The following is a 72089-nucleotide window of genomic DNA, read 5'->3' as shown; positions in this document are numbered from 1 at the left end:
TTGACCAAGAAGGCAGGAATATATTTGTGACAAAATTAAGGATTAACTTCGGTTCAGTTAAAATGACCTTCTGTCTCGGCTGGACATTGTTTGGGAACATTTTGTTTATTTTGATATGAAATGTGTATTTTTGATCAGAGATGTGTCTGAACGACGCCAAAGTCTGTTTTGATGTCAGATCGACCCACACACACTTTAATGTTGGATGTAATGGTAGCCTTATTGCTGAACAAAGTGTTAAGACTTTATATTTTAGAGCTTTTTAAGATCCTTTATTATTTTGGACTATTGCATATACTATGGCAGTGATTTTAAACTGTTCCTGTGTAGCCTGACCTTCGTCCAGTGGAGAAGAACACTTCTTTGTTAGACCAAACATAGTCTTTATTTAAAACATTGTCGTAAAAACATCTCGCGCGCTTTGACGTGCATAAATGAAATTGCTGAATTGCTGAAATATTATTTTGCTTATGATTGAAGGTTTCATTCACACACACACACACACACACACACACACACACACACACACACACACACACACATGCATATGAAATTAAGATGTGATTTGCTGACCTAGCACATAGACACAGATATCAAAATGATGTCACTCACTCACACCCTCCCATAGACACACACACACACACACACACACACACACACACCCCTCTCTGAGGTCACATACAAACACACACACACACACATTTGACAGACACAATAGCCGTTTGGAGAGATTATGATTTGTTATAAAAGGTGTTTGTAATCTTTCATCTTTGGCGAGAATACTGTGATTAAACAGCAGTGAAACCGATCTCTGGTTCTCTGTTTTTTTGCGGTGTTCCGTCCCAGACGTCTGGGTGGTACGAGGGTGGGGGTCCCGAGAAATAAGTTGACCGATTGACCGTTTCAGACTGGGTTGAACCCCAACAACTGGGCGGGGGGGCGGTCTTGCTGTGAGCTATCGCTCCAGTTACAGGATTGTATCTATGCCCTTGCAGGATTTTTCATCATTTGAATGTCTTGCTCTGAAGTTTACTGGTGGTCTACCTTTACTGCTTTTGCTCATTTACCGGCCTTCCAGAGTTTCCTCTGTTTTTATTAATGAATTGTCTGAGCTGCTTTCATCTGTCAGTGCTCTGTGTCCATCTGTACTGGTGCTTGGTGATTTGAACATTCATATTGACTCAGATAACTGTGATTTTGCTAAAAACTTTGTGGCTGTCCTTGATTGTTTTGATTTCACCCAACATGTAGATTTTCCCACCCACTCAAAGGGTCATATCTTAGATCTTGTTTGTACCTCTGGCATTACACCATCAAATTTATATTCCAGAGATTTTTGTGTTTCTGATCACATGGCTATTTTTTTTTAATATTGCTGTCCCTGAGCCTCTCCATCATAGGCGTGAATTTCACACCATCACATACAGGAACACAAAAAACATAGTTACAGCTGATTTATTTGACACAATACATCCTATTCTGACCACTAAATCATTAAACTCATCCCCTGAGGTGTTAGTCATGCTCTACAACTCTCACCTTGCTGACCCTCTCAATCACCTTGCCCCCCTGAAGACGCGTACTGTCTCTTTCTCTCACTGTGCTCCGTGGTTCACACCTGAGCTTCGTAAAATGAAGGCTGCTGGTCGGCAGCTGGAGAGACTTAGTCGTAAAACTGGCCTGACAGTTCATGCACTAGCATATAGTAACCATGTCTCTGCCTACAAAGAGTCTCTAATTGATGCCAAGACCAGCTATTACACCACCATCATTTCCAGAGGCCAAGGAAACCCTAGAGCGCTTTTTTTTTTTACTGTAAACAAACTTCTTTTACTGCTAAAAACTTTCCTCTTACTCCTTCCACTGATCTTTGTTGTAAATTTCTTGAATTTTTCCAAAATAAAATCAACTGTATATACAAGCAGATCAAATCCACTCCCATCACTCCCTCTAATGTCCCCTTTTCCTGTCCACCACCAGTTGGATCTTTCTCTGCTTTCTCATTAGTTGATGAGCAGTATGTCTTCGGCTTAGTATCTAAATCCAGGCCTACCACCTGTCTCCTCGACCCTATGCCCACCTCTTTGGTCAAGATTTGCCTGCCAGTTCTCTGTCCCCTGCTGGTTAAGATAATAAACTCGTCCCTTTCAACTGGATTAGTCCCTCAGGCTCTCAAAACAGCAGCTATCACTCCTGTCTTGAAAAAACCTGTAGCAGCTACTGATGATTTTAAAAATTATTGCCCCATTTCCAATCTTCCCTTCATTGCAAAAGTCCTAGAGTGTATTGTTGCCAATCAGCTCCAAGAGCATTTAACTCAATATAATCTTTGGGAGAAGTTTCAGTCTGGGTTTAGGGCCATGCACAGCACCGAGACTGCCCTGGTCAAGGTTGTCAATGATTTGCTGTTAGCTGTTGACACTGACCATGTCAGTATACTTGTTCTCCTCGATCTTACAGCAGCTTTTGACACTGTATGTCTCATCTCATCTCATCTCATTATCTCTAGGCGCTTTATCCTTCTACAGGGTCGCAGGCAAGCTGGAGCCTATCCCAGCTGACTACGGGCGAAAGGCGGGGTACACCCTGGACAAGTTGCCAGGTCATCACAGGGCTCACTGTATGTCACAATCTTTTATTGAGCCGCTTAGAAACTCTGCTTGGCATCACTGGTTCTTCTTTAGCCTGGTTCAAATCTTATCTTACCATGAGAGAACAGTTTGTGTCAATTGGAGACTTTAGATCCCCGAAATCACCCCTCCTTCATGGTGTCCCTCAGGGCTCTGTCTTGGGACCCTTATTATTTGTAATATACATCCTTCCTCTTGGCCACATAATACAGCATTATGGGCTTAACTTTCACTGTTATGCAGATGACACCCAAATTTATATTCAAACCAAACCCTCTCACCCACTCCCTCCGTCCAATCTCGTCAACCGTCTAAATGCAGTTAACAACTGGATGGTGCAGAACTTTCTTAAATTAAATCAAGACAAAACAGAAGCCATCCTCATTTCCACCCCTTCTATCTTGAAAAAACTGGAGCACTCGCAGCTATCTATTCCTGGTTATTTCACTTCCACTACTGTTGAAGTAAGAAATTTGGATGTTATTCTGGACTCTACTCTCTCTTTTGACTCACACATTAAAAGTATCACTAAAACAGCTTTTTTTCACCTGAAAAGTCTCTCCAAACTCCGTCCCTCCTTGACTTCATCTGCAGCTGAAACGCTTATACATGCTTTTGTCACCTCAAGACTGGACTACTGCAATGCCCTGATCGATGGCATCCCAGCCAAGCGACTAAATAGGCTGCAATATGTCCAAAACTCAGCTGCTAGGGTACTCACTCACACCAGGCCCTGGGATCATATCACTCCTATTCTATACAACCTGCACTGGCTCCCAGTTAAATACCGCATCCAGTACAAAATTATCTTACTTGTTTACAAATCCCTACATAACCTGGCCCCTCCCTATTTATTAAATCTCCTAACTCCATATCAGTTACCTTTAAATCTTCGCTCCACAGATGCCCACCTATTAGCAGTCCCTTACTCTCGGCTCTGTTCTATGGGTGACAGGGCTTTCAGTGTTAATGGCCGTGAGCTGTGGAATGCCCTGCCACTAGCGTTGCGCCAATGCTCAACACTGTCCTCTTTCAAAAAACAGCTAAAAACACATCTCTTTAGCTTGGCCTTTTCTCTCTGATTTTTAATAACATTATTATTATTATTATTATTATTGATTTCTTATTATTTTATTATTGTTGTTATTTTATTGTTCTGCTTTTATTGTTTGTATTTTACTGTTCAGTGTCCTTGGGTACCTTGAAAGGCACTTATAAATAAAATGTATTATTATTATGATTATTGTTGTCTTTGTTTTGTTGTACTGTATAACCTTTGTGTTGGAATACAGTGTTCAGCGTAAATGAGTGCACCCCCTTTGAAAAGTAACATTTTAAACAATATCTCAATGAACACAAACAATTTCCAAAATGTTGACAAGACAAAGTTTAATATAACATCTCTTTAACTTATAACGTGAAAGTACAGTTAATAATATAAACTTAGATTACATGTTTTTCAGTTTTACTCAAATTAGGGTGGTGCAAAAATGAGTACACCCCACAACAAATACTACTACATTGTAGGTGCATTTGGGTAATTGAGTGATCAATCTCATTAAATCTGAAGGTTAATAATTAAATTGAATCAGTCTCATTTGAATCATTTTCAGTGAATCATTTTCATTGAATCAGTCTCATGTTATCATTAAATCACTCATGGAATCAGTCTCATTAATTAATACCATTAATTTTGATGCTTAATAATAAATTACCAAACAGCTAAATTATGGTATATTCCAAATTATGATCACTTATCATATTACATAAATTATATGCACCTTTTTGAATTCTTTAGGAGATTGTGTGACTTCATAAACATTGGAACACAAATAAAACACACAGTTTCAATAATAAATGAATTTATTATAACAAAGACAAAAATGGATAATAGCAGATTGAAATATATACAAACAGTGAGGTGTGTGTGTGTGTGTGTGTGGGTGTGGGTGTATGAGAGGCCTTGTGTAGGTGTGGCCTACACAAAAGAATTAGCTTTGGTTGCTAAGACAAAAGAATTAGCTTTGTGTAGCTAACTAAGATATGTTTGTGTGTGTCAGGCCTGGTGAGGCCTAGCTTGGTTGCTAGCTAAGACAAAGGAATGTTATCTAAGTAGAACAAAAGGATTAGCACGTGTTGCTAATGTGTGCTTGTGTGTGTGTGGCCTGTGTGTGTGTGTGTGTGTGTGTATGTGTGTATGTGTGTGAGGCCTGGTGGGGCCTGGTGACCACGTGTTTGTGTGTGCTTAGATTAACCTCGTGTGGCTAAGCTAAGACAAAGGAATGCTAGTTAAGGAGGGTGTGTCACCATGTGGGGTTTGAGAACAAAGGATTTAGCTCTGGTTGCTAGCTAAAGGTGTGTTTGTGTGTGTGGAGTTGACCACGTGGCTAGGCCTATGGCCTAGCAAAAGAAAGAAGCTAGTGTGGGATGCTAACTGAGGTGTGTTTGAGCACGTGGTAAGGCCTAACAGTCCTTTGGGGACAATACAGTTATCTCTGGATGCTAATAAGATAGAAGAATTAGCCATAGCAGCTAATTCACTAGCTTTATAACATTACCAAATTCACTGAAATCTTGATACAATCAAAATGTGTAATAAGGAAATCAAAATGTTAGTAAGGGATAGAGAGAAGCATGCACAGCCTATCTATTAAACAATTGAGAGATTAAAACAAAATAAATCAATTCAACATGCTGCGTGTCTATAGTGTAACAATTAAATGTGAGTTTAAATTCATACTACTTCAATAAAAGCTAATTCCTAAGACTAGGTTTTGCCCAAATGCCAAATCTTACTCAGTATCTTGCCTCTAGCAAGATTATGAAGAGATGTTCCGGGACTTTGGAGTTTCACCGTTGGGGAGGTCTCCGTGAATCGATTCCGTGGAGCACAGAGAACTTCCTGGTCTGGCTCGTGATGAAAAGAAAGTCTCTGATTAAACAATGTGCACAGCTTTTGAGTTAAAAAGGATTCAATCGCTTCTTAACTTTAAAATAACTGCCTGGTCTGCAGTAGTACGTACTTATAAGGAACAAATGAAAACCGGTTGTAACTCGAGCTGAGTTTAAAATTGCGCGATTCTGGATTTTTACCGTGGCCAAAGGTAAACAAAGAAAAGCGCGAAACTCTGATTCTTGCAAGAAAGAAAAGAAAAGATGTCTTTTTGGGTTTGCTCGCGGAGCGAGCGATTCCTCCTTGTGTCCGTGTTGAATCACGGCGCCAAAAGAGGAGGAGCTAGAAGTTTCTGGGTTTCTTATGCTTTCCTGTAGGATGTGACGTTGGTGATCCTGCCCCCGCGTGACGCAGGTCAATGCGGAAGTTGGCTGATGGGAAATGTAGTTTCTTAAAGAGACAGACTGAATGTACCTACAACATCTAGTACTTTGTATGGCCGCCATGATTTTTAATGAGAGCACCAAGTCTTCTAGGCATGGAATGAACAAGTTGGCGACATTTTGCAACATCGATCTTTTTCCATTCTTCAACAATGACCTCTTTTAGTGACTGGATGCTGGATGGAGAGTGATGCTCAACTTGTCTCTTCAGAATTCCCCATAGGTGTTCGATTGGGTTCAGATCAGGAGACATACTTGGCCACTGAATCACTTTCACCCTGTTCTTCTTCAGAAATCCAACAGTGGCCTTAGATGTGTGTTTAGTCATGTTGGAAAAGTGCACGACGACCAAGGGCATGGAGTGATGGTAGCATCTTCTCTTTCAATATAGAGCAATATGTCTGTGAATTCATGATGCCATCAATGAAATGCAGCTCCCCGACACCAGCAGCACTCATGCAGCCTCACATAAGGACACTGCCACCACCATGTTTCACTGTAGGCACCATGCATTTTTCTTTGTATTCCTCACCTTTGCGACACCATACAGTTTTGAAGCCATCAGTTCCAAAAACATTTCTCTTGATCTCATCACTCCAGAGTATAGAGTCCCAGTAGTCTTCATCTTTGTCAGCATGGGCCCTGGCAAACTCTAGGCGGGCTTTTTTGCACCTGGGCTTTAGGAGAGGCTTCTTTTGTGGATGCCATCCATGCATGCCATTCCTCTGCAGTGTATGCCGTATTGTGTCACAGGAAATAGTCACCCCAGTTTGGCTTTCTACTTCTTTAGATAACCGCAGTGAACTTGCATGCCGATTTTCTTCAACCCTTCTCATCAGAAGACGCTCCTGTCGAGGTGCTAACTTCCGTGGACGACCTGGACGTCTCTGTGAGATGGTTGCAGTTCCATCTTTCTTAAATTTTTGTCCCACTTTTGCTACAGTATTCTGACTGATAAGTAAAGCTTTGCTGATTTTCTTGTAGCCTTCACCTTTGTGCTGTAAAGAAATTATTTTATTTGGGGAATTCTGAAGAGACAAGTTGAGCATCACTCTCCATCCAGCATCCAGTCACTAAAAGAGGTCATTGTTGAAGAATGGAAAAAGATTGATGTTGCAAAATGTCGCCAACTTGCTCATTCCATGCCTAGAAGACTTGGTGCTGTCATTAAAAATCATGGAGGCCATACAAAGTACTAGATGTAGTAGTTTTTATTGTGGGGTGTACTCATTTTTTGCACCACCCTAATTTGAGTAAAACTGAAAAATGTGTAATCTAAGTTTATATTATTAACCTTACTTTCACATTATAAGTTAAGCAGATGTTATATTAAACTTTGTCTTGTCAACATTTTGGAAATTGTTTGTGTTCATTGAGATATTGTTTAAAATGTTACTTTTCAAAGGGGGTGTACTTATTTACGCTGAGCACTGTAAAAAAAAAAAGCTGAGTCATTTGCATATAGCAGAAGTTTGCACTTCACTGCCACCTTCATATCATTCACATATATCAGCAATAGAAGCAGCCCAAGTATGGATCCCTGCGGTCCTCCACACAATATACAGTTATGATCAGCAATTTACATACAGTGACATGAATGTCATCTTGGATATGAATGTCATGGCAATATTTGGTGTTAGGTCAGAGATTCACCATCTCTTCCTCTTGCTCCAATCGGAGCGATCACCCTCTCGCAGATCAGTCCCTTTGTGTCACCCAGAGCTCTGGGGCGAATCGTGAAACAGACAGGAACCCAGAATATAGTTTCACAGTCTTTATTCACAGCTTCGCCGAAAGGCAAAGAGAAAACAGGAGATTTTATATGCATGCGTGTGTGTGTGTCTGTGTGTGTGTGTGTGTGTGTGTGGGTGCAGACTGCATGTGAGTGAGTGTGTGTGTGTGTGTGTGTGTGTGTGTGTGTGTGAGTGAGTGAGTGAAACCTTGGCGAGTTGATCAATAATAAGCAGAATGTTCTGATAGAATGTTCAGACAGATATCAAAGGCCATTTCTTATGCACAGCCTATTCTTGATAGCACAGGGCAATATGTTCTTATGATAGCAATGGAATTTTAAGCAAAAATACTGTTTCTAGCTGGTATTTACACAAAATAATATTTTGCACATGTCAGTAGAGCATACAAATAGGTTACAAATAAGTTAATACCTTAATAAATCCTTACATTTCCCCTCTTTGATACTAGATTACAACTAGTATCACACCCCAGTATTCTGATCATATATGTGATTACATCGAGAATTAGGAATTTGTCCCAAATACACGCTACTTCCTTCAGAGTAATTTGTTCTAAAACAGTGAGGGGAAAATGAAATTAGAGGCCATATCGACCTGCAGAGTAGTGAGAACAGAGTCCTGTAAGACAATGGCAGGGGTTTCCGTGCTAGAGACTGAAGATGTCTGGTTTAACATTGCTGCCACAGAGCTTCAGAGCATAGAGGCAAAGGTGGACATGTAATAATAGTAGAAGGCGGCATCAGATGACAGACATAACAACTTTCATTCGTGTGCGCTCGTGCAGTCCAGTTAGCAAATTGCCAAAAGATGTTGTCTCGAGGTCCAGCTCGAGTGGGTAACCCTGCTCCGAGCAGCAGTAGAATGGCCACAAAGCTCGTGATGAGGACTTTCATGGTTGTAGTGAGGGTGATTGGTCCCAGATGGGGCGCGAGATCTCTTCCCCTCTTTGTTCACGGCTTCTTGCAGGAAGTGATCTGAAGATCCTCAGCTCCTACTTAGCCCCTGTACAGAGTTTAGAGAGGAGAGAGACTAGAGAAGGACACAGAGAAAACGTTAGTGGCAAACATATCATTCTGACACGGCTTTGTTATGGAGCCTTCTTCAATCGCGTGGCATGGATCCACTGTGGAAAAAGGTCAGTTAGAACAGCAGTACAAGTAATGGCGACTATTTCTGCAGGCCCACTACAGTATATCTAGGTTCTCCCAATTGCCCAAATCATTTAAAAAGTCGCACCAGCACCTTGTCTCCCACGTGAAAGGGGTGTGTGGGTGCTGCTGGTGGAGACAATATTGTACTATTGACCTTGGTACAAATTTTATGCAACTTATCTATAAGGGCTGCAGAATACTCATCCATATGTGTTTTCAAATCAGAGGTACCCAGAGACGGAGTTCCCTTCTTCCAGGGGAGAGGGAAAAGTCTTCCAAAAATAATTTCATAGGGGGAGTATCCCCCTAGGCTAGGTCTTGGTGTCATACGAATTTCAGCCAGAGTGGCTGGCAATAAGTCTACCCAATTCTTTGAACCTGTGGCCTGCATGGCCTTAGTTAGTTTGTCTTTCAATGTCCGATTAGTACGTTCTACGATACCAGAGGATTGAGGGTGGTACGGAATGTAAAAACGCCAGTTTAGTGAGAGATACCTGCAAAGGTTTTGTGTGACTTTCGAGGTAAAAGGGGTACCTTGTCTGAGTCTATGGCGTCTGGAACCCCATAACGAGGTATTATTTCTTTTGCCAGAATACGAGTAACTACCTTCGTGTTCTCTCGAGAACAGGGAAAGGCTTCTACCCATTTAGAGAATTTGTCCACAATCACCAGGAGATATTTAAACGGCCCACAGGGAGGCATATGTGTGAAGTCGATTTGCCATTCTAAGAATGGAGACGTAGGTATGGGTAAACACTCGTGTTCCGCGCCTGCTTTAGAGGGATTATTTTGTGTGCAGATGAGGCATCTCTCGAGAATTGAGTCCACCAAGCTGTTTAAATTGGCTATACAAAAAGTTTGTTCATGTCCCCCTTCACCCCCCTTCATGCGCGATGTGTCACACCGTGAAATTTGTGCACGAGGAAGAGAAGGCAATGAGATGGAAGACAAAGGCGGCCATCCTGACTGTACCATAGGTCATCAGGGGCAACATAAGCACCTTGTAACTGCCAAAAGGCAGAGTCATTTGGAGAGGCTGAAGCCTGTAAAGAAAAAAGATCTAAGTCAGGAATCAGCGCGCTGGCGAGGCAAGAGGTATTACACGGCGAAGGATCTAGGCCAGGAGACATTATACCAGAGGCAGCAGCAAGTTTTGCAATACGATCAGCAAGAGAATTACCCATGATTTCAGGTGTGTTTCCCGAGGCATGTGCCTTAGTTTTAACTATGGCGAGTGACCTAGGGAGATGACAAGAATCAATGAAATTTTGTACTAAGGTAGAGTGAGAAATGGGCTTCCCATCTGCGGTGTGGAAGCCTCGAGACTGCCAAATCTTCCCAAAATCATGAGCCACACCAAAGGCGTAACGAGAGTCTGTGTAGATTGTGACATCCTTGCCCTGAAACAAAATACAGGCACGCGTGACAGCATACAACTCAGCTGCCTGAGCCGAGGAGAAAGGAAGAGCATATGCCTCATGCACAATATCAGGCAGTGAGCTCACAAAGTAACCACAGAGGAAAACACCGTCTGAGGGTTTAGAACAAGAGCCATCAACCAAAAGTACTTCTCCCATTCCTAGAAGGCTGGAGGAGAGATCAGACCTGATACTAGTAGTATGCACGATTTCAGACAGACAATCATGATCAATGTCATCCAAAGTGTCATCCTGAGAATTAAGGAGGCATGCGAGAGCATGACCTACAGTATCGAAAGAGGATGTGGCACGAATTTCGAGATTGTTAGTAGAACAAAGAATAGTTTCATATCCGGAGTGGCGCTGCGCAGTCATATGTTGGGTCTGTAAATTTTGCAACACCTGTTTAACTTGATGTAAAGAGTGCAAGATCAGTGTGTAGGTACCATCCGCCATCTTGTGTCTAAGAACTACAACTCCCAGCCAACTTCCACGTTGACCTACGTCACACCTGGGCGGGATCACGTACATCACATTCTTCAGGTTTCACATAAGAGACTTGGAAAACTCCATTTTCTTTGTCTCTGGTGTCTGAACTCAGCGAAGAACAGACCATAGAGGGACGCTCACCATCGGACCGTCCGAAACCACGTTTCAGCGCGCTTTAACTCAAGCGAGTTATAAACCGGTTTTCAGTTATTCTTTCAGTACGTACTAGACTGCAACCAAAAGGCAGTTTTATTGGTGTTGGGAGCGGCTGGACCGTCCTAACCCTGTCTGATCAGAGCTTTCTTCTTCACGAGCTACGAAGCCTCTTCAAAGAAAATCTCTCTCTCTCACCGAAGCGCAGACTTCTCCAGCCTGCCATTTCCACGGAGAGAGACTGTGTTTTCTACAGAAGACGAGACTTTTCGCAGTAAGACTGGCATTGGGCAGAAGTTTAAGTCTTAGGAATTAGTTATTCACTTAATGTGAAGTTATATGAAGTTAAATGAAGTATATACACTGAATTTTGGTTCTCTATCATTTGTTTGTTGATTTAAAAATTGGTTAATCCATAAGTTTTGCATGTTCTCTCTTTCTTAACATTTTAATTCATTACTCACACATATCCTGACCTTATTAAGATTTCAGTAGATTGAATGATACTACAGGAATAGGGGTGAGCGGTTTGGAATGTTTTGCCTCCAAAAAGGGCCTTTGCATGCTTAGAAAGAAAGCAGAGCCTGCTCCCTTTGTCTTCCAAGAGCACATGTTTAGCTAACCCTCCCCCTCTCCTCTGTTCTCATCATGAGGTGTGTATTTTAGTTCAAATAAAAATCATAAGTCCTGATGTCAATTCAGCCTTTATAGCAAATTATCCTGTGCCTACATTTAAGACTATATAGATATGCACCATGGATGACTGTTTGAATGTTTATTTTTAATTAAAGCCTTCAGCTTTTACACACTAGGCCTGAAATTATATGTAGCTAGCTTTTCCTTTGTCTGATTAGCCTACAAGCTAACCACGTGGTCTGCTAGATTTGAAGCACATGCTAGTTAGCATCTCTTTGTCTGATTAGCCTCCTAAGCTAGCCTCACACACACACACACACACACACACACACACACACACACACACACACACACACCCTCTGTTTACAGAAGATTCAATTCTGCTGCTATTAAATTGTTCAAATTTTTTTTCCTTTTCTTTTTTTTATTAATTTTTTTATTATCTTTGTTATAATAAACTCCATTATTATTGAAATTGGGTGTGGTGTCTATCTGCTGTTTCGATACTTTGAAGTTGCCCAATCTCCCAAAGAATTCAAAGAAAGGTGTGGATGATTTATGTAATATGGTAAGTGATCAATAATAATTTGGAAGATACCATTGTAGCCATTTGGTAATTTATTATTAAGTACCAGGATTAATGGTATGATTCATTAAATGATTCACTGATTCACTAAATGATTCACTGATTCACTGATTCGATTCACCAATTCGATTCACTGATTCGATTCACTTCAAACGATTCAATGAGACTGATTTCATGTAATTATTAAAGATTGATCACTTATCCAATCCTAAATACACAAAATCATTAATTACACCTACAGTGGGTGAGACAAAACCAATTTCTCCGCGTCTAAAACCATCAGAGCACATGCGGCGACAGCCCTTAGACACGCAGGTAAGCCTTGAGCAACAGTGTCTAATGTTTTAGATAAAAACGCACAAGGACGCATCCCCCCCATGCTCCTGGGCCAACACCGCAGAGGCTGTGCCATAATATTCACAGGCATAGAGGTGGAAGGGCTTGGAGTAGTCGGGTAGACCCAGGGCCGGGGCTGAACAAAGGGTGCTTTTGAGGGCGTGGTAAGCATCCACCATAGCATCAGTCCAGGTCAAAGGGTGCTGCAGTGGATCGTGATGAGAGATAAAGAGCAGTCAGGGATCCATTGTCTGCAGTAATTGATAAGACCCAGGAAAGCCATCAGTGCATGTTTAGTTGCAAGGCGCTTTGTGTCTAGAATCACCTGCACCCAGTCAGATGACAGCTTATGGCAACCTTGTGAAAGTTCAAACCCCAAATACTTAACAGTGTCCATGCAATATTGCAGCTTGGTCCTGGAAACCTTAAAGCCCTTGTGTGCCAGATGTTGGAGCAGGTGTAAGGAGGCGTCTTGGCAGATTTCTGATGATTCAGCAGATACCAGAAGAGCGTCTGTGTACTGCAGGACCACAGAGCCCTGACGGAGGGAGAGGTCACGGAGTGCGTCCTGAACTACAGCTGAGAAAACAGCAGGAGAGTCAATGAAACCTTGAGGCAAACATGTCCAAGTATACTGTCTCCCCCTGTGTGTGAAGGCAAACAAAGGCTGTGTCTGCTCTTCAACAGGAACACTGAAAAAGGCAGAACAGAGATCAATAACGGAAAAACAGCAATGATGAGCAGGAACCTGTGACATTACAGAGGAAACGTCAGGTACAATAGGTGCAACAGGGACAATCAGTTCATTAATCTTACGTAAATCCTGCGTAAAATGCCAGGTACCATCAGGTTTAGGTACTGGATTGACAGGTGTATTGTACGATCTGGTACACGGTCTCACCATGCCTTGCTCAAGGAGAGACTGTAGGATGCCATCAATCCCCTGAGCCTTAGTTTCAGAATGAGGGTACTGTTTAACATAAACAGGATGCACATGAATATTGAATCATATTTTGTGTAGTTTCATGTCAATTCCATTTCAGTTCCAGGTTGCAGTGCAACAAAATACGGAAGGGTTCAAGGACAATGAATACTTATACAAGCCAATGTATCATAATAAATTGTGATTTCATGATAATTTATGACGTTTTTCTTAATGGTTAAATAAAGATAAACCCAAGTCTCCGATTTATAAACACCACTGGAAAGACAAAATTTTTTTTTCAACAGTCTTCAAGTAAATGTTTGTTAACTCTGTTTCTTACTGAAAAAATTATGGTTAACTAAATACATTAAAGGCCTATCCATTCCATATCCTCTGTGGTTTTTAAAGGCAAAAGTATGGAGGTTTAAAATTCAGCAAACAGTTAATCAGAACATTTCATATCAATAGTTCAAAATTGTTCAAAATTAGGAGGAACATGAATGAACTGAAATGAACAAAACAAATTTTAGATTTAACAGATTACACTTACTTGTCTTCTGCTCAAAACTGACTCTTTTTTCTTAATGGGAGGAGTGGTGCTGATGCATACTAACTGAACCTGTCAGCCACTTCTCCATCCTTGTTGTTTCACTTTCAGTAAATTAAAAAAATTGCCACGAACATGAGCTAGTTAGGATTAGCCTATTATATGTTCAGAATTTCGTTTGCTTGTTTTCAGGTCTGCCTGCCTGTTTCCTGTGAGGCAGAGATTTGTGAGGTGACTGTTGCCTAGAGACGAGAGGTGGAATAAGAGCACGTGCACACTACAAGTTTTATGTGGTGCAAATTCAGATGCAGAACGCTTTTTAAATACTGTATTTTTCGGGCGATAAGGCGCACCGGATTATATGGCGCACTGTGAATTAACGTGTCTATGTTCACATATAAGGTGCACCAGATTGTAAGGCGCATTAAGCAAAACAACACAGTCCGGTAAATCAAACTTTATTCCACTCAGTTGTAACAACAAATACTGGTACAGAAAAATACACTCACTTATTGATTCATTCCTCTTCCAACCCGCTTGAAACACACTTCGTAAGCATGCCTCTTAACAGGTGCCATTTTGGGGGTCCTTTTACATACACACAAATGTACTGTAATATAATGTTGAAGCACAGTATGTATTACGTATAAAAAGTGGCGGGGGTAAGCGTACTAAATACTGTTCTCTGATTGGTTTATTGTTGCTAGCGTGTACTCCAGGCCCGGGCTGCCTTACATGAATGCATTTCTAGTTTAGACAATACAGTCAGGCAGTGTTGTAAACTGCTCAGGGGTCCTGTTACAAGGCCGATCAGGTAGTGACACAGCATACCGTAATGCTCTGAATATCCATTGAGCGGTGCCTACCAAAGTCGTACTTACACATTTCGACAAATTTTTAAGCGCATTGTACCACATAAAATTGGTCAGTAAGCACAACAAGTAATCATACATAAGGCGTGCTGGATTATAAGGTGCACTGTCAATTTTTGAGAAAATTTAAGGATTTTAAGTGCACCATATAGTCCCAAAAATACGGTAATAATAATGATGAAATTACAGGCCCATTTCATTGCCATTAAAAACAATATTGGATAAATTTAACTTTCTAATAATGTTACAAAGCATACGCTAGCTTATCTTGAAAACGCTGACTACATTTGTTGATCACCTCGCGGACCACTTGAGGTCTCTCGCGGACCACCAGTGGTCTGCGGACCACACTTTGCGAAACACTGGGATATACAAGCAGCATTCACGGGGGGAGGCGGAGGTGGAAGGGAACCTCTATCTGGTCCCACATCATCATCGTCAGAGTCGTCAGTCTCGTTTTTTGGTACCAGCATATTTGAGCTTACAGAGAGTTTTTTACCTACTTTGGGTTTTTTAGGTTTAGCACCTGTCTCAAGAGATGCAGGCGCGCTGGAAGCGCTATCAGCAAGGCATGAATGATTACTTAAATCTGGATATAGTTTTGGGACCAGTGTAGTAACAGGAGGTGTAGACGAAACGGGTTTTGCCTTGTCTTCAGGCTTAGGGCGTGGTACTGATTTTCTTTGTTCCTTAGTTTCTTTAATTCCGTGAAAATAATCCCATATTGGTTTCATTCTGACCCATTCTAAATAGACTTTAGTCATATAATCATAATCCCTCGTATATTTGTCTATGTGCTGAGGCGAGATACTCTGGTTTAAAAGTTCCTGCACGAGGATAAGTCAAAAACTGAGGCTGGGATTCAGTCCAGCCGGCCAAATTCTCTAACCACGGCGATTCATCCAATTCCGTGGGGTTTCCTCGGGGTCCGGTCTGGGTACCTTAACACAATTTCCCCCCATGGTGACACAAAAGGACCGTCTCGAGATAATTATTCTGTGGCAACTCACACAGACGTGCGCACACTAATCATCCCGTGGCAACTCTCACGAGGTTACACTAGTTATTCCATGATAACACATGGACCCGTGGCAACTCTCACGGGGATAAATGGGTTTTCGGATACTACCAACCAGGCGGAAGTCCCTTAAAATAAAAGAGATTTCTTACCTGATCAGGAGTATCCTGGACGAGCCCCCAAAACTGTTAGGTCAGAGATTCACCGTCTCTTCCTCTTGCTCCAACCAGAGCGATCACCCTCTCGCAGATCGGTCCCTTCGTGTCACCCAGAGCTCTGGGGCGAATCGTGAAACAGACAGGAACCCAGAATATAGTTTCACAGTCTTTATTCACAGCTTCGCCGAAAGGCAAAGAGAAAACAGGAAATTTTATATGCATGTGCATGTGTGTGTGTGTGTGTGTGCAGACTGCATGTGAGTGAGTGTGTGAGTGAGTGTGTGTGTGTGTGTGTGTGTGTGTGTGTGTGTGTGTGTGTGTGTGTGTGTGTGTGTCCCGATGACCCATCCACATGGAGGGACATTTCATTACTACCTACAATTTACAAAGTTTTTATGAAATGCTTACTGTCGTGCATACTACCCTGGCTCACTGAAAACAGAATTCCCTCTCCACACCAAAAGGCATACATTAATCGTCAGGGTATGCAGGAGCATGTGTTCTGTTTAAAAACAGGAATTGATGACTTTAAACATGATTCGAGCAAATTCTTCGCTGTCTTTTTGGACTTTCGAGATGCGTTTGGCACCCTGCCTCATAGCATTGTGACTCATACACTGAAAGAAATAAACATCCCTCAGGTCTACATAGACAATCACTGATGTCTACAAAACATCCTTCACTCAGGTGATCTGTGGCAACACCCTAAGCGACCCAATCCCATTGGAAACAGGGATTAAAACCGGGTGTCCCTGGAGTGCAATAAACTTCATTTTAGCCATCGACAACTGGCTGAAGTGGATGGCCCAGTGCGCACCTGAAGGGGTGCGCTCTCCAAGGCCCGTACAGGGATACGCCGATGATGTACAGATTTCCTCAAGAAGCGAGACTGTAATTCAGAACATGCTCACCCGTACAGAACAATTTTTGGTGTGGTCCAAATTACAGGTCAAACCAACGAAGTGTGCTGTTTTTTACAAGAGACGTAGTGGAGGAAACCGCTGGTACCACGCAAAATCAGACAAATTACCCGCCTTCTCAATATTGAAAGAACCATTACGAGTCTATTCCCATCATGAAACATACACATACCTTGGCCATAAATTTAATGTAGCAGGTGACTGGGAAGAGCAGCTGTCAGAACTCACTAGCGACTACGCAAGCAGATTACATCTCATTGACTCAGCTCCTCTACCCATCACGATGAAGGTACAAGCCATCAGAGAAATAGCTCTTTCAAAAATCCAGCACGGGGCGGCACGGTGGTGTAGTGGTTAGCGCTGTCGCCTCACAGCAAGAAGGTCCTGGATTCGAGCCCCGTGGCCAGCGAGGGCCTTTCTGTGTGGAGTTTGCATGTTCTCCCCGTGTCCGCGTGGGTTTCCTCCGGGTGCTCCGGTTTCCCCCACAGTCCAAAGACATGCAGGTTAGGTTAACTGGTGACTCTAAATTGAGCGTAGGTGTGAATGTGAGTGTGAATGGTTGTCTGTGTCTATGTGTCAGCCCTGTGATGACCTGGCGACTTGTCCAGGGTGTACCCCGCCTCTCGCCCGTAGTCAGCTGGGATAGGCTCCAGCTTGCCTGCAACCCTGTAGAAGGATAAAGCGGCTAGAGATAATGAGTTGAGATGAAAAATCCAGCACCTCTTTGCAAACATTCATATACCACAAAAAACTCTGATTGAAATGAACAACATAACAGTTCGAACTGTCAGACACTGGTTCGGATTAAATACACATTCAACCAGGGATATAATCTTTCAATCAAAGAAGGAGGGAGGTCTGGGTGTCCCAAACATTGAGCGGATTTACACCGCCACCAGAACCAACCATCTTCTTAACATGCTTGCCAATGACGATCGGAGCATCAGGGAGATGGCCCGGGTCTCAGTGTTTCAGCACTTGGAGTGACGCAAGGTTCCAGTCACACATGGTGACGCGCAGTTCCTCAGATTCCGGAAAAAAGATAATGGCAAATTAGACATAAAAGCAACTGGTTTTGGTGTGAGGTCAGATTGGCTTGATCTAAATGATCTATGTAACCGCATAAACATACACTTGCGGTGGGCCAAACTAGATGGTGCAGAAATAACACAATGATAACATCATAACAGATCCGCTCATCTATCCCTGCGCAACATACATACAAGATGGCAGGGAACAAGAACTGCCTGCAAAACGTGCGCGGGCTTTTATCCTGCAGATGGCGCGATCACGGAACGCTCAACATTGGACCAGCTTAAAACTGCAAGTGAAACTGGCAGGGTTGGCCTTTGCAGACCATGCACTATCCCACTCTGTGCTGTCTAATTTTGCTGTTGGAGAGGATATATTAATTTTTGCCATTAAAGCTCGCCTTCAAGTCCTCCCAACAAAATATAATCTAGCCACCTGGTATCCGTCCAATCAAGACCCATACTGTATTCTCCATACCTCCACTCATGAAAATGAAACAATAGCACCTGTCCTTAATGGCTGTCATTTTTACTAGGGCCTTTATACAGCTAGGCATGACCGATTGGTTGACATAATTGCAGATAGCATTAAAGGAACATCTGAAGCGCCCACCAGTATGTATAAACATACTGCTGTGCAAATTGCGTGGTTTAACTCTGACATTACTAATGTACTATTAGATAATTTCCCAAACACTCCAGATATAACCATCATAGACAAAAACAATAGAATAGCAATAATTGTGGAAGTAGGTTGCTCTTTTGATCTGTATATGGACACATGCTTTAATTATAAAATGTTGAAATACCAGCCACTTGTCAATACTATCATGGGCTTTGGATTTCAATGTAAATTAGTTGTTCTAGTATTTGGGAGTCTTGGACATGTACACAAACTTGTTCTATCAGGAATGCAACTATGTGGGCTACGAAAAACAACCGCAAAGAGACTGGCGAAGTACTGTTCCATATCTGCCATAATAGGTAGCTTGTCCATTTGGAGACGGAGATGTCATATTTTTTCCATAGATATTGTTGGATTGACTAATTGAATGATCACTTTTACAAATCTGCAGTGGTTTCCAGTAATGTTTGGATCTGTGGATTTTTCTTGTGCTGTGATCCAAATAAAAGTACTAAACTGTGTGTGTGTGTGTATGTGTGAGTGAAACCTTGGCGAGTTGATCAATAATAAGCAGAATGTTCTGATAGAATGTTCAGACAGATATCAAAGGCCATTTCTTATGCACAGCCTATTCTTGATAGCACAGGGCAATATGTTCTTATGATAGCAATGGAATTTTAAGCAAAAATACTGTTTCTAGCTGGTATTAACACAAAATAATATTTTGCACATGTCAGTAGAGCATACAAATAGGTTACAAATAAGTTAATACCTTAATAAATCCTTATATTTGGGCTTTCAGTAATTTATTTGAACTGTTCTTTTTCTATGGCAGAATGATTGTACAGTATACACTTTTAATTAAAAAAACACTAGAATTTGGTGCACAAGTTTTAATTTTCTTTGGGTTTTCTGAAATCAACACAAGGTCAAAAATATACATATGCTCACTTAGCTTATTAATTCAGAGGTGCTGAAACTTCCAAAATGTCTTTTATCTTGCCAAGGCCGAGGTCTCTTAACTTCCTGTTAGTGATCATGATTGACTACAGCTGGTAGCTTCTCTGTGCCTTCATAAAAAGGGTTTGTTTACAGCCCTCATTGGATTAACCAACACACAGTAAAATGGGAAAGTCCAAGGAGCTCAGTGCAGATCTGAAAAAGAGGATCACAGATATACACAACTCCAGAATGTCTCTTGGAGCCATTTCTAAACAACTGCAAATTCCAAGATCAGTTCAAGCAATTGTATCCAAATTATTGTGAGGTGTAGTCACATTATCAAGCCACTTTGCTTCAAGAAAACCCAAACTGTCACACTCAGCTGAAAGAAAATTGTTTTGGATGGTCAGAAACAACCTGGGAACCAGCATGGCACAACCTTGCCATGAACTAGAAGCTGGTGGATCATTGTCTACAGTTCAGATCACCATGGACTAAAGGCCAATTTATGCTGACAACCCAGTCCTCGCAGACGGTGTCGCAGACAGCGTCTGTGTAGCCCCCCCACCTTCGCAGACGCTCTGCGCGCACCTCCCAAAAATTGTGACCACCGCAGAAGCCTCGCAGACAGCGCCGCAGACAAGAGGGCTCTGATTGGTCCACTCTACATCCGCTGTACACGCACTTCCGCTTCCCTACTTTCCCGGTTTGTTTTGTTTTCACGACCGGCATTTTTAAAAACACGAGCGAAGATGGAGCAGCATGAAGAGCGGTTGATTGAGGAAGTGAGGAAGTACGTACATCTATACGACTCCAGTTCTAGTCATTATAAAAAAAAAAGTTCTAGTCATTAAGTAACCGGAGGATAAACACTCCACTAACCACACCCACCAACTACTCCTAGCGACTTCGCGCCCCCTTGCGTTGTGCCGGTGAATAACATCGCGCACGCCTATTCCCCCGCTAAACAATAAATTACAACTGTCTGCGAAAAGCTATCTGCGAAAGCCTTGTTGCACGAGCATGCAGAGGCCTTAAGAGGCTGCTATCCAAGAAATAACCTCCTGCTCCAAAATTGACACCTTCAAGCTTAACTAAAGTTTGAAGCTGACCACACAGACAAAGAAAAAGCCTTTTGGAGGAAAGCTGTATGGTCAGATGAGACAAAGATTGAGTTGTTTGGCCACAATGACCACCGTGTACAGAGGGACACTGTGCCAGCTGGTGGTGGTGGTAGGATCATCATGCTCTGGGGCTGTTTTGCTGCCAGTGGAACTGGTTCATTGCACAAAGTGGATGGAATAATGAAGAAGGAGGACTACCTCAGAATTCTTCAGCATAAACCATCAGAAACTAGAACACGACTTGGGACTTGGGAGTTACAACAGGACAATGAACCCAAACATGCATCAGAGCTGGTTGCGGAGGATAATGCAGGCTAACATTAAGCTTAAAACAAGTCCTGACTTCAACCCTATTGAAAATATATGGACCGTACTTATAAGTTGAGTCCATGCCAAGACAAAAAAAAAAAATAATTGAACTCTACCAAATATACCATGAAGAGTCGTGAAATATCCAACCAGAATTCTGCCAGAAGTTTGTTCATGGTAAACAAAAATGTTTGGTCAAGGTGAATCTTGCGAAGAGACATTTTACCCAAATATCAGGCGTGCTGTATGTATATTTTTGACTATGTATGTATAATTTTGACCCTGTGTTGATTTCAGAAAACCCAAAGAAAATTAAAACTTGTGCACCAAATTCTGGTGTTTTTTTTATTAAAGCTGTATGCTGTACAATCATTCTGCCACAGAAAAAGAACAGTTCAAAGAAATTACTGAAAGTCCAAATATTGCCATGACATTCATATCCAAGATGACATTCATGTCACTGTATGTGAACTTCTGACCATAACTGTACTCTGAACATTGATAATGTACCATCTATATCTACAACCTGTGAATGACCTGTTAGATAGGTTGTAGAAAAAGAAAGAAAGATGATGAAGAAGAAGAAGGCTTTATTTGTCACATGCGTACACACAAGTGAGCAATGAGCACACAGCAGAGCAGAGCCCCAGAGCAGTGGGCAGCGATGCTACAGCACCCAGGGAGCAGCTGGGGGCTCGGGGCCTCGCTTAAGGGCACTTCAGCTCAACCTCAGCCCAAGGACGCCCCATGGTAACCTAACCGCATGTCTTTGAACATGTAAATATTGCTCACAACTCACAACATATACCATGTAGGCTCACATGCAGACTGTGAGTACATCTCAAAAAAATTTAATATTTGAACTACAAAAGTTCAGAGGGTTTTTTTTGTAATTTAATTCAAAAAGGTAAACTTTCATATATTCTATATTCATTACACATAAAGTGAAATATTTCAAGCCCTTTTTTGTATAAATCCCGTGCATCTCTCGGTTTAGTTCAGTCCACACAACCACAATCATGGGGAAGACTGCTGACTCGACAGTTGTCCAGAAAACGATTATCGACCCCCTCCACAAGGAGGACAAGCCACAGAAGGTCATCGCTGAAAAGGCTGGCTGGAAAAGGTGTACAAGCAACAGGGATGAGTGCAGCCTTGAGAGGATCGTCAAGAAAAGTTGATTCAAGAACTTGGTAGAGCTTCACAAGGAGTGGACTGAGGCTGGGGCCAATAGACCCCTTCGCATGTTTGTAAACAAACCGACCGTTGCTAGGATGCGCGCACAGCCTGGACTCAGAAATGGCGCTGCCCATAGACCGGCATTATGAGCTGTCAGATTATGCCAAACAATAGTCGTTACAAGATCGAGAATGCTACATAAATAAGTTAACTCTAACAAGTGGACATCACCTACCGGATCCGCATTTAATTAAAGAGTGGACGGACGATGTTAGTAAGTTCCCTGGTATACAATGGCCAGATATATACTCGTACCTTATTGACAAGACTTCAGTGTACACCCACGAAAAACTTTGTGCCTACAAGTCTTTAGACGCATATGATTATGTTATGTGCGGGCATGTACAACTTGATTAACAATGGGACATTGATATTCATTTTGTTTTAATCAAATTATGCCAGTGATGTGATGGCAATGTGGCTTTAGCTACAACAGCAAATACCAACACTAAACAGCAATTTGCAGGAGGTAATGGCATGAAAGGAATGATAGTGTAAAGAGTGCAGCTAAGAGAAATCAGAGCTGCATAAAAAGCGAGAGGCAGAGAGCAGAAATGAAACTGAACAGGGCGGGAGCTAGGTTAGAGCAGTCAATGTAAGTTGGCATTTAGAGTGAGGGCACACAATTTTACCTTTCCATCCTTGCTTTAAAATTGTGATTTTCGGCATACACAAATAATGATGGCACAAAATCTGGACTGCTTGAGTCAAGCGAGACCTCTCCTACAAACAAAATTGCATGTGTAGGTATCATGCCGCCATCTTGTGTCAGAACTACAATTCCCAGGCAACTTCCGTGTGACCTATGTCACACGTGGGCGGGATCATCGCCATCAGTCCGCCATGCGCACATAAAACAATGGGACAACGCTTCCATTTTTGTCTCTCGCGTCCGGATTTCAACGAGTCTAGACACACCAAAGGGATGCTCTCCACCCAAAAGACGTCTTCTTTCTTGCAAGATCCATCACTCAGCGCGATTTTCTTTCTTACCCTTGGCAAAGGTAAACTCTAGAGTCGCGAGATCTTTAAACTCAACCTGAGTTACAACCGGTTTACTTGCATTAGAAGTGACGTCACGACTGCAGCCCAGGCAGTTAAAAGTTAAGAAGCGATTGAATCCTTTTTAACTCAAAAGCGCTGTGCATCTTATTCTGATCAGAGACTTTTCCTCACGAACGCTGAGGTTCGGACCAAGAATCCTCTGCTTTCCACGGGAACCACCCAAGTGCTCCGCTGGACCCGAAAGTTTTCTACGCCTCCATCACGAGCGGCTCACGTGCTCCCACGGCGAGGCCCGAAACTACACTGGCGAATAGTTCTTCATATCTTGCTAAAGGTAGGATTAAGTAAGATTTTGGCATTTGGGCATAATTAAGATAGTCTTAGGAATTTGCTTTTATTGGAATAGTGTGAATTTAAACCCAGGTTTATCTGTTACACTGTTAGACACGCAGCGTGTTGATTTATTTTGGTTCTATGTTCTCTCAATTGTTTAATAGATAGGCTGCGCATGCTCCTTCTCTCTCTCTTATTCTGACTAACACTAATTTCCTTATCATACATTTTGACCTTATCAAGGTTTCAGTGAGTTTGGTAATGTTATGAGTGTGGAATCTTTTTGTTACTGAGAAAACACGTGCTCAACAGGCCTGACCAGGCCTGATACACTTTAGATAGCTTCCCTTTGTCTTTAGCAACACGTGCTCAGTAGGCCTCACCAGGCCTAACAAACACACTTTAGCTAGGCCATAGGGCCTTTCACAAACACACACCAGCAACACAAGGCTAATCTAGGCCTCCACCACGTGTAGTTAGCTACACGAGGCTAAACACATGGTCAAGTCCTTCACACACACACACACACAAGCACACATTAGCAACAGAGCTAATCCTTTGTTCTACTTAGATAACATTCTTTTGTTTTAGCTAGCAACAAGCTAGGCCATACACACACACACACCACACATGTATATACACACCTCACTGCTTGTATATATTGATTTATTATTTTTATCTTTGTTATAATAAATTCATTTATTAAACAAACTGTGTTTATTTGTGTGAACGATATATGAAGTCCCCAATCTTCTCAAAGAATTCAAAAAGGTGCATATGAGTTATGTAATAGGGTAAGTGATCGTAATAATTTGGAAATATACCATAATTTAGCTGTTTGGTAATTTATCCAGGATTAATGGTATGATTCACTAAATGATTCACTAAATGATTAATTGAACGATTCACTAAAGGATTCACTAAACGATTCATTGAACGATTCACTGAATGATTCACTTCAAATGAGACTGATTCTATGGTATGATTCAATTCAAATGAGTCAAAGTAAACGATTCAATGGGATTGATTCATTTTAATTATTAACCTTCAAAATTTAATGAGACTGATTTAATGAGATTGATCACTTAATTTCAATAATTAACTGATTGCACCCACAGCATGCAAAGCTAAGTTAACATGCTAACAATATTCATTACATTGTGTAACTATGACCCAGCTAATCAGACAAACGTTACCAAAGTATTTTGCTACATCAATAAACGAAGACTAGAAAGAATAAAAAAGAAAAAGATTTAATAAATAGCCTGATCTTACCTGTGATGAAGTGGGCGCTGCAAACCCGTGCATTTTTGATGGTGCTTTCATCCCAGTCTACACGTTTGATGGCTTGTAGTCATAGATGTCGGCGATTTTTTTTTGGAATGGGTGAGATCCTGCTGGAATTCTGTACATTTTAACCCCATCACTGCTACGATTCTGACACCCGACAACACAACAACTAGGCATTTCTGAGTCTTTTTTGGGTCCAGGCTGCACGCGCAATTTCCGCTTACGTATGAATGACGTTTACTGCGAAGGGGTCTATACACCAAGAGCCACTATACACAGATGTCTTCAGGAAAGGGGCTACAACTGTCGTATCCCTAATATCAAGTCACTCCTGAACCAGAGACAACGTCAGAAGTGTCTTACCTGGGCTAAGGAGAGAAAGAACTGGACTGTTGCTCAGTGGTCCAAAGTCCTCTTTTCAGATGAAAGTATGAAAAAATTTAACATTTGATTTGGAAATCAAGGTCCTGGAGGAAGAGTGGAGAGGCACCAAATCCAAGGGGTTGAAGTCCAGTGTGAAGTTTCAAATGAAATGCAAAATTTACTTTCATCTGAAAAGAGGACTTTGGACCACTGTTTAACTTTCACCACACGAAATAACATTACAGTGCACTGTATTTAAAAAATATACTGACAGAAATGCTAAGTCATTCACACACAGCATTATGACTCAACAGGAGGAGTCGGTCCCTCAGTGAATCATGGGCTTTGAAAGTGAACCATTTAAAAGAGATTAATTCAGAGAGTTTGTGTGCAGGAGTGGGGGCGGCCAGTGTTACTCGAGAGGTGTTGCAATAGTTCCCTACAGCATTTCCGGTGGAGTGGTAACACCCAATGCCGGGGTGGCCCTATATTTAGCCGGGACCATCCCCGGCCCAAACCATCAACGGTGGCCTGCTTGGAGCATGGGGAAAATAATTTTCACTAATTTTGGTCAGGGCGGCACGGTGGTGTAGTGGTTAGCGCTGTCGCCTCACAGCAAGAAGGTCCTGGGTTTGAGCCCCGGGGCCGGCGAGGGCCTTTCTGTGCGGAGTTTGCATGTTCTCCCCGTGTCCGCGTGGGTTTCCTCCGGGTGCTCCGGTTTCCCCCACAGTCCAAAGACATGCAGGTTAGGTTAACTGGTGACTCTAAATTGACCGTAGGTGTGAATGTGAGTGTGAATGGTTGTCTGTGTCTATGTGTCAGCCCTGTGATGACCTGGCGACTTGTCCAGGGTGTACCCCGCCTTTCGCCCGTAGTCAGCTGGGATAGGCTCCAGCTTGCCTGCGACCCTGTAGAAGGATAAAGCGGCTAGAGATAATGTGATGTGATGTGAATGTAATTTTGGTCACTGATCTTATTCTTGCATTAATCATCAATTCAACTGCACTCTGCATTTTCACATGGCAGCCCAGACGCCGACAGCATCGCAGCAGATTAAATAGGCGCTGCCAAATAAGGAAATTCTCCCCTCCCCTCTATTGCAGTTGGTTTGGTCCAAGACTCCTCCTCTGTATTGCGGGGAACTTAAACAACATTGGCGCGAAACAGCGCGCGTCAGTGATGGAGGGCAGAAAGAGGCCAGGTGGAACCGAAAGGGCGAAGCTTAAAAAAAGGAAGGAGGTGGCAGCAAAATGTGCCAAATTGACAGATATGTTCTCAAGACCAGCTGGTAGGTTACGAAAGATATGGAGTATGATAACCCTGTTTGTCGATTTTATCAGTCTATGCTAGGCCTATAATGTGTCGATAGTTTGCGATGTCAATTCAGCTTTTTGATGTGATGTGAAATCTTGCAATTTACACGGTATAGATGTGGTGTATGTCTTAATTCTAAGAAGAACCGGACATTGCTTTACATCCCAGTTATTAACAATTTTAGATGAACAGGTCCCAAATGTGCTGTTGCGCATTATTTCCTCATCCAGCCTATTTCATCTCGCTGTCACACCGTGCATTTCCACAGGCGTGCGCACATTGTGGTTATGAACACACAGGCCTAGAAGTCATATTTGATGTTAAATAATTGTTGTTAAATATATAACTTAGAAGAGGTGTATGCGTATGCCAATATTCTAAGCAGAATCGAACACTTGCTTTAGCCTACATTTCATTTAACCATTTTTGAGTTGCCTAATGCACCCTCACGCTTTATCTGCCGGTTGCTGAGTACCCAGCATTGTTGATTTGCCATTATTTTCGAGGCGTATGCGGCATGTAATGCACAAGCATTGGTTCAAATGCACGCGAGAACCTATATTGTTAAAGTGAAGTGAAGTTTACCTGAATTTAAACCAAATGAAAAGCATTGTGAAAGAACAGTTATTTGTTTTATCTTTTTTAATGTACTCAAATTCCTCCTCCATTTCAAAGTGGCCTGAATGTGAATTAAACTCCTGGACTGAAAACAGGGCCCACTCCGGCCCTGGTAACACCTAATCTTAAGGCTAAACTACGAGTTTTCGTAGTATGCCTTTCAATAATTTAGGGGATGATATGGGGTTTTCAGATAGTATGGATAGCGGGGGTGAAGAATTTCAGGTAGTTAATCATAGGAAACGGAAAGAAATAAGTAAATCTTTAAGTACGGGGAGTGAAGGAGAGTCTCAGCGTTTGAAAGAGAGGAGAGTTGGAGAATTTAATGTAATTGTGAAGCTGAGTGGCAATGGGGGCAGGGGAATAAATCCCATTAAATTGGCTGAGCTATTAGGTGAAGAAATTGGTAGCTTCCAACATGCAATATCCCTCACCAATGGCAGGATTCTTGTGGAATGTAATTCCAAATGTCAGCAAGAAAAAGCGCTTGCGCTAAAGTCATTAAAGAAGTTTGATGTGGAGGTTTATGTACCCGGGACACGCACAAAGGCAAAGGGGGTAATATATGGAGTTCCTTTGGGAATATCAAATAATGAAATTATGCAGGAGATAAACAGCGAAGTGGTTGTTGAAGCAAAGCGAATTCAAGTAACGAGGAATAGTGTAAAAGTGGATAGTCAAACAGTGGTATTGACATTTAAGTCGCAAACGATCCCACGCCGAGTACAACTTGGATACCTGAGCTTTCAAGTGAAACCTTATATCAGACCTCCTCTCTGATGTTTTAATTGTCAGATGTTGCGGCTGTATGCAGAGGGAAAAGGAAGTGTGGCAGGTGTGGTGCGGCTCATAGTTATGGGGAATGTGAACCACAGGCTTCTCTTTGTTGTCCAAATTGCGGGGAAGAACACAGTGCAGCATACAAGGGGTGTCGTCAGTATGTGAAAGCGGTGGAAGTGCAGAGAGTTAGGACTAACCAGCGAGTGTCGTATGCAGAGGCTTTGAGACGAGTAAATATTCAGCAAAATGATAAGCAATATCCTCAAAAGCCCCCGCAACCCCCTAGAGTGAAAATTGTGCGCACTCCACCTGATGACAGCATTATGGTTAAAAAGATTGACTTCCTGGCATTTATTGCTGATGTGGTTTCAGGGTCTAAGTTTTTAGGTCCAAAGAATAGATCAGACGTGATTAAACTTGTCTCAATCGCAGCGGGGAGATATCTGAAAATGAGCGTCACTCCCGAATCTCTTTCCCAGTTTCTTAAAAGTGGCGAAAACCGCACAATGTCGCAGAGTAGTGAAGTAGCTGCAGCAGGAGAGGGGTAGATGCCCCTAAACGTCTTGTAATGGAATGCCCGTAGTTTAATTGGGAATGGGCAGGAATTTAAAAGATTTATCACCACTAATGACGAGGTATTTCACATTATCTGTGTCCAGGAGACATGGTTGAAGCCCATTTTAGATTTTGTGCTGCCTGGCTATGTCTCTATTCGTAAAGATAGAGAAGATAAACAAGGGGGTGGTTGTGTAACTTTTATTAAAGATGGTATAGAATACCGGACCGTGCCAATTGTTTCCAATTTAGAGCTTATTGTTAAGGAAATCTGGACTGACACAGGAAGAGTCACATTACTTAACTTTTATAATCCCTGTCTGCAGTTAAATGGGCATGAGCTTGAGGATGTACTTAGGCAAGTACGCTCTCCTATTAAATGGACCGGTGACTTTAATGCACATAATGTTTTATGGGGAAGCAACAAGACAGATGGGAATGGAGCACTTGTTGAATGTCTTATGCAAGATTTTAACTTGGTGTGTTTAAATACTGAACAACCTACAAGGATCCAGCTAAACTCATTAACTATGTCCTGCTTGGATCTTATGATAGTTACGGGTGAATTAGGAGGGAAAAGTGAGTGGGAAGTATTTGGTTTAAACAGTATGGGCAGTGATCATTTCCCAACTAAGGGGACCTTTGGCTTGAGGCTAAGGGCTGAAGTAAATAGGGTAAGAGGAAGATTTAATTTCACGAAGGCAGATTGGGAGAAGTTTGAAACTTTGTGCGATGACTTTCTATCTGACCTTAGGGATGGAACAGTAGATGAGTGGAGCAATGCTTTTACAGGGGCTATCTCTGCAGCAGCAACAGCCGCTATCCCCAAAAAAGGTAAGGGACTGCAGAAGAAAATGGTTCCTTGGTGGAACAAGGAGTGTGATGAGGCTATTAAGAAAAGAAATAAAGCCTTCAGAGTGCTGCGGAGATTTCCAACACCTGAAAACTTAACACAGTATAAATATTGTAGGGCTCTGTTAAGAAAAGTTATTAAAACTGCAAAGAAAAACAGCTGGGGGGAGTTTTGCTCCAGTCTGTCAGGGGATACTCCTGTGTCTTTGCTGTGGTCCACTATAAGGAAAATGAATGGGGTTGGGGAAAAAACCCAGCCTCCCTGCTCTGTCTGATGGAACGGACTTAGCTGTGACCTCTGCTGAAAAGGCGAATATGTTAGCGGAACACTTCAGAAGGGTGCACAGTTCTGATAACCTTGAAAAGGAGAGTAGGGAAATAAGGGATCAGACTGTAGGTGAGTTTGCAATTCCCCAAGAGTCACTGTGTAGTGAAGTGAATGTTTACTTCTCCTTAGAAGAGCTAAAGAGAGCTATAGCTTGAGGTAGGAATACAGCCCCTGGAATGGACAACATCTACAATGAAGTGTTTAACCATGTCTCTGACTTTGTGCTAGATGAACTACTTAGCCTCATGAATGAAATTTGGAGGCAAGGTAAGCTACCAAAGTCGTGGAAGCATGCTGTTGTCATCCCCATTTTAAAGCCTGGTAAGGACCCTAGTTCTCCATCCTCGTACAGGCCCATAGCCCTTACCTCTGTTCTGTGTAAGATAATGGAGAGAATGGTGACTGACAGATTGGTCCACTTCCTTGAAGTTAAGGGGGCACTGGTAGATCACCAAAGTGGATTCAGGAAGGGTAGGAGTACTATTGATAATGTGGTTGCTCTGGACATGGAAGTCAGGAAAGCTTTTGCTAATAAAGAAATTCTTATTGCTGTCTTCCTAGATATTGAAAAGGCATATGACGTTATGGAGAGAGGGCCTTCTTTTAAAGCTATCAAGTTATGGTGTTAGTGGGAGAATGTTCAAGTGGATCAAGACCTTTCTAGAAGATCGCACAATCCAGGTAAGAGTAGGTGCAACTACCTCAAATGCAGCCTTGGTCGATAATGGCACCCCCCAGGGCAGTGTGATCAGCCTGGTACTATTTAACGTCATGATTAATGATATGTTTGCTGATTTAAACCATGGGACTGGAAGAACATTATATGCAGATGATGGCGCTCTGTGGGTCAGAGGAAGAAATCTATCATTTATTACTAATAGAATGCAAGGAGAACTAAAATCTGTAGAGAAATGGGCTGGGAAATGGGGTTTCAAAATTTCTGTATCCAAGTCAAAATATGTTGTTTTTAGTCGTGCAAGGAAAAAATGGGATGGTACCTTAACACTTTGACACTCCCATAGAAAGGGTAGACTGTTTTTAAATATTTGGGAATGTGGTTTGATAGCAGACTTAACTGGAACACTCATATCTCAGAAGTAGTAGCTAAAACCAGCAAGGTTTTAAATGTTATGCGGTGTTTGACAGGATTCTCTTGGGGTGCAGAAAAGAGCACCCTTTTGACTATTTATCAGGCTATGATTAGGTCAATTTTTGATTATGGGTGTCAGGCTTATGGAGCAGCTGCAAAATCTGCTTTGAGAAAGTTAGATGTCATTCAGTCCAAGGCCCTTAGAATATGTTGCGGTGCATTTGCCTCCACATCCACTTCTGCTCTTCTTATTGAAACAGCAGAGAAGCCATTAAAAATAAGAAGAATCCAGCTTTCAGTTCATTACTGGAATAGACTCAGGGAGAAATCTAGCATCTGCCCTGCAAGCTCGATTTCTACGGATTGTTATGAATTTGCTACTGAGCAGGTAAGGAGCCAGCCTTTTATCAAGCAGTGTATGCAATGGGCCAAAGACTGTAATCTACTTGAAATGGTCCCAGTGAAGAGCTCTTATTGGGGCTCAATCCCGGTTTGGCTGCTTCCCTCATTTCTAGTTGATTTTAGGTTGCATGAATATAAACACAATGATGAGGTGGAATTTTGTAGTGAGTCCGCAGTAGAGTATATTCGGCTTAAATGGAACTCATGTCTGCAAATATACACAGACGGATCCAAAGACCCAGATTCAGGGAAGGTAAGCTGTGCTTTTTACATCCCACAGCTAAATGTCCGAAATGGGTACAGGCTAGGGTTGCCACCTGTGTCTGACAAAAATCCTGGACATTTCGACCATCCAATCGACCTTTTTGCTTGTAAGCAACGGCGCCCTTCACACATCTAAATCAAGACAAAAATTGCCCTTCTACGCTGAAATTGTATTGCTCTAATTAGTAAAAATGACACTTTTGCTAGTTATTTGTTTAGTTAATTGCTTTACATAATATAGCAGGTCTTCATTATTTTGGTTTATTTCCAACAGTTTTTGGTTGTGGACACCTGGGGGCAGTAGTGGGCACAGGTAAAAGGGGAATACATAATTAAGTTCTGTTTGTTTGCTTATGTGGAATAAAAATAATCTAATTTTTTATTGTATCTGAGAATACCTGAATGTAAGGTGTAGTGTCCAACAGCTTACCTGATTGCTTAGAGTGTGGTGTGTGCTTTGCTTGTGCTTGCCTGTGCCTCTGCTGCTCTTGGCTAAACAAATACATAGGAGGACATATAACTGGGCACATACAGTACATACAGGAGTAGGCAGATAAGACTATTTGGATTTCATTTAATTCACCAAAACCTTACCTAATCTTCCATTTATATTTGGTGTTTTTCTTTGCTGCTGCTATGAGTCCTGGCTGATTTTCAATGAATGTCTTGAACTCAGTACAGGACAACTGAAAGTTTAGCCTGACTTGAAGCTCAGCCTTCACCATTGCAACAGAGAGTCTGTTTCTTTTATCAGTCCAAGCATCCTCCATTGCCCCTTTTCCACCAAAGCAGTTCCAGGGCTGGTTCGGGGCCAGTGCTTAGTTTGGAACCGGGTTTTCTGTTTCCACTGACAAAGAACTGGCTCTGGGGCCAGAAAAACCGGTTCCAGGCTAGCACCAACTCTCTGCTGGGCCAGAGGAAAGAACCGCTTACGTCAGCGGGGGGCGGAGTTGTTAAGACCAACAATAATAAGACCGCGAAAGATCGCCATTTTTAAGCGACGAGAAGCAGCAGCTGTACAAACGCGAAGTCAGCCATCATCATCATCATTATTGTTGTTGTTGCTGCTGCTTCTTCCGTGTTGTTTTTGCTTTGATATTCGCGCCAAGGTTTATGCAAACGTAGCGCCGTAACTGACGTATACAGCGACGTAATGACGTTTTCAGCGACGTAATGACGTGGCTCCGCTTAGCACGGCGAGCTCGGAAAAGCAAACTGGTTCTCAGCTGGCTCGCAAGTTGAAATGCACATTTTGCCCATTATGTACAAGTCCCGGATTTTTTTTTTTTTCCGGGACAGACCATGAAAATCCGGGACAATCAGGAAAAACCGGGACAGGTGGCAACACTAGTACAGGCTCAGTGACAACATTGCTGTCTTCACGGCAGAATCTGTGGCCATTATAAAAGCCCTGCAGTGGATAATGGAAGTGAGACCTAACAGTGTAGTGATATGCTCTGACTCTTCTTCAGTCCTGCAGTGCTTAAGAGTCCATTCTTCAAACGCTAGGCCTGATCTAATTATGGACATTCTGATGAGTGTGAATGAGTTACATAAACTGGGTTGTGAAGTATCTTTTCTATGGGTTCCTGCCCATATAGGCATTGAAGGGAATGAGGTGGCAGACAAACTTGCAAAAGAATCCTTAAAAAAAACTCAATTTCTGACCCAATTAGACCAGGGAGAACAGAATTAAGGAGTAAGTTGATGGAGGGGGTTATTCGAACATGGCAATACCAATGGGATAGGGATGTAAAGGGTAGGCATTTGTATGCAATTCAACCGTCAGTCTGCTCACAAGCATTATATCTGGGAATAGGTCTGAGCAAGTTGTATTGTCCCGTCTCAGATTGGGGCACTGTGCCTTAAATTCAAATTTACATCTGATTCATAAACATAGGGATGGATTATGCGATGTTTGCAAAGTTCCTGAGACAGTTTTCCACAGTTTATTAGAATGCAAGATGTATAGTGAGTACAGGCATACACTGATAACTGACCTATCCAGCTTGGGTGTTACCACTATTGCCCTCCCTGCTCTGCTGCAAGTGAAGGATCCAAAAGTAACTTGATGCCTAATTAGATTTTTAAAATCCTCTGGCCTTTTTGCCAGAATATGAGACTGATGGTCTAGTAGTGGACATAATTATCCTGTAGGTAGCGGTAATACACCGAGTAGTGTCTAATCCGCCATTTCACTTAGAAGAAGAAGAAGAAGAAGTTTGTGTGCAGAGTCGCGTTGTGTTCAGGACTGTTGTAGCAGCAGTGGAGTGATTTATTAGAGAGTGGAGATGAGTGTGAACTTTGCGAAGTGCAGGTCGATTTTGATCACCGGGACGAGCAGAGGGCTGGGGCTGCAGATGGTCAAACACTTAGTGGGAATCTCTGAGAGACCGCACAAGATCATCGCCACTGCCAGGAACCCAGTAAAAGCCCAGGTGAGTGTTTACAGGTTCACTGTGTGAGTTTCACCTCCCGTTCAGTTTAATGACTGTTCATCGTTTTAATCAGAGTTGTGCTGCAGAATGTTAATCATAAACCTGCGCGTAACAATAATTCACCTGTGATATAACATCTGGAGTAAAGTTCTGATAATCTGCCATACACAAAGTTACTCTGGAGATTACTCATTATTCCTTCACCATTAATCATTAATCAGTGATGGTTTAGTTCCTCTTCTGAGTGAAATTTACTTTGAGATCCTTCTGATGAACTGAAATGATTTATAGCTCACATTTTTGGAGGGGAAAAAACCCTTAACTTTCATGCTCCTTTTTTATTTTTCCATCAACTATATTGTGTGTGTGTGTGTGTGTGTGAGAGAGAGAGAGAGAGAGAGAGAGAGATAATGAAGCAATAGGAAATGTGGGAACAGTAACAGTATGAACTCCATGTTACTCCTGCAGAGAGAAAACCAGAAGTGTCACTGTGATTAATGTAAATATCACATTTTTATTTTTGTTAGAGAAACTCTGCCAAGCTCATAAAGTATTTTAAATTCCTTTTAGCATTAAATCAAACCTGTCATTTGGACCTGAACAGAACAGAAGGGTTAAATGACAGTGGTGAAACAGGGTTAGAGTTTATTGTGAAACTACAGGCAGGATTGTGAAAGAACTAAACTACAATGTTTAAACATTTGGTGCAGCAAGTAAACTTAGATTTAATCCAGATTTAAACATCATTCCAACCCCACGACTCCTGAGCTGGTCTAAGAGCAGGATATAACCTCAGAGAGAGAGAGACAGACAGACAGACACAGAGAGAGAGAGAGAGAGAGAGAGAGAGAGAGACAGACACAGAGAGAGAGAGAGAGACAGACAGACAGACAGACAGACACAGAGAGAGAGAGAGACAGACAGAGAGACAGACACAGAGAGAGAGAGACAGACAGAGAGACAGACACAGAGAGAGAGACAGACACAGAGAGAGAGAGAGACAGACAGACAGACAGAGAGACAGACACAGAGAGAGAGAGAGAGACAGACAGACAGACAGAGAGACAGACACAGAGAGAGAGAGAGAGAGAGAGACAGACACAGAGAGGGACAGAGAGAGAGAATGCAGTCTGCTATTGAAAAGCTGTAAACATGTGAAACTCTATGTGCCGTTTCTCCTGGGGGATGTGATGTGGTTCTGGAACGTTTTCTCTTTGGCTCGGTGAGTTTTAACTGGGGATATGAACTGAATTCTCCTCCGAATAAAAAAAAAAAGTCCCAAGATTCCAGACACACCATCTTTACATTTGACTCCTCACATACCCGAGAAGATGGACAGATAAAGTGCACTATATAATAACTTCTGCACCACATTTACCACACTGTGTGTGTGTGTGTGTATACATACCATAGTCAGTGATTTTGATGTAAATGTTGAATGAACTCTCGTGTTTTCAGGAGCTGCAGCAGATTGCTAAATCTCATCCTGAGGTTTATATTGTGCCTTTAGGTGAGTGTTTCATCTTCGCACCTTTTCATTTTCTGATTATACATCGAGTCACTGACAAAATTCTCACATCACTGAACATGTACAGTATATTCACAGGTCAAGTTCACTTAGACACCTACGCTGAAATGCATTTAATTGATGTTTAAATGTTCAAATGTTTGTGAGTCCAAAAAGTGTAAAAAGGATTGCTTGTTTTTTATTATTGTTGATATATTATTGTATATTTATTAGTAAAAATCACTTCAATTCCCCTGACATTTACATCCTCTGGTTTTTCTCATATTTCTTCTTTCAGTGTTGTGAATAGAATAATTTTTCCCAAAATATTGTTGAAATTATTGTTGTTGTTTTTTCTGTTATCAGAAGACCTTTAAAATTGATCTGAATTTGAGTCATGTGTGAGGTTTTTCATCCCTCCCTCCTTTTGCTCTTTTAAAGTTGCAGTACATGAAGGTGACCAGCAGATGGCGAGAAAATCAAACTGTTATCAGATACAAATTAGATAAAAAATACAACTAGATAGATAGATTGATTGAGTGATTTATTGACTGATTTACTTTACTGATCCCAAGCTGGGAAATTGTTTATTACAACAGCAAATTATCAGACGTGCAAAAAGAAAAAGACAATATAAAATAGAATTGAAAAAAGATCCCAAGAACAAGCAGACTATAAAATATACAGATAAAAATGAAATGATAAAAAAAATTATATATATATATATATATACACACACACACACACAGGCAAAAAAGTATTGTCAGTCACCAATTGTGCAAGTTCTCCCACTTAAAAAGATGAGAGAGGCCTGTAATTTATCATAAGTACACTTCAACTATGAGAGACAGAATGAGAAAAAAAAATCCAGAAAATCACATTGTCTGATTTTTAAAGAATTTATTTGCAAATTATGGTGGAAAATAAGTATTTGGTCAATAACAAAAGTTCATCTCAATACTTTGTTATATACCCTTTGTTGGCAATGACAGAGGTCAAACGTTTTCTGTAAGTCTTCACAAGGTTTTCACACACTGTTGCTGGTATTTTGGCCCATTCCTCCATGCAGATCTCCTCTAGAGCAGTGATGTTTTGGGGCTGTCGCTGGGCAACACGGACTTTCAACTCCCTCCAAAGATTTTCTATGGGGTTGAGATCTGGAGACTGGCTAGGCCACTCCAGGACCTTGAAATGCTTCTTATGAAGCCACTCCTTCGTTGCCCAGGCGGTGTGTTTGGGATCATTGTCATGCTGAAAGACCCAGCCACGTTTCATCTTCAATGCCCTTGCTGATGGAAGGAGGTTTTCACTCAAAATCTCACGATACATGGCCCCATTCATTCTTTCCTTTACACGGATCAGTCGTCCTGGTCCCTTTGCAGAAAAACAGCCCCAAAGCATGATGTTTCCACCCCCGTGCTTCACAGTAGGTATGGTGTTCTTTGGATGCAACTCAGCATTCTTTCTCATCCAAACACGACAAGTTGAGTTTTTACCAAAAAGTTCTATTTTGGTTTCATCTGACCATATGACATTCTCCCAATCCTCTTCTGGATCATCCTAATGCTCTCTAGCAAGCTTCAGACGGGCCTGGACATGTACTGGCTTAAGCAGGGGGACACGTCTGGCACTGCAGGATTTGAGTCCCTGGTGGCGTAGTGTGTTATTGATGGTAGCCTTTGTTACTTTGGTCCCAGCTCTCTGCAGGTCATTCACTAGGTCCCCCCGTGTGGTTCTGGGATTTTTGCTCACCGTTCTTGTGATCATTTTGACCCCACGGGGTGAGATCTTGCGTGGAGCCCCAGATCGAGGGAGATTATCAGTGGTCTTGTATGTCTTCCATTTTCTAATAATTGCTCCCACAGTTGAGTTCTTCACACCAAGCTGCTTACCTATTGCAGATTCAGTCTTCCCAGCCTGGTGCAGGTCTACAATTTTGTTTCTGGTGTCCTTTGACAGCTCTTTGGTCTTGGCCATAGTGGAGTTTGGAGTGTGACTGTTTGAGGTTGTGGACAGGTGTCTTTTATACTGATAACGAGTTCAAACAGGTGCCATTAATACAGGTAACGAGTGGAGGACAGAGGAGCCTCTTAAAGAAGTTACAGGTCTGTGAGAGCCAGAAATCTTGCTTGTTTGTAGGTGACCAAATACTTATTTTACCGAGGAATTTACCAATTAATTAATTAAAAATCCTACAATGTGATTTCCTGGATTCTTTCCGCCCATTCTGTCTCTCATAGTTGAAGTGTACCTATGATGAAAATTACAGGCCTCTCTCATCTTTTTAAGTGGGAGAACTTGCACAATTGGTGGCTGACTAAATACTTTTTTGCCCCACTGTGTGTGTGTTTTATATATATATATATATATATATATATATATATATATATATGTAAAGTAAAGTAACCCCAACCAAGGCACACGCCGCACGCAATTCATGTTACAAACGAGGGGAGAGCAAGTCACACTGAACACCATATCAAACGCACAGGGCATTGAATCATTTCATAACCACAACGGCTTAATAACATCGTGTTTCATATATCTGATTGAAGCTAAGGATATTCACATTAGCCCGCAATCATATCCCGCCGTTTCTCGAGCGGTGTGTTCTTCTCTGCTTTTCACACTGGACAGTACGCACGCACAGTATACTATGTTCGCCCCCAGCCCTGCCCGAAATCCCCCGTCCATCGCTGCTCCTTCAAGAGCACCCCAATCGCGTGATTATAGTAGACTATCCACGAGTTTAGGAAGGCATTGCGGGGGCTGTCGCATGCAGGCTTGGGGCGTAACGGAATGCATTTAATGGCGTTCGGTTAAAGGATACAAAATAACAGTAACCGCTTATTCCGTTACAGTACAGGGGGGGAAGATTCAGTGAAATTGGGGATTACTTCACAGGATCACAATGTGTGTGAGGTTGCTGGTTTTGGGCTTTTTTTTGTTAAAATGTTGAAGTACTAAAATGAAATGGTTGTTGACCGGTTGAATGGTTTTTGAATACCTGTCATTTAAGGGTTGGAGTGAGTAGAGACTGGGATAAGAGAGGTGTGTGGGTGTGTGTGTGGGTTGGCCCGGGGGGGGGCCCATTCAGAGCATTTTGTCCCGGGCCCAGCCAAAGCTGTCAGCGGCCATGTATGCATGCATGCCTTGTACATGTGAATGTGCTTTAATAGTGAATAGTGTTAAAAACAAGAATTGTGATAAATGAAGATGAAAACTGTACAGAGGTGGCAGTATTGAATGTAAGATCTCATCTCATTATCTGTAGCCGCTTTATCCTGTTCTACAGGGTCACAGGCAAGCTGGAGCCTATCCCAGCTGACTACGGGCGAAAGGCGGGGTTCACCCTGGACAAGTCGCCAGGTCATCACAGGGCTGACACATAGACACAGACAACCATTCACACTCACATTCACACCTACGCTCAATTTAGAGTCACCAGTTAACCTAACCTGCATGTCTTTGGACTGTGGGGGAAACCGGAGCACCCGGAGGAAACCCACGCGGACACGGGGAGAACATGCAAACTCCACACAGAAAGGCCCTCGCCGGCCACGGGGCTCGAACCCGGACCTTCTTGCTGTGAGGCGACAGCGCTAACCACTACACCACCGTGCCGCCCCTGAATGTAAGATAAATAAATACCAACAAATAAACTAATGGTGCAAAGTGACTAATGGCAGGAAACAAAAAAGCTCTGATGGTGCAAAGTTACAGAGGACCAGGGTTATAAAGAGGACAATACAGCAGAGAGGTTGGAGGTGAGTTGTTGTACAGGATGATAGCTTGAGGCAGGAAAGAGTTCTTGTATCGGTCCCTATGACGGTGAACCTATAACAGTCTGTCCAGTGTGTGGTGCAGAGAGAGGGTGGTCAGGATTATTCAAGATTATTCAGGATGGATAACAGTTTGTTCAGTCCTCCTCTCCACCACAGCCTCAGGAGTGTCCTGTCTGCAGCTGATTACAGAATCCATCCATCCATTATCTGTAGCCGCTTATTCTGTACAGGGTCGCAGGCAAGCTGGATCCTATCCCAGCTGACTATGGGCGTGAGGCGGGGTACACCCTGGACAAGTCGCCAGGTCATCACAGGGCTGACATGATTACAGAACCAGCCTTCTTTATCAGTTTATGGAGTCTGTTAGTGTCTCTGGCTCCAAACCAAAGCACACCGGCCACAACACACTGATAAAAGATCTCCAACATCTTGCTGCACACGGTGAAGGATCTCAGCTTCCTCAGGCAGTAGAGTCTGCTCATCCCTTTCTGGTATACAGCTTTACTGTTGGATTCCCAGTCCAGTCTGTTGTTGATGGGAACAGCCAGGTGTTTATAATCCGCCACCACCTCCACACCCTCTCCCAGAATGCACAGTGGTTCTCAAGTCAAGTCAGTTTTATTTGTATTGCGCTTTTAACAACAAACACTGTTGCAAAGCAGCTTTACAGAAAATTAAAGACTTTAAACATGAGTTAGTTGTGAAATTGTGATGTCGTCCTCTTCTTCCTGAAGTTGATCACCATCTCTCTGGTCTTGTACTGCTACTAATTTATTATTATTATTATTATTATTATTTCAGTGGACAGTGGAACTGAGTACTTGGGGAGAATATTTATATGAAAGTTCATTGATGTTTTTTTCTTTGTTTTTTTCTCTCCGGTCTGATAAGTGACACGAACAGATGGTTGTTTGTTTAAAAAGTTGACAACAACAAAAAAAAGTCATGGTTAAAGACAGCTGGACAGAGTTGTGTGTTGGTTGTCCTTGTGCTGAATTAGTTGTCACTTTGGACCTGTCTTTGTCTTGTTATTGATGTTGTTTATTGTACTTTGATAGTGAGATGTTTACATCAATTAATGCCAACTTGGATTACGATAGATAGTTATTTATATCCCTTATTCTGTAAATGCTATAAATGCACCGTGGGGAGTCTGAGGGACACGGTGTTTCAGTTCACTGTTTACTTGTACATGGACGTATTGACAGTAAAACTCTCTTTAATCTTAACTCTGTGGCACTAATCAGTTCCTCAGAAGAATTTTATGCCGCTGGAATTTTAGAAATTCAGAGTCAGGACTCAGATCTGATCCGTTTATAGATTCAGTAACGACTCTGCTGTGATGTGATGTGTGTTTTGCTGTGATTAATCCTCCGTGTGTGTGTGTGATGTTTCAGACGTGACCAACGATGTGAGTATTGCAGCTGCAGTTCAGAAGGTGTCGAGCATCGTGGGTCCTACGGGGTTAAACTGCCTGATCAACAACGCAGCGACCATGATTGCCTCGGACCTGAACACAGTGACCCGGGACGGTATGATGACGACGTTCCAGAGCAATACTGTCTCACCGCTGTTCGTTACAAAGGTACACAAACGCAGCCTTATTAAAGCTAAGCTCTGCCCTGAAACACTGTAAACACATCTCTCCTGAATATTTGGGGTGTGTTTAATGATCCTGGTGTTGGTTTTGTGTTTTCGTTATTTCTGTGCTGATGTCACAGGGGGACATTATTGTTATTAACGCTGATGATGTTTGTGTTATTGTGATAATTTTCACTGACCAAATGTCTTTCCTCAGTCGCTTCTCATTTCCCAGAGATGTTCGGCATCATATTAAAGTAAGTGTGTGTGTGTGTGTGTGTGTGTGTGTGTTAGGCCTTCCTGCCGTTACTCTGTGCAGCAGCAGGAGTGTGTGACGGCGGAGTGCTGAGTGTGAACAGAGCTGCAGTGATCAACGTGTCCTCCATCCTCGGCTCTGTGCAGCTCAACTGGGGAGAAGGAGCTGTGCTGAAAAGTTACGCTTACCGAACGTCCAAGGTGAGACACGAGCTGGGAGTTTATTACACAGACCTTTCACACTTACAGTTTTAGTCAATTTCTCAAACTCACATAAACAACTCAAACTCATCTCCCAGAGACCTGAGATGGGGGCGTGGCCAAAACACATCAATCACAATCAGTATCACCAGAGGAATATCTGGGTGTTGCGGTGGCAGATCACGGAATCCAGGGACACATGTCGGCCCGGGGGCATTTTGAGTTATTGACAGATTCAGAAAGTACAGTTTCTAAGCTTTCCAATGATGCCATCCATGTGGAGATCTGACAATATTTGAAGAATGTGTGGCCTTTTGAAAGTGTATACCTCTTAAAACAGAAAAGGGAGAAAATCGCCCTCAAAGTTTTCCATCTCAGCTACTCTGGGTGCAGGGCGGGCACATAATGCTGCTCATTTGCATGACATTAAGGAAAGCCCTACCCCCTACGAGCTAGCACGATGCTACTTTCATGTAAACAAATCACGTCAATTTTCCTTCCATGCAAAGTATGCCCAACACAATTATGAAGTACAAAAATAAGTCCTAAAGTATACTTTAACGTTTTGTGGTTGAAAAATTACTCACACCGTAAGAAAGAAAGATAGCACGATGATAACACAACTAACACAACGCTAGTTTCATGTAACCAAACCACAACACTCTCCGTTACATGCAAAAATAACCACACAGCCTTAGATTAATAAACTTACCCCATCAGAAAGAGAAACGTCGCCTTGCACACACCAATGCCTCCGATGGAATAATGTAGTCCTAGAACACTTCCTTTTGGTTGCGTTTTTTTTTGCTAGAAATGGTTATCTCCGATGTACAGTAAATAACATGTGTCTGTTTGCTTCGCGGTGTTTCAGCTCCTCTGCACTCTGTTTAGCTTCCTCATTCCATAGTGAAATCACACGCCTGTATGCAGCTTAAGTAGCCATGCGCTCAGCTCGTATCATACAGCTGATTCGCGAAAAAAAACCCCAAAAGACTTAAATCATCATGTGAATGGCCCATATGGTAATTTACCCACACCCCCCAGCAGGCTACAGTCCTGACAAAAACGAGACAATTTGCAACAAAAAATGTATGCTTTTCCAACAAAACAATCTATTATCTGAAATACTGATTGCATTCTTCAAGATCTCAACTTGCACATGATGGAAAAAAACAAAAATCACAAATTTCGAAAAAAAAATGCTTCTTTTGCGATTATCTCGGATTCGTTTCGGCCGACATGTGTCCCTGGATTCCGTGAAGTGCCACTACCCCGACATTCTCCCCCTCCCCCCCTTGCCCTCTCTCTCCCCCCTCTCTTCTCCCTCCCCCTTCTCCCCCCCCCAGGCAGGTCTGAACATGGTGACGCGGTGTTTAGCGGTTGATCTGGAGCCCGATGGGATCCTGTGCACGGTGGTTCATCCTGGCTGGGTGCAGACTGATATGGGAGGGAAAGAGGTACATAAACTAATAAACACTGTGTGTGTGTGTGTGTGTGTGTTTTGATTATTTTCCTGTAACAGCACATCCCCAAGTGTTTTATTCCTCTGTTTTTTTGTTTATTGCCATGTCACTTTTTATCTATTTATAGTTACATTTCATGTTGTGGCTCATCGATGAAACAGGTTCGCTCCTGTTCTCACTGATGTTATAGCAGCTATAAACACTCATTCCCTCACCAGAGTCTCTTTATTCTCTTTCTTCAAGTTAATAAGACAAAAAAGCACAGCTTGTCATGTTCCTGAGAAACTGTACAGAAGTGTAAACTCCTCTGTCCTGAAGATGTTGAAAACTTTCAGTTCCAGCTTCTCTTCTGACTGATACACAACACTCACACTGGAGACTCCTTCCAGAAACCTGTTACAGAAAATTAACTAACACCAGTCAGAGTCTAGAATGTGACATTGCTGCACTATAAATATAATTTATATTCATTTGTTAGTGCGTGTATCTGCTGTAAATATTTAGTGTAAATATTAATTAATAATCATGAATGTGTGTAGTTAAAGATGATGTAATCTCCCGCAGGCTCCTATGACTCCGGAGCAGAGCATCTCATCTCTGTTAGCTGTGGTTTGTGCGCTGAGTGAGAAGGATCATGGGCAGTTTCTGGACTATGAGGGGAAGAATTTGCCCTGGTGAAGATGCAGGAGGGCGCATGATCGAGTCCATCACAGAGAGCTGTGGGTTTGTGACATCAGTGATTCTGGAATGAAAATCAGGTGCTGGATCATGATTTTAATATCCACCAATTAATTAGTCAATTAATATGAATAAATTTGTGTCACTGGATGTGATTGACCTTCTTTGTCAAATAAATGAATTTCAAATGAGTTACAAACATTTTCTCTGTGTGTTTTCACCGATAATAAACCTGAAGTTCATCTGAGTTCATGTATCAGGCTGAAATTCAGAGATGTTTTATTTCCTTTAGTGTTCCGGATTTCTGTGTGATGTATGCATAAATTGACAAATATTGCTTTATTTTTTTCTAAATCCTGGTAAAAATGGATGATCGATTCTGCATTTATTTCTAACCATTTCATGCAAAAATTATTAAGAAAAAGTTAAACTTCATATGACATTCATTTTTAAGTATTAAAATATTTACAAAAATCTGGATATGGTTTTAAATATTCTTCTGTGTTTTATAAAGAGAAATTATTCACATTCTGCTCTAAAATATTTATTTAATATTGATGAACACACACACACGTCACACAGCAGCTCTAAAGCTGCATTACGCTTCAGTCTGAGATGTTTCTCACCTGTGTACCTTTACAGCTCTGTTTCCATAGCAACTTGTAAACTGTTGAGTGATGTCATGTTGCTATTGTGGGACATAAACAAAAACACACTGACGTATTCCTCTTTAAAGCTTTCTGCCTATTGCTTACAGATCGTGAGTTCAAACCCTGATATGTGGGTGGGTGGACGGGCATGCATTTTTTCTCTCTCTCTCTCCAGTCACTCACTGTGACACGAGCCAATCATGTTCATCTGTGAGCTCAAGTATGTAGTAGAGGGTAGATAGCTCTTTCTTCTGAGTGTGTTACACAGAAGTTTGAAAAGATGTTTTTAGCTTCAAGTGTCTCAGAGGAAGCACATGTTCGCTGTTCAGAATAGTATATCAGTACAGTATATGATGCTCTATACTGCCCCCTCACTATTCATGCAGGTACTGCACCATACACACATCTGTTCATTTTACATACACACACACACAATGTGATAGACACTGTCCTGTTAGCTTGTACATACAGCAGGTTCAAAACATGGCAGCTTTACGTGACTCACACATGAACACAAATTAGCAGAGAAATCGGGTAAAGAAAGAGTTTAGGGTGTTTTCACACCTGGTCCCCTTTAAAGGAACCAGACTCAGTCCTCTTTAAGTGGACCAAAAAGTGGACCAACAGAAAAAGAACTCGGTTCTTTTTGTGTTCACACTGAATTTATTACAAAGAGGACTGGGTTCTCTTTCTGGTCCAGTTAAGCTTTGATGGGGCCTCAGTCCTCTTTCTGTTCACACCAGGTCCTCTAGAGCCCTCAGACCCCCAGTGCATGGAATTCTGGGTAATTTTCTCTTGAATCAAAATGTCTGCTGCCATGCTTGCCCTGCTGTATTCTTTGATCAAAATAGTGCGGATTAAGGAAAATAAATTTATTCCAGCGGCTGTGGTAAGTTCCAAAAGGAAGTTGAGTTTCCCTGCTACAGTCACGTGACCAACTACGGCAAAAGAAGAAGGTTAAACTACAGTGAAAAAGGCGAAGTGAACCCGGTGCGCTTTTTGTTCACAATGCGCAGATTAGGCGAACCGTACCGTTGATTTTTAGCGAACCGTACTGAGACCACCTCCTGAGGTGGTCTCAGTACGGTTCGCTTTAAAGGGGTCTGGGTACGGTTGGAGTGTTCACATATGCACAAAAAATGCTGAGTCATCGATCTGAGTTCGGTTAGATGGCTGAAAGGGACCAAGTGTGAAAACACCCTTATAAAACTGCACCATAATAAAATTGTGGTAATGCTGTCAGAGATCAAGCACAATATCAGTGTGTGTGTGTGTGTGTGTATGAGAGAGAGAGGATCAACACAATTTGAAATAAATAATCTGCTCATGAATAAAATGATGAAAAACAGCCCGAGTTTAATGCGACTTTTATTCTTCACATCAGTCAGCGGAGTTACAGTGTAGCACACGACAAAAAGAACACGGACGCAGTTCGCTGTCAGAGGTCAGAAGTCACAGGTCATTGAGCCGGAGAGGAATCCAAGGTTCAGGGCTGAGTGAATTCGTCTGAAGTGAGAGAGGAGGGCGGGCTGTCAAGAGCGCCTGAGTCTGGAACAAATACCTGATGTTACATCACGTCCATTATCTTTATTCATATACAGTTTAACGTTTTCACGCTGATGACTAATGAGCTCTGAGCCACGCCCACCTTTCAGTTTGAGGAATGACAGGAAGTCTACGATGGTGTGCACAGTGTCTTCATCTGCTATTCTCAGGGTGTCTTCAGAGAAAAGGATATGGGATTAAAGGTGAGAGCTGTACATGATACACTGCGTTAAAACCAAACAGGCCACGGGTTTTTATTTTAACACACAGCTCATTAAGGCTTACAGTTCAGCAACAAACACAGAGACAAACGAAACTCTCTACTGCTGTCTATCATCTGGTGCAAGTTTAAGCCCCGCCCCCTACTGGTCCATTCACATACATTCACCTACTCGCATGAATCCACAACTTCGACTGCTCCAGGGGTCCTGGGTGTGTGCATGAGGCTCAGATAGAGGCCTGTCAATTAACTGTACTCATCTGAATATTAGGCCACACCTCTGACATTTAACACGTGAGTGTGTTACCGGATTTGATGTCGTCCTCCATGACTGCGTCCCTCTTCCCGGCCAGACCGTGTTTATCACTGAGCGTCCTGTGACTGTTGATGCCATCTGATCACAAAACACAAGCATATGTAATACACACACACACACACACACACACTGCAGCCCTGACTCACAGCAGGACCTTATCATCCCAAATGAGGTGCATCATCCTGAAATGATGCACCTGTTTTCAGGCAACCTGCAGGGCTTCGGTCACTCGGAATTGCTTTCAGGGTTCACTATCGCCATGGCAACAAGCAGAGAGAGAGAGAGAGAGAGAGACATAGAAAGAGAGAGACAGAGAGAGACAGACAGACAAAGAGAGAGAGACAGACAGACAGAGAAAGAGAGACAGACAGACAGAGAAAGAGAAAAAGACAGTCAGAAAGAGAGAGAGACACAGACAGACAGAGAAAGAGAGACAGACAGACAGAGAAAGAGAAAAAGACAGTCAGAAAGAGAGAGAGACACAGACAGACAGAGAAAGAGAGAGAGATAGACAGACAAAGAGAGAGGCAGAAAGAGACAGACAAAAAGAGAGAGACAGAGAGAGGAAGACAGAGAGAGAGAAAGACAGAGGGAGAGACAGACAAAAAGAGAGAGGCAGAGAGATAGACAGAGAGAGAGACAGAGACAGACAAAGAGAGAGAGAGAGACAGAGGGAGAGAGACAAAAAGCGAGAGAGAGAGAGATAGATGACAGAAAGAGACAGATAGAGGGAGAGACAGACAGAGAGAGAGAGATGGAGGGAGAGAATGACCAGCAGACAGTTTCACACACAGGTAGACAGACAGGCGGTGCTTTGGACTGAAATAACGCTGCTGCTGGAACACACACACTGACAGAAAGCCAAAATAAACTCATGCTAATGAGAGTTATAAAGTGTTAATAAACAGCAATAACTCCTCCTCATTTATCAGCAGGTCAGAGTTTAAAATAAAAACATCCACAGGGTTTACAGCAGCTCGCTGAACGCCACCAGTTTAACATGCAGCACTCAGTGTGTGTGTGTAAATTATCCCTCAGTCATTTCTGGAGGCGTGGCCTAAAGTTTGAAGGCGGAGCTTCAGTTCAGAAATAATCTGAATGATAATATAGTTCACATTTCATTTATTTTGATTTTTTTTAAATAGCTCAAGTTTATTGTGCTATTTTTTAATGGCATTACTGGGACAAGCGAGCGATTTATCCAGTGCTAAGCTGGTAGCGATAATCTTTCTTAACTGTTAGCTTAATTAGCTTCACAGGGCCACTGGAGAATTTTCAGCTTGAGAGAGCAAATGATGTAATATTAATTTTTCCTCTAAATATTTATTTTTAAAATCTCCTCAAGGTTGGGGTTTGTAATGCTTACATTTGTTTAGATCTTTTATATATATTTTTTCCAATCATATTTTTAATAATAAGTAGCAGATCCCTTTATTTTATTAATTTCTGCCATATGTTTGCATTCGTGTTCCTATAGAAACAAACCACGCCCCTAATCGGAATATGAGACGCTTAGCCCCGCCCTTTTTCCTTAAAAGGGTATCTGAGAAGCCGGTCCAGTTTGAACAGACGGAGAAAGCCATGTTTGTTTTTATTGTGATTGTAATTCACCTCCCAGACAGCAGAGGGCTCTAAACACTTTACACACTGCTGCTTTAACACACTCACTGTGCGGAAGTACTGCATTAACAGCTGAGTGACTATTCAGCTCCTTCTAGTGACTTTATGTATTTTATAAGGGCTTTGTGATGAACCCGGTGATGTTTCCGGCCTGCACTCTGTACAGCTGATATTTATTCATTCACTAAATATTTTTAATCTATTTCTCCAGCTGTTCAGAGAACACACTGTTTATGTACTTTTATAAAAATCTCACTGTGCAACATTCTCAGCTCTTTACTGACTGTCTGTGTTTTTATTTCTTTTCTATTTTCACCTTTAAATCAGTTGCTTTATCTGCTTTAAGGAGTGAAATTTTGCTGTTATTTTTATCTGCAGCTGAATAAAATTGAAAATAGTAAAGTCATTTTCAGCTTGTGATTTTGCTGCAGTCAAAGACACTAAAGTGGAAAACTTTAGTCTTAATTTATCTACTTTTTGTCCATCGTGCAGCTCTGTTATCAATATTAGTATCTCCATGCTTTAATAAGATTAATTATTATCAAAAAATTGACTTTGCAGCTCCTGAAATGTGTTTTATTATTAATTATACTGATATTTTCAGCCTTTTACTCTGTGTGTATATATAGAGGATATTACATGGCTGTTTGAAGATGTGAAGTTTATCTTCGAGTGGCGAGTGTATGTATATCACGAGTGAGTGAAGTGAACGAGTGAAAATTTTTCAACACGAGAAGACAAACTTCATATCTTCACCCCACAGTGTAATGTTCTTTATATTATATGGACACATCCATGCAAAAAATACGCAAGTTAATCAAAAGAATTTTAATTTTGAACCGGTTCGCCATTTTGACAACGTGCGTCTAGTCAGCGGGAAAACACTGGGAGTGACGCCATCGGAGTGAAATATCAGGAAACATGTTCCTCAGATCCGCGATGGATTTTGTATGAAAAATGTGAGTTTTTCAACATGAGAAGATAAACATCATATCTTCAAGCCAACGTGTGATTTTCTTTTTATTATATCGACACATTCACAAACAAAAAGTCCCCAAATTTATCGAAACAATTCATCGATTTCCTCACGAGGGACAGATAGAGATTTATGTCCTGGTTTTGGTTCTCCATTTCCCGGATGGAGCTCGGATGAAAAATACCAGTGGTGTATTTCACAATAAAACACTTGTGAATATGTAAAATACACTAATACTGCACTGAACACACACACACACACACACACACACACACACACACACAGAGCGCGCTAAATCACAGAGCAATTCCCCATGCCGATTTTAGCGACCTGCAGGAGCTAGCTTACATTCACCAAGCAGCTCTTCTCTCCCCCTTGCACTGGGAGCTTCCTTTATCTGTATTAGATGATCAATACGACCTGAAACACACGGATGAGGCAAGTTTACCTGAGCTTACACACACACACACACGCTTAAGGAACCCTGAGTAGCTCATCTAATGTGTGTATGTGTGTGTGTATGTGTGTGTGTAACAAATGTACAGTACAACACAGAATGAGAATGAGTGCGTGTCTCACACACACACACACACACACACACACACACACACACACACACACACACACACACAGTGTAAGCACAAAAATAAGAAAACAGATATAACCTGAATAAATGTATAAAATGAGATCTCACAGTTTTATCATGATTATTACTGTGTTTTCGCTCCATTTACAATAAATAAATAAATAAGCTGCCATTTTAGGGCTGTGAGATAAAAGGCAGCTGTTTTCTCACATCTAATGTTCTTGATTAAAGCAGCAATTTGTTAAAAAAAAAATGTCCACAGTGATCACTCCAACAGCTGAGGCGTGTTCAGTTCAGCTCTGAATGTAGTGCAGGTTTATATTAATCCTCTTGCTCTAATTTATTGTCGTTTCTATAGTAACGGCTCATTCACTGGGATTCGTACAGGTGTTTCTGTAATGTTTCTGGAAGGAGTCTCCAGTGTCAGCACTGTGTAACAGTCAGAGGAGAAGCTGGAACTTTACAGTTTCTCAGTAACGTGATGGCAATCTGAAATTTTTCTCTTATCAACTTAGAGAGAGAGAATAAAGAGAGGCTGGTGAGGGAAAGACCGTTTATAGCTGCTATAATGTAAACAACAACAGGAACTAACCTGAGCTTACATCAAATGTAACTATAAATGGATAAAAAGTAAAAAGTTGGAAACTGCTGTGGTGTAAAGGGAATAAAACATTGACAGACATGCTGTTAGAGGAAACTAATCAATGTGGTAACAGTAACGGTGTTTTATCCCACAGTGTTGATTATTTTCCTGTAAAAACATTATGTTTTATGCCTCAACTAATTTAGGCCACGCCCCCTATGTGTCTGATGCTGAGAAATGAAAATTATTTTCTTTTCTTTGACTGAGTGTATGATGCAGAATTAGTGCGCTATGCTAAACTGGAGGCTACACACTTCTGTTACGTGTTAGCAACATTCACGTCATCGCTTCAAAAATCAAAAGCAGAGACACTGAACACGTCTCAGCTGACTGACACCTCATTCTGTTATTAAATGAAACAGGAAGTGCATCATCAGCAGTGATATTTTAAACATTGTATTAAAATTATCTCATCTCATTATCTGTAGCCGCTTTATCCTTCTACAGGGTCGCAGGCGAGCTGGATCCTATCCCAGCTGACTACGGGCGAAAGGCGGGGTTCACCCTGGACAAGTCGCCAGGTCATCACAGGGCTGACACATAGACACAGACAACCATTCACACTCACATTCACACCTACGCTCAATTTAGAGTCACCAGTTAACCTAACCTGCATGTCTTTGGACTGTGGGGGAAACCGGAGCACCCGGAGGAAACCCACGCAGACACGGGGAGAACATGCAAACTCCGCACAGAAAGGCCCTCGCCGGCCCCGGGGCTCGAACCCAGGACCTTCTTGCTGTGAGGCGACAGCGCTAACCACTACAACACCGTGCCGCCCTTGTATTAAAATTATATGACAGGAAATGATTAGATGAAGATGTGACATCAGTCCGTTATAAAATCCTGCATGCTTAATTTCTCTGCTCAAGTGTCTTTAATCACATCAAGCTGAAATTAATTTAAAAATTAAAACAATTATTGATTATCAGAAATAAAAAAGTGAAAGCTGATTTCATGACATGAATGATGCAGGTTGCAGTGTGTCTTCAGTAACTGCACTTCATCACACCACCATGAGGTTGATTATTTTACTATTACAGCATGACACGCAGTGATTTATTACATGTCCATCGGATCACTGAGACGGAGAGCCACTCAGGAACAATGACTGAAATGAGACAAACTCTTGTGTGTGTGTGTGTGTGTGTGTGTGTGTGTGTGTGTGTGTGTGTGTGTGTGTGTGTGTGTGAACTCACGGGGCCCAAGCAGGTATCCAGCGCTGTTCAGGGTCCAGCCACGCTTCTCTTTTGCCTGAACAGAGAAACACAGGAGTTTTAGGGGGAAAAAACTTTATTATTATTATTATTATTATTATTATTATTATTATTATTATTATTATCTTATTCTATAGTATAAATTATATTACAATTTAAATGATTAATAATAATATACAAAAATCTATATGTGCAAGTTTGTAGAGTGTATGGTATGTACAAGTGTGTGTGTGTGTGTGTGTGTGTGTGTGTGTGTGTGTGTGAAACATTTATTATGCACTTAAAATGCAAAGATTTTGCTTATTTGTGACTTATTTATGATTAATTATTGATAATATTCCATACAGAAATTAAAATTTACAGAATGACTTCCATTTTTGTTGCACAGTCATTACTTTCAAAACTTTTTTTTTAAGATTTAAAGTTTTTTTACTTTAATTGATCCTGCATTGAAGTTTTAGTCTAAAGATTATAAATGATATCTGACACTGTGATATGATGCATGACATTATATTCAAAATATATTCTGTTATAAATATTAAATCCTGTTTATCTGAAACATTTCCCTCTGTGCTTTTATTGCAGTAAAACTTTATAAGATTAATTCATTTTCTTAATGTCATAAATTTCAGTTTGCTGTCATTCTGCACATCTGTAAGGATCAATTTAACACTTCATGAAAATACTAAGAATAAAATCCTGATGTCCTGCCTGATGATGATGATTTAACATTTGTGATTAATTTATAATGCAAAAAGATTTACGCATGAAAATTTAAAGTATTGTTGAGAAAATGTAGCAGTAATTCACTGACCAAAATTTATTTTAGGAATAAATCTAGGAGGAGAATCTAAGAAATGTCTGTAAACATTGAGCTGCTTAAACAAAAACTCTTCATTAATTGAATCCTCATAATTTATGATTAATTTAGAATGAATAAAATAAAACATGGAAGTCTAAACTGAGAAACTTCTCATCTCATCTCATTATCTGTAGCCGCTTTATCCTGTTTTACAGGGTCGCAGGCGAGCTGGAGCCTATCCCAGCTGACTATGGGCGAAAGGCGGGGTTCACCCTGGACAAGTCGCCAGGTCATCACAGGGCTGCACATAGACACAGACAACCATTCACACTCACATTCACACCTACGCTCAATTTAGAGTCACCAGTTAACCTAACCTGCATGTCTTTGGACTGTGGGGGAAACCGGAGCACCCGGAGGAAACCCACGCGGACACGGGGAGAACATGCAAACTCCACACAGAAAGGCCCTCGCCGGCCACGGGGCTCGAACCCAGGACCTTCTTGCTGTGAGGCGACAGCGCTAACCACTACACCACCGTGCCGCCCTTATATATATATATTTTATTAATTTATTAATTAATTCTCAGAATTGAATATTGAATGACTATTACAACCTCTCCTCCTCTTTTTTAATATGTTTACTTTTTACTTTTTTTTTTTTTACAGTAGACCTGCCAAAATGGAAATATCATCATTCATGAATTCCTGAAGTGTTTTAAAGCTAAATAAAATTTTTAAAAATTAAATAAAAATAAAAACCCAACTCTGAAAGGATTTTTGGTCAAGTGTGAGTGCTGTTGCTCTCTATAAGAAGATTGACTTGCTTTTTCTCTTTAGCTCTTCTGTAATCATTAACATCTCCAAACTCAGAGAAATAAACCGACGTGTGAATGAAGTGTGTGAATGAGTGAAAACATACCGCAATGACCATCCCCAGCGTCTCGGTCAAAAGTGCACAAAACACCAGTGAGATACAAACAGCACCAACACACTTCTGCATCTGTAAGAAAGAAGAGGAGCAAAACTTGCAGTGAGAGTGTGAAGACATCATTTCCACGGAGTGTGTGTGCAGAAGGAGAGTGGAAGGAACGAGAGGAACACTCACCCTGAGGATCAGCGCTCGCTTCTGCTGAGGTGAAGTGAGACTGAGATGGTTGTGTTCTGCAGCTCGTCTCTCTGACGCTCTGAACGGCTCCTCACTGCTTTATATACACACACGAGCTCCACGTCAGGACAAAACGCCTCTTGTTTTTTTCCGCCTCTCTCTGTTCTTCTTCTCTCTGTTCTCTTTGTCCTTCACAACTAAATTACTAAAGATTACGTTTTATTATCCAGCTTTTATATACAAGCTGAAATCTTTCGGCTTCAGGGGGTTTTGACTCAAACCCAAAGCTGAAACATGAAAACTAAACAAAATTTAATGTCATTAAAAGTCTGCTTTCTTTCAACTCATTTTTGAAGATGTTCAAAGAAAAATGTAGCATCAAATGATACCTGAGTTTCATCATTTACACTTATGAACAGGTAGCAAAATATTTCAGTTAACCTCGTTTATGCAGAAAAACCTGGACTCTGCGTGTTTCCTCTTACCGCCATATCGGTTTATTCTCAGTGTACAGTGGTGCTTGAAAGTTTGTGAACCCTTTAGAATTTTCTATATTTCTGCATAAATATGACCTAAAACATCATCAGATTTTCACACAAGTCCTAAAAGTAGATAAAGAGAACCCAGTTAAACAAATGAGACAAAAATATTATACTTGGTCATTTATTTATTGAGGAAAATAATCCAATATTACATATCTGTGAGTGGCAAAAGTATGTGAACCTCTAGGATTAGCAGTTAATTTGAAGGTGAAATTAGAGTCAGGTGTTTTCAATCAATGAGATGACAATCAGGTGTGAGTGGGCGCCCTGTTTTATTTAAAGAACAGGGATCTATCAAAGTCTGATCTTCACAACACATGTTTGTGGAAGTGTATCATGGCACGAACAAAGGAGATTTCTGAGGACCTCAGAAAAAGCGTTGTTGATGCTCATCAGGCTGGAAAAGGTTACAAAACCATCTCTAAAGAGTTTGGACTCCACCAATCCACAGTCAGCCAGATTGTGTACAAATGGAGGAAATTCAAGGCCATTGTTACCCTCCCCAGGAGTGGTCGACCAACAAAGATCACTCCAAGAGCAAGGCGTGTAATAGTCGGTGAGGTCACAAAAGACCCCAGGGTAACTTCTAAGCAACTGAAGGCCTCTCTCACACTGGCTAATGTTAATGTTCATGAGTCCACCATAAGGAGAACACTGAACAACAATGGTGTGCATGGCAGGGTTGCAAGGAGAAAGCCACTGCTCTCCAAAAAGAACATTGCTGCTCGTCTGCAGTTTGCTAAAGATCACATGGACAAGCCAGAAGGCTATTGGAAAAATGTTTTGTGGATGGATGAGACCAAAATAGAACTTTTTGGTTTAAATGAGAAGCTTTATGTTTGGAGAAAGGAAAACACTGCATTCCAGCATAAGAACCTTATCCCATCTGTGAAACATGGTGGTGGTAGTATCATGGTTTGGGCCTGTTTTGCTGCATCTGGGCCAGGATGGCTTGCCATCGTTGATGGAACAATGAATTCTGAATTATACCAGCGAATTCTAAAGGAAAATGTCAGGACATCTGTCCATGAACTGAATCTCAAGAGAAGGTGGGTCATGCAGCAAGACAACAACCCTAAGCACACAAGTTGTTCTACCAAAGAATGGTTAAAGAAGAATAAAGTGAATGTTTTGGAATGGCCAAGTCAAAGTCCTGACCTTAATCCAGTGGAAATGTTGTGGAAGGACCTGAAGCGAGCAGTTCATGTGAGGAAACCCACCAACATCCCAGAGTTGAAGCTGTTCTGTATGGAGGAACGGGCTAAAATTCCTCCAAGCCGGTGTGCAGGACTGATCAACAGTTACCGCAAACGTTTAGTTGCAGTTATTGCTGCACAAGGGGGTCACACCAGATACTGAAAGCAAAGGTTCACATACTTTTGCCACTCATAGATATGTAATATTGGCTCATTTTCCTCAATAAATAAATGACCAAGTCATACTGACTGTACAGCTGCTGTCAGCATCTTTGATCTAAAGGTGGGGCTATTAAATATTAGATCTCTTACATCTAAAGCGCTAATGGTTAATGAACTCATTACTGATCAGGAGTTTAATGTACTTTGTTTAACTGAAACATGGATTAAACCAAATGAATATATAGCATTAAATGAAGCGAGTCCTCCTGGATACAGTTATATACACCAGCCTCGTCTAACTGGCAGAGGAGGAGGCGTCACGGTTATTTATAACGATTATCTAGGTGTAACACACAAACCTGGTTATAAGTTTAATACATTTGAAGTTCTTCATACTCATATAATGTACAGGGTGACCCAAAAAGATACGTACCCATGAAAATTTCAATTGTGGCTTTGATTAAAAAGGTATTTATTTCAAATTACAACCACACATTATTCAGTTTATGGAAGACCATTCACCAGAGTTTCAGCTATTTCTGTCAATTTTTAGTCAATTTATGGCTTTCCCAAGATGTGTTCTAGATGTCCACCATTTCGTTGCAAGCAAACCTGTACTCATCTGGCAAAGTTTTGAATCACTTTTATACACTTTTATACACTTTTATACACTATAGCTGCAAATGATCATCCATAGGTTCACCTTTCACGTCCTGCAACAGAAAAGACATTAGTTAAAAAATGGATTTTTTATCAAATAAAATATGGGTACGCATCTTTTTGGGTCACCCTGTATGTAGCCTCGAAAAATAGGTCTACCCAGTTAATTCCGTTACTTATTATTTACAGGCCCCCGGGGCCATATTCTGAGTTTCTTTCTGAATTTGCAGATTTTATCTCAGATCTGGTTATTTCCTTAGACAAAGCTTTAGTTGTCGGAGATTTTAATATTCACTTCGATAACCCAGAAGACCCTTTAAAAACAGCATTTGTGTCCATTTTAGACTCAGTAGGGATTAATCAGAATGTCATAGGACCGACCCATAATGGTGGTCACACCCTCGGTCTCAAACTAACATTCAGGTTAAACATAGAAAATATAGTCACACTTCCACAGTCTGAAGTTATCTCAGATCATTATCTCATCTCATTCAAACTATCTCTGAGTAATAATATATCCCTTACAGAAAAAACACATGAATTTCCCATGTATTTCACATGTGATCACATGTTACCACATGTGGTAACATGTGGAATACATGATATCAGATTTTGTAACGTGTTACCATGTAGAGCACATGTGGAAAACATTCACACGTGATTCACATAAAATTGGGCCAAAACCACGTTTCCCATGTGCAAAACACATTTTCCACATACACTATATTGCCAAAAGTATTTGCTCACCTGCCTTGACTCACATATGAGCTTAAGTGACATCCCATTCCTAATCCATAGGGTTCAATATGACGTCGGTCCACCCTTTGCAGCTAGAACAGCTTCAACTCTTCTGGGAAGGCTGTCCACAAGGTTTAGGAGTGTGTTTATGGGAATTTTTGACCATTCTTCCAGAAGTGCATTTGTGAGGTCACACACTGATGTTGGACGAGAAGGCCTGGCTCTCAGTCTCCGCTCTAATTCATCCCAAAGGTGTTCTATCGGGTTGAGGTCAGGACTCTGTGTAGGCCAGTCAAGTTCATCCACACCAGACTCTGTTATCCATGTCTTTATGGACCTTGCTTTGTGCACTGGTGCACAGTCATGTTGGAAGAGGAAGGGGCCAGCTCCAAACTGTAAAAACAGTCTGCATGCCGAGGTGCTTGATTTTATACACCTGTGGCCATGGAAGTGACTGGAACACCTGATTCCGATAATTTGGATGGGTGAGCAAATACTTTTGGCAATATAGTGTATTTCACATGTGAAGTTCATGTGGTTTTTCACCTCACCACGCTACTGTATTAAACGTACATTCACGTCAACTACTACACAGAGCTTTATAAATGATCTCCCAGAGTTGTCAACTTTGATTGGGTCACTGTCAGCCACTGCAGAACTTGATCAGGCAACTGAATGCTTAGAGTCAACATTCCGCCATACTTTAGATAATGTAGCTCCTCTTAAAAGGAAAATGGTCAGAGACAAAAAATTAGCACCCTGGTATAATGATGACACTCGCACTTTAAAACAGACCACTCGAAAATTGGAACGTAAATGGCATCAAACAAAATTGGTAGCATTCAAATTAGCGTGGAAGGAGAGCTTCCTGAAGTATAGAAAAGCTCTTAGTGCTGCGAGATCAACATATCTCTCCTCCCTAATAGAAGATAACAAAAATAATCCTAGATTCCTATTTAATACTGTAGCAAAATTAACCAGGAATAAGTCCACTATAGACACCTGTGGCCTGTTTCCTCATTATTTCATGACAAATTAAGGAGGTAAAAAGTCTGGAGTTGATTCAAATAGTTGATTTTGCACTTGGTAGATGTTCATGGGAGCTCTCAATATGCAGTTATGAATTTATTCATTCATATTGAATGAAGTCAATATGAATTTGCTGACATCAAATTCAAAATGAGCATATATTTTTCAAGAAACAACATTTCTCAGTTTCAACATTTGATATATTGTCTTTATACTATTTTCAATGAAATGTAGGTTTTTCATGTCTTTCAAATCTTCACATTCTGTTATTATTTATGCTTTACACAGTGTCCCAACTTTTTTGGAATTGGGGTTGTACTTCCAGCAGAAAGAGATATGTCAGTGTCCAGTGGTTCTCTCGTCCAAGATCCATGAATGTCCCATTTTGAAGTTATTTCTTACTTCCTTTACGGGATGCAGGAGACCACCACACTTTAAAGAGGCCCTTGATCCTTCTGACACTTCTCTGTGTTGTTTAGATAGACACCTGGATGCACTGAAACACTTTACTGATATGCATTAGACACATACACATGGCATAATTTCATATTTCATAGTAGTGAATATTTATTTACCTGTAAGTGATGTCACAGTTTGGTCCAATTTGATAACCTGATCTTTAACACCAATCACTAACAGGTTATTAAATCTAGAAGATATGCTCAGGATGTATAAAAGAGTGTGTGTTAACATTAGTTAGAAATGACAGTACTTAATACATATTAAACTCAGACAGTTACTGAAAACAAGATGCTCCTGTACAAACTGAACTTACATTTCTAATACAAATAGTTAATTTATGTCATAATTGACAATCTTAATCTCTGAGAGCCTCAGCATGTCGTTCAGCAGTTACAGTGGAAACAAACTTAAATTATAAGTTATTTAAAAGATTATGACTAAGTATGTAAGTACAGTAAGTATGGCACAAAATGAAATCTCAAAAATGTGACAAATAAAAGCATGTGATATTGGCTCACAAGCTGATTTTGTAGATATGTGGTGTGAAGTTATTTCCATTGTTAAACAATATAATTGATTGTTCCCAGTGTTGATGATTCGACACTGACACCTTCCTCAGGCTCGGAGAAGTCATCAAATACAGTCTAGTTGTAAATTAAAACAAAGAGAAAAGACTAAAGAGCAAAAACTAAACCAAACAAGTGTAGACGTTGCTATGAATTTAACAGAGAACTTTTCTACTGCAAATTTAGACATCTGACTGTAGAAATAAAACAAAATAAAACAAAATAAAACAAAAATGAAGATGTTTATGTTTTAAATGATTTGCAGACAGAAACATCCAGCTGTAGATGTCTTGCCTGACTTTTTGGTTTACTGATTTTTAATGAACTTTTGTTGATTACTTTTAAATTACCTCTTTATTGTGTAACTAATTTTGTAAATTATTTAATGTTGGTTTTGTGTGTGTGTGTGTGTGTGTGTGTGTGTGTGTATGGATGTATTGGCTCTGTTAACTGTGCTGCTGCCTGTTTTGGTCAGGATGCTCTTATAAAATAAATTTTTAATCTTAATGAGTCTTTCCTGGTTAAATAAAATAAAATAAAGTAAATGATATTCAATTTTTCTTTAAAAAATATCACTGGATTGAGACTTCCTCGGGAAACAGTGCGTACAGTGCAGAAATAAATTAACATTGAATTGAATGGGACACACACACACACCCCTAGGGTCAGTGTAGCGTGATTAAAACACCTACTGGCAGGCTTTATAATTCCTATATGTATTAAGATACCTAGTTTGTGTATTCTGTGTGTGTGTGTGTGTGTGTGTGTGTGTTTGTTACTGTGTGATTATGTGTAAGGTATAGAATACAGCAGGACATGCTGTTATAGAAAGTTAATCAATAGCTTTTGGTAAATCAGGTATGAGAATTCAACAGTGTTTTGAGATGAAAGTAAATAAAATGCTCCATCAAGAGGCAATATGATTTTTAATTTTTATCAGTTAGTGTTGCGAAATTTGGAAAATCCTGCTGCTAAACCATGGAGTCAGAATAGAAGTCGTGAGTTGTTAATGGTATCCTGTTACTGCGTGAGAGCATTTTACATTAACTACGGAGGTGTAAGCACCTCTAACTGCTGTGAGGAGAAACATTAAAAGTTAAAATTTAACAGTCAACTTTACTCCTTACGAGGGCTATATTGGTGCGGAAATAACCCACACAGTGCCATTAGGAGAGACTGGAAAAAGTTAAACATAGATAACACGTGGGTCTTGAATAATCCAATGACTACGTCAAGATCAGATTGGAGTTTTAACCTCAAACATGACATTACTGGCTGTGGTTAACATTTATATTTCTGGGCGGCTTCAATGCTCCAGTTTTACCCAAATACAGTCTTAAGTGACAGTTTCAACTACTTTAATCTAAATGTACAACAGAATATTAACAACTATACTTGCAATAATCTGAATGTACATTCAATATATAAACAACTATGACTGCTTTAGCTACATTAGCCTGAGTGCACTATAATGCAACTATTCAACATAAACTAAAGCCACATTTGTTTAATGTATGTTTAATACTTAACAATGAATAGCATGTATTTCTATAAGAACAATATTTGTATTTGAAGTAAGAAGCTATAATTTTAACAATATAAATTTAGCTCAGATGTAAAAGTATTTCATAAACCAATTAAGGTCTGGTCCCACAATACCGATACCTACAACTATAAGGATAGCTATAAATAAATCAGTCTCCTGTAGTGGCGGCACGGTGGTGTAGTGGTTAGCGCTGTCGCCTCACAGCAAGAAGGTCCTGGGTTCGAGCCCTGGGGCCGGCGAGGGCCTTTCTGTGTGGAGTTTGCATGTTCTCCCCGTGTCCGCGTGGGTTTCCTCCGGGTGCTCTGGTTTCCCCCACAGTCCAAAGACATGCAGGTTAGGTTAACTGGTGACTCTAAATTGAGCGTAGGTGTGAATGTGAGTGTGAATGGTTGTCTGTGTCTATGTGTCAGCCCTGTGATGACCTGGCGACTTGTCCAGGGTGAACCCCGCCTTTCGCCCGTAGTCAGCTGGGATAGGCTCCAGCTTGCCTGCGACCCTGTAGAAGGATAAAGCAGCTAGAGATAATGAGATGAGATGAGATGAGTCTCCTGTAGTTTATGTGGTCAGTGCTCACACCAGAGTGATAATGATCCCTATAGCCCAGGCCTGGGTTTATCCGTATCGGTGAGGTTGCTTCTGGAGTGATTTTTCCAGGCCTGGACCTGATCCGATAAAACATCTGACCAATCAGGTCATTGTTTGCACGTGACATTGTCTGAGCATGTGCTATTTTCCCCCAGGCATCTTTGTACATCCTTGTTACATCATGAAGTCATGGAATACGGATTCACGGAAAATAAAAAATATAATACAAAGCACGGATCTTTTATTCACAGATATGTGATTTTCCGTGAAATATCAATAGTAAATTAATAAAGTAAACATATAAATGCAAGTAAGATATTTTAATTATGAACTTCGGCAGTCCAAACATTTAATTGTTTTAGACTTCTTAATTTTTTATCCGTGATGCATCATCTGTATGAAATCGGTAACCAATCTGTAATATACTGAAACGTGCGTGACCAATCCGTAAATTATTAGCATCCGTATTAAAATCCGTAACCGCTCCATATTTTGTATCCTTTTTTATTATATTTCTGTAATCCGTGACCTATCTGTATTTTATCAGCTACCGGAGTGTGTGCATGGGTTGTTTTGAAGTCCAAGCTGTACAGTCAAAAAAGTCCCTTCCCACACCATGTGGTGCATAGGGCGGCGCTGATCTCCGTTTCCGTAGCCTTCAGCCTCTCGCCTATTACATAGCTAGGGTTACAGTGGGGAGCTAGTCCTCTGGTAACTGTAAGAGTTTGACTCCCCACTCGCATCTGTATTTCAGCGTGCCCTGCCAGACGGCAGCAGGTACCATTTTTACAATGGTCTTTGGTATGACCCGACCTTGAATAGAACTCACGATCTCCTGTACAGCTGTACAGTACGACCCAGAATAATGTGCTACTACTTGGAAAAAACTTGCATGGTTATTCCTAAATTGCATGCATTTATTTCCCTGAGTGTCAGGACTAAGTACTATTATAGTGGGGATTATAGTTGTGGTGTTTCTGCTCCAGACTGGAACTAAATTCAGGCAGAAGGAGAGTCAGAGTTGGAGTTATAGGTAGAGTTATAGCTATCAGTGTTGTGGGACCGGGCCCTTAGACGACTGCAGATTGCTACCGGTAAGTGGACATCTCAGAAATCTTGGTCAGGACAGAAATGCATAAAGTACAGAAAGTCATTAACCCAAACATCATGACTACAACTGTCCAGAGACATGCTCCATGAATGCAGTATTATATATTTCTGACTATTACTCAGGTCAAGGATGGACCAGGAAATGAAAATGTAATAATAGTTTTCTGTTCTGGTAGTTTGTTGCTTGGGGGTGTGGCCACAGCATTTTTTTTCTCCAATGAGAAACAGTAGTAGCTATATGCATCCTCTAAAACTACAGAGTTAAACGCAAATTAAATAGCGCACTAATCAGTGTGAAAATATATGTTCTGATTGACATGTTACACTCTTGGCTTCATCCTCAGATTAGATTAGCAAAGCGAGTAAACCTTTATGAACTACGTTCACTCACCAGAGGCACCAATCATCTCTGCTAATTCCATCCCAGGTTTATTTTTCATCATGCCTCTGTATACGTTGAATGAGATGCTGTATATGACAGGAGGAGATGAAACCACGCTTAAACATTTTTATTCCATGTGTGTGGGAAGTAACTGAAGTTATGAACTAAAGTTGTGAGTGAGGAACTGAAGAGATGTCAGACCACACGTGCTGTAGGATTGGTCCAAGGAATCATTTGAGACAGTCATTTGGATTTGTCGCTTCACAGTGTCATTGCTAATTTGAATAGAATTTGATAGAACTAGAAAATAGAACTTATTTGAAATGTCCCTTGCTGCTGAACGTGTGGCACTGAGTTATGCACATACGTAGGAAATCAACGTAGGGTTAATGCAGTCAGTAGTACTGGAGGTTTACTGTGAGGTTAACAGTGAGAAAATAGTGCAGTTGTTTCAATCCCATTTCTACCATTGTTGTGAAAAAGTACAAAGGAAAGTGCTCAAGCCTGTTCATAGCAGTATAAAGGTGTTTTCTGGTTTTGCTTTCTTTTGTTTTTAATGAATGTTGTACACCTATCAACAATCTGCTCTGTGTCCATGACCTTTATATTCCTGTTTACTGCAAAACAGCAGATTCATGTGCAGCATCATGATGGTTCAAGGAGCGACAGCGTAAAATTGGACTTGATTTGAGAGATTATTTTAATACTGATGTTAAAACACCTTCACTGACTTCCTCTAAAGCAAATAACAACCCATTTTAATATAGAAACAAACTCGCTTTCAGTAATATACATACACATGCTAAGTTCTGGACTCTGATTAGTCAGAAGGTCTCGTCTCGTCTCGTCTCGTCTTCTTCCGCTTTATCCGGGACCGGGTCGCGGAGGCAGCAGTCTAAGCAGGGAAGCCCAAACTTCCCTTTCCCCAGACACCTCGGCCAGCTCCTTGGGAAGAACACCGAGGCGTTCCCAGGCCAGCCGAGAGACATAGTCCCTCCAGCGTGTCCTGGGTCTTCCCCGGGGCCTCCTCCCGGGGGGACATGCCTGGAACACCTCCCCAGGGAGGCGTCCAGGAGGCATCCGAAAAAGATGCCCGAGCCACCTCAGCTGATTCCTCTCGATGTGGAGCAGCAGCGGCTCTACTCTGAGCTCCTCCCGAGTGACTGTGCTTCTCACCCTATCTCTAAGGGAGCGCCCAGCCACCCTGCGAAGGAAACTCATTTCGGCCGCTTGTATCCGCGATCTTGTCCTTTCGGTCATTACCCAAAGCTCATGACCATAGGTGAGAGTCGGAACGTAGATCGACCGGTAAATTGAGAGCTTCGCCTTTTGGCTCAGCTCCTTCACCACGACGGACCGGTAAAGCGACCGCATCACTGCGGAGGCTGCACCGATCCGCCTGTCAATCTCACGCTCCATCCTTCCCTCACTCGTGAACAAGATCCTGAGATACTTAAACTCCTCCACTTGAGGCAGAACTTCTCCACCAACCTGGAGAGGGCAAGCCACCCTTTTCTGGTCAAGAACCATGGCCTCGGACTTGGAGGTGCTGATTCTCATCCCAGCCGCTTCACACTTGACTGCAAACCACCCCAGTGCATGCTGAAGGTCCTGGTTTGAAGAAGCCAACAGGACAACATCATCCGCAAAAAGCAGAGATGAAATCCTGTGGTTCCCAAACAGGATTCCTTCTGGCCCCTGGCTGCGCCTAGAAATTCTGTCCATAAAAATTATGAACAGAACCGGTGACAAAGGGCAGCCCTGCCGGAGTCCAACATGCACTGGGAACAGGTCTGACTTACTGCCGGCAATGCGAACCAGACTCCTGCTCCGTTCGTACAGGGACCGGACAGCCCTTAGCAAAGAGCCCCGAACCCCATACTCCCGAAGCACCCCCCACAGAATACTACGGGGGACACAGTCGAATGCCTTCTCCAGATCCACAAAGCACATGTGGACTGGTTGGGCAAACTCCCATGAACCCTCGAGCACCCTATGAAGGGTATAGAGCTGGTCCAGTGTTCCGCGACCAGGACGAAAACTGCATTGTTCCTCCTGGATCCGAGGTTCGACTATTGGTCGAATTCTCCTCTCCAGTACCCTGGAGTAAACCTTCCCTGGGAGGCTGAGAAGTGTGATTCCCCTATAATTGGGGCACACTCTCCGGTCCTCTTTCTTAAAAAGAGGGACCACCACCCCAGTCTGCCACTCCAGAGGCACTGTCCCTGACCGCCACGCGATGTTGCAGAGGCGTGTCAACCAAGACAGCCCCACAACATCCAGAGACTTGAGATACTCAGGGCGGATCTCATCCACCCCCGGTGCCTTGCCACCGAGGAGCTTGCAGACCACCTCAGTGACTTCGGCTTGGGTAATGGACGAGTCCACCTCTGAGTCATCAGCCTCAGTCTCCTCAGTGGAAGACATGACGGTGGGATTGAGGAGATCCTCAAAGTATTCCTTCCACCGCCCGACAATGTCCCCAGTCGAGGTCAACAGCTCCCCACCCGCACTGTAAATAGTGTTGGCAGAGTACTGCTTCCCCCTCCTGAGGCACCGGACGGTTTGCCAGAATTTCTTCGAGGCCAACCGATAGTCCTTCTCCATGGCCTCCCCGAACTCCTCCCAGTTCCGAGTTTTTGCCTCCGCAACTGCCCGAGCTGCAGCACGCCTGGCCTGCCGATACCCGTCAGCTGCCTCGGGAGTCCTGGAGGTTAACATGGCCCAATAGGACTCCTTCTTCAGCTTGACGGCATCCCTTACTTCTGGTGTCCACCACCGGGTTCGGGGATTGCTGCCACGACAGGCACCGGAGACCTTGCGGCCACAGCTCCGAACAGCTGTGTCCACAATGGAGGTAGAGAACATGGTCCACTCAGACTCAATGTCCCCCGCCTCCCTCGGAAGCTGGGAAAAGCTCTCCCGGATGTGGGAGTTAAAGACCTCCCCAACAGAGTGCTCGGCCAGACGTTCCCAGCAGACCCTCACCATACGTTTGGGCCTGCCAGGTCTGTCCAGCTTCCTCCTCCGCCAGCGGATCCAACTCACCACCAGGTGGTGATCAGTTGACAGCTCAGCCCCTCTCTTCACCCGAGTGTCCAAGACATAGGGCCGGAGATCAGATGAAACGACTACAAAGTCTATCATTGACCTCCGACCTAAGGTGTCCTGGTGCCACGTGCACTTATGGACACCCCTATGCTCGAACATGGTGTTCGTTATGGACAAACCGTGACTAGCACTGAAGTCCAATAACAAAACACCACTCGGGTTCAGATCGGGGAGGCCGTTCCTCCCAACCACGCCCCTCCAGGTGTCACTGTCATCTCCCACGTGAGCATTGAAGTCCCCCAGTAACACAATGGAGTCCCCAGTCTGAGCACTCCTCAGTACCTCTCCCAGGGACTCCAAGAAGGCCGGATACTCTATACTGCTATTTGGGCCGTAGGCACAAACAACAGCAAGAGCCCTCTCCCCAATCCGAAGGCGCAGAGAGGCAACCCTCTCATTCACTGGGGTAAACTCCAACACATGGTGGCTGAGCTGGGGAGCTATAAGCAAGCCCACACCAGCCCGCCGCCGCTCACCACGGGCGACTCCAGAGAAGTGGAAAGTCCAGCCCCTCTCGAGGAGCTGGGTTCCAGAGCCCAAGCTGTGTGTGGAGGTGAGCCCGACTATCTCTAGCCGGTACCTCTCAACCTCCCGCACAAGCTCAGGCTCTTTCCCCCCCAGAGAAGTGACATTCCATGTCCCAACAGCCAGCCGCTGTGTCTGGGGATCAGGTCGTCGAGGCCCCTGCCTTCGACTGCCACCCAATCCACATTGCACCAGTCCCCTACTGCTACCTCTGTGGGTGGTGAACCCACAGGAGGTCGGGCCCACGTCACCTCTTCGGGCTGAGCCCGGCTGGGCCCCATGGGCAAAGGCCCGGCCACCAAGCGCTCGCATACGAGCCCCAACCCCGGGCCTGGCTCCAGGGTGGGGCCCCGGCTGCGTCATCCTGGGCGACGTCACGGTCCTCGGATTTTTCTCCATAGGGGTTTTGGTGAACTGCTCTTAGTCTGGCCTGTCACCTAGGACCTGTCTGCCTTGGGAAACCCTGACAGGGGCATAATGCCCCCGACAACATAGCTCCTAGGATCATTCAAGCACACAAACCCCTCCACCACAATAAGGTGACAGTTCTAGGAGGGGTAGTCAGAAGGTGTCAATTAATTCTCTATAACTGCAGCTCTGACAGTAGTGCAGGTTTATATTAATGCTCTCGCTCTAATTAATACATTATAGTTTCTATAGTAACAATTCATTCACAGGGATGTGGTGAAGTTTTCTGTGAGGAGAAGTGTGTGTGTGTGTGTGTGTGTGTGTGTGTGTGTGTGTGTGTGTGTGTGTGTGTGTGTGCAGGGCTGCTGACAGCTTTGGCTGGACCCGGGACAAAATGCTCTGAATGGACCCCCCCGGGCCAAGCCACACACACACCCACACACCTCTCTTATCCCAGTCTCTACTCACTCCAACCCTTAAATGACAGGTATTCAAAAACCATTCAACCGGTCAACAACCATTTCATTTTAGTATTTCAACATTTTTACAGTTTTAACATTTTAACAAAAAAAAGCCCAAAACCAGCAACCTCACACACATTGTGATCCTGTGAAGTAATCCCCAATTTCACTGAATCTTCCCCCCTGTACTGTAACGGAATAAGCGGTTACTGTTATTTTGTATCCTTTAACCGAACGCCATTAAATGTATTCCGTTACGCCCCAAGCCTGCATGCGACAGCCCCCGCAATGCCTTCCTAAACTCGTGGATAGTCTACTATAATCACGCGATTGGGGTGCTCTTGAAGGAGCAGCGATGGACGGGCGATTTCGGGCAGGGCTGGGGGCGAACATAGTATACTGTACGTGCGTACTGTCCAGTGTGAAAAGCAGAGAAGAACACACCGCTCGAGAAACGGCGGGATATGATTGCGGGCTAATGTGAATATTCTTAGCTTCAATCAGATATATGAAACACGATGTTATTAAGCCGTTGTGGTTATGAAATGATTCAATGCCCTGTGCGTTTGATATGGTGTTCAGTGTGACTTGCTCTCCCCTCGTTTGTAACATGAATTGCGTGCCACGCGTGCCTTGGTTGGGGTTACTTTACGGGGCTGGAAAAAGTTGGCTGTGTCTTACCTGGCTCAGCTGCCCCACTGCCTTTGCTAGTACCTGCTGCATCATCCCAATCTTTTTAAAAATATTTATGCAGTGAGCCCCTGAGTCTCTTGGTTTCTTCCTCTCTTTTTCTCTTTTCTTTTCTGTGCTCCTGACTTGTGCATGTTGGCAAATGGCACGCACGCTGATTGTCGAAGCGCTATGATCGAACGATGTCGTTTTTTTCCCCTTAATCAAAGAGTCAGACCAAACCATTTTTGCATTAGGGGTGGTAGGGGGTTCTTGACGCCTTTTTCAAAGACAATAAAGACAAAAGATCTAGAAATCATTTATTGAATGCAAATATAGCACATTTCTCCCCCAAATCAACACATTTTGAAATGAAATAAAATAATTTAATCGCAACTTCATGAGAGCCCAGTTCTGGGCCCTCCCCATTCCTGGGCCCGGGACAACATACCCGTTTGTCCCCCCTGTCGGTGGGCCTGTGTGTGTGTATCGTCTCTGGAAGGAGTCTCCAGTGTCAGTCCTGTGTAAAAGTCATAGGTGAAGCTGGAACTTTGTCTTCACTGCAAAAAATTTAAAACTGAATTTGAGGAGAAAATTACTTAATACTAGTGAAATTATCTTTCTGCATGTCCCAGATACTTTTACTTGGTAAGACATCTTGGAATAAGTTGGTTGCAATCTAGAATTAGGTTTAATAAGCTCAGAATTGGTGTCTTGTATTCTACTAATAGGAAATGCTCGATCATTTCAACTATATTCAAGATATTTCACTTGCTAAGACATCATGTTTTGCAGGCTTCAAATGTCTTCAGGACAGAAGAGTTTACCATTATTTACAGTTTCTCAGGAACATGCGCAACAACTTGCATTTTTTAAATCTTAAAAACCTTATTAATAAAGTTAGTAAGATTTTAAGATAACTTAAAATATGATCACAAACGACTTCAGATCATGTGTATGTAAATACATCTGCTATAACGATTAACTATGCTAAATCCAGTATTTTTTAAAAACTATTTTACCTTGATACAGAACATATCATGATAAAATGTTTTATTCACGTTTTTTTCACTCAATGAGGCCTGAGGTAGTTGTAAAAGAAGCTCCTGAAGCCCTCTGACCGGAAGCTGTACCTGAGACACCATCTTACTTCCGTTAGAGCGGTTTAAAAAATTACAAATTAAACCCTGAGAGATTGATTTGCCTCGGTTTGTAATAGTGGCAATATATCAAATATATTATTAGACTGTCAAGAATTACATTTTAAAAATATTATAAAATATATACACATTTAAATACCGGACGTGCCAGTTATACGGCACGCGCTCTCTTTCAGGTTAAAGAATCTCAGGATCCGGTTCCTCCTGCTGTGACTCGATTCCTCACAAGAGCTGTGAGATGATGTCATTTTAATTGTTTTGTTAAATTTTTTTTTCTGTTTCCGGTTGAGAGTACGTCGTGCGCGTTCTGGCTGTCGCTTCTCACCAGAGCTTTTTTATTTTCTTTTTCTTTTTCTTTCTTTTTCTATTTTCATTTTATTTATTTTTTCTGTGTGTTTGTGTAGTTTGATGTTTGTTTGAGTGTTTTGTCCGCCGGTTGTGGTGTAGCTCCAGACCCAGTTTTGGGCGTCGGTTCCCTCCAGGCCTTGGTTTGCCGTGGGTGATGCCTGCGCTCCCAGCTATGGAGTGCAGTGAGCTCGTTGCTCATTTTACATCATGGTTGTCCAGCGCTCTGTGCTTTAATGCTTGGCGTGATGTTCTGAGCGATGTTGCTCGGTGGTGTCGCGGCGGCTGTGCAGGCGGTTTGGACATACCAGCACTTTGCATGGCGGAGCTTCTCTGCTCGCTTTGTGGATCCATGGTGTGGTGTTCAAGCGATGTTGCTGATGGCGTCACGGCGGCAGTGCTGGAGACGTGGGACTCGTTTTCGTGTGCCTTTTGGTGGGACTGTGACTGCTACACCACTGGAATTACATCCTGACCCCTACTTGGTGGACTTTTTACTTTTTATTATTTATTTATTTATTTATTTATTTATTTGTTATTTTTTATTTATTTACTTTTTTCCTTGTCTATAATTGTAAAGCGTTCTTGGGTTTCTTGAAAGGCGCTATATAAATTTAACTTATTATTATTATTATTATTATTATTATTATTATTATTAATTATCTTGTACTCATGGGCAAAACACAAAAGCTTTTTAGTTTCTCTTTATTCAGAAGTGCGGACCGACCTGTCTATTTAATCACCAAGTATAGTGGAGTTTTAGGCTAAAAGCTTCATAGCTGTTAATAGAAATACTGCTAATGCTAAAAAATTAAGGAAATCATTAAAAAATAAAAACAGAGTGGTAAAAGAAAAAGCAATACTGTAAGCAAACAACTTCAAATAGAGAATTCTAATTAATTCACTACCCAGCGGCAGGAGCGATACTCGACCTGTTTGAGTTGCAGTGAGGAATCGACTCCAAAGCTTCAGAGCCGCCTGTCTTTCACAGCTGCCTGAAATCTGAGATTCGACTCCAGTAATCAAGAAGCGACTCCGTGAACAAATCAATAATGTCTGAAATGAAATGAGAAGAGAAAGACTTGACAATTAGTTTATTTCAAACATGATGTGGAACACTGTACTGTAAAATCTGTGAAACATTAAATAAGTTTTTGTTTTTTAAAGAAAAATAGAGAATCGACTGTCGTCCTGCGGCACGGTGGTGTAGTGGTTAGTGCTGTCGCCTCACAGCAAGAAGGTCCGGGTTCGATCCCCGTGGCTGGCAAGGGCCTTTCTGTGCGGCGTTTGCATGTTCTCCCCGTGTCCGCGTGGGTTTCCTCCGGGTGCTCCGGTTTCCCCCACAGTCCAAAGACATGCAGGTTAGGTTAACTGGTGACTCTAAATTGAGCGTAGGTGTGAATGTGAGTGTGAATGGTTGTCTGTGTCTATGTGTCAGCCCTGTGATGACCTGGCGACTTGTCCAGGGTGAACCCCGCCTTTCGCCCGTAGTCAGCTGGGATAGGCTCCAGCTTGCCTGCGACCCTGTAGAACAGGATAAAGCAGCTACAGATAATGAGATGAGATGAGACTGTTGTCCTTCATGAAGCCATCACCTGGTATGCAAAGTGTACGCAAAAACTCCACAGTGATTGGTCAGAAGAGACACATGACTGAATGGCGGGAACTGTGTGAACCACCCTCTTCATGTTAGTATTAAAAATGATGAAGGTTTTAGTTTTAGTATATTTACTGTACATACTGTACCTGCTTTAAGCTAATGGATGAACATTAGAAATGCAGAGACTCTTTTGACCAGTTTGTGAAAGAATACAACCTACCAAAGTCCCACTTCTTCACGTACCTTCAAATACTCAATTTCACTCGTACATATTTTCCATCATTCCCGCACAAACCTCCAGCCTGCCCACTTGATGAATGTCTGAAGCTTAAGCCCCATATACCAGGCTGTGTATCTCAGTTATATAGTATTTTACAGGACATGGAAAGTAACTCTCTCCACCACCTGAAAGAAAGGTGGGGTGAAGACTTGAGCATGGAGCTTTCTGAGGAAACCAGGCAAAGAGCTATCAAAAGAGTACATATATCCTCAATTTGTGTTAGGCACGGATTGGTTCAATTTAAGATACTCAACCGCCTGCACCTCTGTGGAGTCAGACTGGCCCTGATATACCCCGGCTCAGATCCAAACTGCATCAGATGCCATCAGGCCCCTGCCACTCTGGGATGCATGTTTTGGACATGCTCAAAACTACACACATTCTGGTCAGAGATTTTCAATACATTCTCTTATATTTGTAAAAAAAGAATCAAGCCAGATCCAGTTATCTCAGTATTTGGGGTTACCCCTAGCAACAGCTGGCTATCAAAACATCATTCAGACTTCATAGCATTCTCAACATTACTAGCCCGCCGACTTATCCTTTTTGGTTGGAAATCGGCCACACCTCCATCCCATTCACGTTGAGTCTGTGAGGTGATGGTGTTTCTTAAGCTAGAAAAAATCAGATGCACAATTCAGGGCTCTGTAGAAAGGTTCAAAAAAACTTGGTGCGACTTTTTAGAATATTTTACAAGTGAATTTGATGCAACCACCTTAGATCAGTAGCTCTCCATGTCTCTACCCCCCCCCCCCCCCCCCCCCCCCCCTTGGCTTTTCTTTTCTTGATTTTTTTTTCTGTACATGGGTTAACTATTGAAAATGTAATAAATTGAAGAAAAAAAAGGAAATGCAGAGGCTCCAACTCTCCCGCCATGGGCAGGAGATCTCCCGCTGTAGGGAACATTTAGAAAATCGTCCCCACCTCCCTCTGACAACATAAAAATTGTAAGTTACAAAGGTAACTATGGATCTGTGAGACCGAGGGATGACCATCACTACAGTCTAAAAAAGGAATGATCACCTTCGTTCTGCCTATCACCAACACCATATGTCAACAAAGTCATGTCCATGACCTCCGGAAGCAGAACGACTCACGTTATAAATAGCAGAGCTTGCTCCCGGTTCAGTCTCCTACCTTGAGCGCCTCAGGATGGTCTGAGCGACAAGGATAGTGATTGTCATCCCTCGGTCTCACAGATCCATAGTTACCTTCATAACTTACGATCTGTTTCCACCTCGCTCTGACCGTCACTATGGTCTAAAAAAGGGATGACACATACCAAAAGAGTCATGAGAAACCCAGAATTAATCATTAGAACCTCGCTCGGTCACGGACATGAGGGCAGCGTTGCTGACCGGAGCTGGGCGAGTTACGTCCACCCTGTAAAATCTGGTAAAAGTGCATGGCGTAGCCCATGAAGCCGCTGCATGGATATTGCCTGCTGCTACACCCCTAAGGGCAGCCTAAGATGTAGCTACACTTCTGGTAGAGTGAGCCCTCATACCCGAAGGGACCGGTATCCCCTGAGCCCTGTGAGCGTGGGAAATAACCTCCACCAGCCAATGA

At 42.1% G+C, this 72089-nt stretch overlaps 2 protein-coding genes across 2 annotated transcripts; one reads left to right on the top strand and one right to left on the bottom strand.

Annotated features, from left to right (window-relative positions):
- The first annotated feature begins 33543 nt into the window (after positions 1-33543).
- zgc:110339 (uncharacterized protein LOC550490 homolog) lies at positions 33544-43492 on the top strand. Its single transcript, XM_060927122.1, has 6 exons — positions 33544-33831; positions 35290-35341; positions 40521-40708; positions 40999-41160; positions 42507-42617; positions 43188-43492. Exons 1-6 carry the CDS (start codon positions 33685-33687, stop codon positions 43299-43301), a joined length of 774 nt encoding a protein of 257 aa, XP_060783105.1. The 5' UTR covers positions 33544-33684; the 3' UTR covers positions 43302-43492.
- Positions 43493-45437: 1945 nt separating this feature from the next.
- Positions 45438-52878, bottom strand: gal (galanin/GMAP prepropeptide). Its single transcript, XM_060927120.1, has 6 exons — positions 52798-52878; positions 51057-51111; positions 48977-49048; positions 46024-46110; positions 45600-45671; positions 45438-45499 (listed from the first exon to the last, which is right to left on the bottom strand). Exons 1-6 carry the CDS (start codon positions 52876-52878, stop codon positions 45438-45440), a joined length of 429 nt encoding a protein of 142 aa, XP_060783103.1.
- Positions 52879-72089: the final 19211 nt, after the last annotated feature.

This window comes from Neoarius graeffei, chromosome 8 (assembly GCF_027579695.1).
Source record: "Neoarius graeffei isolate fNeoGra1 chromosome 8, fNeoGra1.pri, whole genome shotgun sequence".
NCBI classification, from domain to species: Eukaryota; Metazoa; Chordata; class Actinopteri; order Siluriformes; family Ariidae; genus Neoarius; species Neoarius graeffei.
This window is presented reverse-complemented; position numbering and strand designations above follow the sequence as displayed.

Bases quoted from the DNA above. Each gene is read 5' to 3' on its own strand.
- gal (XM_060927120.1), bottom strand. From the start codon at position 52,878: ATGCAGAAGTGTGTTGGTGCTGTTTGTATCTCACTGGTGTTTTGTGCA. The intron at 46,111-48,976 runs GTAAGCTAGCTC...TTTTGTGATCAG, and splicing joins AGAAGAGCTGCTTGGTGAAT to ATGGCATCAACAGTCACAGG. The intron at 45,672-46,023 runs GTAACACACTCA...TTTTCTCTGAAG, and splicing joins GGAGGACGACATCAAATCCG to ACACCCTGAGAATAGCAGAT.
- zgc:110339 (XM_060927122.1), top strand. From the start codon at position 33,685: ATGAGTGTGAACTTTGCGAAGTGCAGGTCGATTTTGATCACCGGGACG. The intron at 33,832-35,289 runs GTGAGTGTTTAC...TCGTGTTTTCAG, and splicing joins GGAACCCAGTAAAAGCCCAG to GAGCTGCAGCAGATTGCTAA. The intron at 40,709-40,998 runs GTACACAAACGC...TGTGTGTGTTAG, and splicing joins CACCGCTGTTCGTTACAAAG to GCCTTCCTGCCGTTACTCTG.